Here is a 72,089-nt window from a genome sequence, read left to right as displayed (position 1 = left end):
TCACAGTTCACCAAGCCTCACGAGTTATCGTTAAATTTGGAAATTCCACCTTGTTAAACTCATGCCCGAGTCATTTATGACATAGAACAGAGAATGGTGCAGCACTAGAAGAGACCATTCGGCCCACAATGTCAGTGCCGAACATGATGGCAAGTTAACTTAATCTCCTCTGCCTGCACGTGATCCATATCCCTCCATATCCGTGCCGACCTAAAAACCTCTTAAATTGCATGATCATATCTGCTTGCACCGCCACTGCTGAGAGCATGTTCCATACACCCAACACTCTGTGTGTAAAAACATTGTCCTGCACATCTCCTTTAAAGTCTACTCCTCTTAGCTTAAAGTTATGCCTTTTAGTATTTGACATTTCCACTCTGGGGAACATTTATATGTTTGTCACATATATGTTGGCTGGTCTGGGCAAATTGGGCTGAAGGGCCTGTTTCCATACTGTATCACTCTATGACTCTATGACTCTATGTGCGTTCCTTGTAGTCCTTGAGCATCTAAACATTGCTTTGAACATCATTTTATTTCCCAACTCTTAGTGACAGGAAAACTGCAATTTTAGATAGGACATAAATATCTTTAGAGAAATATTTCAGAATTAATTTGATTGTTCTTGGTTTAGTAATAAAATGTATGGAAAGCTAAAATATCATGAACTGAAATGGTTGATATTTTCAAGCTAAATGTTCAAAGATCTAAAGTATATTTGCAGAAAGTGGAAAATGTTGGTCTCTTCAACAACAATGATTGAGGTACTTCTCCAGTCCATTTGTAAAAGAGCCTTCAATTTGTTTACATTATACGCTTATATTTTATATCATAGTTTTAAATATTTTATTTGTCCGCAATAATGATGCTGCATTCAAGTAGATAGGCTTAGTTCATCTATCTATATATTACTAAAACTCTCATCTTGTTTGTTTGTATGCGTGCGTGTGAGATTCCAAAACTCTGCCAAAACAGTACACGATAGCGCTACAATTGTTTGGACACCTTACTCACCATTGTCCTGGGCAGGGGCGGAAATCCCGGAGGGGCCAGGGGTTACACGTCCCCCCCCCCCCCCCCCCCGTTTTGAGAGGTGGGGGATGATCCCCCCCATTATTTGCAATCCGGATTTTAAAACCCGGTGAATCTCCGCTTTCCGTGGGACAGTGGGCGTGGGGCTGCTGATCGAGGGCGCCGATTGGACGAGAGAGATGTTGGTCAGCAGGCAATGGGAGCGGGACATGATGATTCAGCGTGATCATTGGAGGAGGGAGGTGTCAGTCAGAGACGGAAGTAGGGTGGTGGGACTGAGGATAGTGCGCGGGGGTGGCCAGAGACGTCGGGAGTCAGATGGGCCCACAGCCAGCGCGGAGAAGCAGCGCTAAATCTAGCTCAGCTATGCCTGTCCCGCCAGGTTAACCTACAGCCCTGCTTGGACATACAGGAAATATGGCCCAGGTTTACAGCCAGCGTGGAGAAGCAGCGCTTGCTACAAGACTCCAGGCCGGTGTCCTGTTAGTCCAGGCAGGGCTGTAAGTTAACCCGGCGAGACAGGCAGAGTTGAGCTGCATTTAGCGCTGGATTGAGCTGTAATTACCGTTCACAAGGCTCACAGAAGCCTCCGAAGCGTCGCGGGGGGGATAGAGGGAGAAAAGGGGGTTAGGGAGGGGAAAGGGTTTATGGAGGGAGGGACGGAGTGACTGAAGGTAGGGGAAAGAAGAGGGAGGGAGAGGTGAGGGGGGGAGTGGGGAAGGGGAGGAGGAGAGGGGAAAGGTGAAGAGAAGGGGAGTGAGTGCTGATGATGAGGGGGAATGGAGGAGGATAGGGGTAGGAAGGGGGCTGGTGAGGTAATTGAGATGGGGAGGGAGAAGAGAGAGGAGCTCAGCCCCCTGCGTGCTCAGCCCCCTGCTTCACTAACTCTATACTCTGTGTTGCCAGACATAGTGCAAACTCCATCATTAAGTTCGCCGACATCACCACCGTTGTTAGACGAATTACAGATGGTGATGAGTCAGAGTATAGAAGTGAGATCGACCGATTGACTAAATGGTGCCAGCACGACAACCTGGCTCTCAATATCAGTAAAGCCAAGGAATTGATTGTGGACTTTGGAAGAGGAAGGATGAAGAACCACAATCCTGTTTACATGGTGATGATGGTGGAGAGAGTCAAAAAGTTCAAATTCCTGGGCGTGCATATTTCCGAAGATCTTTCCTGGACCCAGTACACAGATAGAAACATAGAAACATAGAAATTAGGTGCAGGAGTAGGCCATTCGGCCCTTCGAGCCTGCACCGCCATTCAATATGATCATGGCTGATCATCCAACTCAGTATCCCGTACCTGCCTTCTCTCCATACCCTCTGATCCCCTTAGCCACAAGGGCCACATCTAACTCCCTCTTAAATATAGCCAATGAACTGGCCTCGACTACCCTCTGTGGCAGGGAGTTCCAGAGATTCACCACTCTCTGTGTGAAAAAAGTTCTTCTCATCTCGGTTTTAAAGGATTTCCCCCTTATCCTTAAGCTGTGACCCCTTGTCCTGGACTTCCCCAACATCGGGAGCAATCTTCCTGCATCTAGCCTGTCCAACCCCTTAAGAATTTTGTAAGTTTCTATAAGATCCCCTCTCAATCTCCTAAATTCTAGAGAGTATAAACCAAGTCTATCCAGTCTTTCTTCATAAGACAGTCCTGACATCCCAGGAATCAGTCTGGTGAACCTTCTCTGCACTCCCTCTATGGCAATAATGTCCTTCCTCAGATTTGGAGACCAAAACTGTACGCAATACTCCAGGTGTGGTCTCACCAAGACCCTGTACAACTGCAGTAGAACCTCCCTGCTCCTATACTCAAATCCTTTTGCTATGAAAGCTAACATACCATTCGCTTTCTTCACTGCCTGCTGCACTTTGATGCAATTATTAATAAAGCATATCAGCGCCTCTACTTCTTGAGAAGATTAAGGAGATTCGGTATGTCAAAGAAGATTCTCTTGAACTTCTACAGGTGTACAGTAGAGAGCATATTGACTGATTGCATCATGGCCTGGTTCGGCAACTTGAACATCCAGGAGCGGAAAAAAGTTGTGAACACTGCCCAGTCCATCACCGTCTTTGACCTCCGCACCATCGTAGGGATTTATCGGAGTCGCTGCCCAATAAGGCAGACAGCATCATCAGAGACCCACACCATTTCATCCCTGTCATCGGGAAGAAGGTACAGGAGCTTGTAAACTGTAACGTCCAGGTTCAGGAACAACTTCTTCCTCACAGCCATCAGGTTATTAAACACTACAACCTCAAATAAGCTCTGAACTACAATAGACTATTATTAATATAATTATTAATATGCTGCTGCACCCGCTGAGTTTCTCCAGCTTTGTTGTGTACCATTAATATTATTAATATTGCACTACTAGTGTTTGATTGTTTTTTGAGTATGTGTGTATGTGTATATATATATATCTATATCTATCTATCTATTAATATATAAAACTCTCGCCCCAGATTCCGAAACGGAACTCCGTCCGGCTGCCACATTTCTTCCATTGATTCCCTGCAACTCCGAAACTGGACGCAGAATCGCCGACATCTTTTCCATTTCGGTAGAGATTTCACTTTTCTTTCTAAGTATCCGCTCCTCATTACATTCCGTCGTGTTTAAGTACACGTTTTTAATCAAATCCTTCCCCCCCCCCCCCCAATATTTCAAAACTAAACTGGCTTCACACCCACAGAACCTTCACCAGCCCCAGCCCCTGCTGAACGTTCCATCGTGTGATGTCACAATGCCCAATCTTCACATATGTCCAATCGGAATGGATCCATTTACATATGCCTATGCAGGAGCCCAAGCCAATGGTGAAGGTTCCATCGTGTGATGTCACAATGCCCAATGCTCAAAGACATCGTTGCCATAGAGAGGGAGTACAGAGAAGGTTCACCAGGCTGATTCCTGTTATGTCAGAACTTTCACCACTTAAAAGTGTAATGCCCCAACGCAAAAGTGTAATGCCTCCTCCCCCCCCCCCCCCCCCCCCACAGTTTTTCAAATAAAAACTGGCTTCTCACCCATACAAGCAGCCATTTCGGTAGACATTTCACTTTCCCTTCCAGCTGTCCACTCCTCATTACATTTCGTTATGTTTATGTCCATTTTTTTCATTAAATCCTTCTCCTCCACCCCCCCCCCCCCCCTCACTCATTTAAAAACGGCCTTTCGGGAACGGCTCTACTTCGAGGACCACGTCTCCCGTGGGGGCTGCGGGTAGGCAACGGCTGCATTGGGGCATTACACTTTTAAGGCTCTGTGTGTGATACCGCCCCGCCACCCCCCCCCCCCCGCGTTGCCGAGACGGACCCGACTTCGACGACTTCAAGATACGCTATTTTAAGACGGCCGGAACCCGACTTCGACGACCACGTCTCCCCTGGGGGCTACAGGTAGGGAACGGTCTTTATACACTTTTCCAACTCTGTGTGTGGGGGTGGTTAGTGTGTGTGATGCCGCCCCCCCCCCCCCCCAGTGGGGGCTACGGGTAGGGTACGGCTGCGTTGGGGGATCAGACCCAACGGGTTTGCCATTGGTCGTCGTGTTTAAGTACACATTTTTAATCAAATCCTTCAACCCCCCCCCCCCAATATTTCAAAAATAAACTGACTTCTCACCCATAGAAGCATCACCAGCCCCAGCCCCTGGTGAACGTTCCATCGTGTGATGTCACAATGCCCGATGCTCACAGATGTCCAATCGGAATGGATCCATTTACATATGCCTTTGCAGGAGCACAAGCACTTGGTGAACGTTCCATTGTGTGATGTCACAATGCCCAATGTTCAAATACATTGTTGCCATAGAGGGAGTACAGAGAAGGTTCACCAGACTGATTCCAGGGATGTCAGGACTTTCATATGACGAAAGACTGGATAGACTCGGCTTGTACATGCTAGAATTTAGAAGATTGAGGGGGTATCTTATAGAAACTTACAAAATTCTTAAGGGGTTGGACAGGCTAGATGCAGGAAGATTGTTCCAGATGTTGGGGAAGTCCACAACAAGGGGTCACAGTTTAAGGATAAGAGGTAAATCTTTTAGGTCCGAGATGAGAAAAACATTTTTCACACAGAGAGTGGCGAATCTCTGGAATTCACTGGCACAGAAGGTAGTTGAGGCCTGTTCATTGGCTGTATTTAAGAGGGAGTTAGATGTGGTCCTTGTGGCTAAAGGGATCAGGGGGTATGGAGAGAAGGCAGGTACAGGATACTGAGTTGGATGATCAGCCACGATCATATTGAATGGTGGTGCAGGCTCGAAGGGCCGAATGGCCTACTCCTGCACTTAATTTCAATGGTTCTATGTTTCCCTCTACGCACCCCTCTCCCACCCATCCCTCTCTCCCCCACCCCCCTTCCCTCTCTACGCCACCCCCTTCCTCCTACCCCTCTGTCCCTCTTCCATCACTCCCCCTACCCCTCTCCACCTCCCTCCCCACTCTTCCACCTCTCCCCCTTCCCCCTCCACTCTCCCTCCCCACTCTTTCCCCTCTCTCCCCCACCCCTCTCCCCCTCCCTCCCTCCTCCCCTACCTCCCCATCCTCCCCCTCCCCCACATATCTCTTCCCATCCCCCTCTCTCACCCCCTACCCCGCTCTCCTTTCCCTCCCAAATCTGTCCCATTTCCTCCACCTCCTCTCCCCTCCCTCCCCTCTTCACATCCCCCCCCCCTCCCCCCACCTGTGTGTTTGGGGGTTGGTTAATATGAGTTTGATGCCGCAGCCCCCCCTCCCCCCCCCTGCAAAACGCCGTTGGGGAAACAGACCCAACGGGTCTGCACTTGGTCTAGTTAATATATAAAACTCTCGCCCCAGATTCCGAAACGGAACTCCGTCCGGCTGCCACATTTCTTCCATTGATTCCCTGCAACTCCGAAACTGGACGCAGAATCGCCGACATCTTTTCCATTTCGGTAGAGATTTCACTTTTCTTTCTAAGTATCCGCTCCTCATTACATTCCGTCGTGTTTAAGTACACGTTTTTAATCAAATCCTTCCCCCCCCCCCCCCAATATTTCAAAACTAAACTGGCTTCACACCCACAGAACCTTCACCAGCCCCAGCCCCTGCTGAACGTTCCATCGTGTGATGTCACAATGCCCAATCTTCACATATGTCCAATCGGAATGGATCCATTTACATATGCCTATGCAGGAGCCCAAGCCAATGGTGAAGGTTCCATCGTGTGATGTCGCAATGCCCAATGCTCAAAGACATCGTTGCCATAGAGAGGGAGTACAGAGAAGGTTCACCAGGCTGATTCCTGTTATGTCAGAACTTTCACCACTTAAAAGTGTAATGCCCCAACGCAAAAGTGTAATGCCCCCCCCCCCCCCCCCCCCCCCCACAGTTTTTCAAATAAAAACTGGCTTCTCACCCATACAAGCAGCCATTTCGGTAGACATTTCACTTTCCCTTCCAGCTGTCCACTCCTCATTACATTTCGTTATGTTTATGTCCATTTTTTTCATTAAATCCTTCTCCTCCACCCCCCCCCCCCCCCCCTCACTCATTTAAAAACGGCCTTTCGGGAACGGCTCTACTTCAAGGACCACGTCTCCCGTGGGGGCTGCGGGTAGGCAACGGCTGCATTGGGGCATTACACTTTTAAGGCTCTGTGTGTGATACCGCCCCGCCACCCCCCCCCCCCCCGCGTTGCCGAGACGGACCCGACTTCGACGACTTCAAGATACGCTATTTTAAGACGGCCGGAACCCGACTTCGACGACCACGTCTCCCCTGGGGGCTACAGGTAGGGAACGGTCTTTATACACTTTTCCAACTCTGTGTGTGGGGGTGGTTAGTGTGTGTGATGCCGCCCCCCCCCCCCCCCAGTGGGGGCTACGGGTAGGGTACGGCTGCGTTGGGGGATCAGACCCAACGGGTTTGCCATTGGTCGTCGTGTTTAAGTACACATTTTTAATCAAATCCTTCAACCCCCCCCCCCCCCAATATTTCAAAAATAAACTGACTTCTCACCCATAGAAGCATCACCAGCCCCAGCCCCTGGTGAACGTTCCATCGTGTGATGTCACAATGCCCGATGCTCACAGATGTCCAATCGGAATGGATCCATTTACATATGCCTTTGCAGGAGCACAAGCACTTGGTGAACGTTCCATTGTGTGATGTCACAATGCCCAATGTTCAAATACATTGTTGCCATAGAGGGAGTACAGAGAAGGTTCACCAGACTGATTCCAGGGATGTCAGGACTTTCATATGACGAAAGACTGGATAGACTCGGCTTGTACATGCTAGAATTTAGAAGATTGAGGGGGTATCTTATAGAAACTTACAAAATTCTTAAGGGGTTGGACAGGCTAGATGCAGGAAGATTGTTCCAGATGTTGGGGAAGTCCACAACAAGGGGTCACAGTTTAAGGATAAGAGGTAAATCTTTTAGGTCCGAGATGAGAAAAACATTTTTCACACAGAGAGTGGCGAATCTCTGGAATTCACTGGCACAGAAGGTAGTTGAGGCCTGTTCATTGGCTGTATTTAAGAGGGAGTTAGATGTGGTCCTTGTGGCTAAAGGGATCAGGGGGTATGGAGAGAAGGCAGGTACAGGATACTGAGTTGGATGATCAGCCACGATCATATTGAATGGTGGTGCAGGCTCGAAGGGCCGAATGGCCTACTCCTGCACTTAATTTCAATGGTTCTATGTTTCCCTCTACGCACCCCTCTCCCACCCATCCCTCTCTCCCCCACCCCCCTTCCCTCTCTACGCCACCCCCTTCCTCCTACCCCTCTGTCCCTCTTCCATCACTCCCCCTACCCCTCTCCACCTCCCTCCCCACTCTTCCACCTCTCCCCCTTCCCCCTCCACTCTCCCTCCCCACTCTTTCCCCTCTCTCCCCCACCCCTCTCCCCCTCCCTCCCTCCTCCCCTACCTCCCCATCCTCCCCCTCCCCCACATATCTCTTCCCATCCCCCTCTCTCACCCCCTACCCCGCTCTCCTTTCCCTCCCAAATCTGTCCCATTTCCTCCACCTCCTCTCCCCTCCCTCCCCTCTTCACATCCCCCCCCCCTCCCCCCACCTGTGTGTTTGGGGGTTGGTTAATATGAGTTTGATGCCGCAGCCCCCCCTCCCCCCCCCTGCAAAACGCCGTTGGGGAAACAGACCCAACGGGTCTGCACTTGGTCTAGTTAATATATAAAACTCTCGCCCCAGATTCCGAAACGGAACTCCGTCCGGCTGCCACATTTCTTCCATTGATTCCCTGCAACTCCGAAACTGGACGCAGAATCGCCGACATCTTTTCCATTTCGGTAGAGATTTCACTTTTCTTTCTAAGTATCCGCTCCTCATTACATTCCGTCGTGTTTAAGTACACGTTTTTAATCAAATCCTTCCCCCCCCCCCCCCAATATTTCAAAACTAAACTGGCTTCACACCCACAGAACCTTCACCAGCCCCAGCCCCTGCTGAACGTTCCATCGTGTGATGTCACAATGCCCAATCTTCACATATGTCCAATCGGAATGGATCCATTTACATATGCCTATGCAGGAGCCCAAGCCAATGGTGAAGGTTCCATCGTGTGATGTCACAATGCCCAATGCTCAAAGACATCGTTGCCATAGAGAGGGAGTACAGAGAAGGTTCACCAGGCTGATTCCTGTTATGTCAGAACTTTCACCACTTAAAAGTGTAATGCCCCAACGCAAAAGTGTAATGCCTCCTCCCCCCCCCCCCCCCCCCCCACAGTTTTTCAAATAAAAACTGGCTTCTCACCCATACAAGCAGCCATTTCGGTAGACATTTCACTTTCCCTTCCAGCTGTCCACTCCTCATTACATTTCGTTATGTTTATGTCCATTTTTTTCATTAAATCCTTCTCCTCCACCCCCCCCCCCCCCCCCTCACTCATTTAAAAACGGCCTTTCGGGAACGGCTCTACTTCGAGGACCACGTCTCCCGTGGGGGCTGCGGGTAGGCAACGGCTGCATTGGGGCATTACACTTTTAAGGCTCTGTGTGTGATACCGCCCCGCCACCCCACCCCCCCCCCGTTGCCGAGACGGACCCGACTTCGACGACTTCAAGATACGCTATTTTAAGACGGCCGGAACCCGACTTCGACGACCACGTCTCCCCTGGGGGCTACAGGTAGGGAACGGTCTTTATACACTTTTCCAACTCTGTGTGTGGGGGTGGTTAGTGTGTGTGTTGCCGCCCCCCCCCCCCCCAGTGGGGGCTACGGGTAGGGTACGGCTGCGTTGGGGGATCAGACCCAACGGGTTTGCCATTGGTCGTCGTGTTTAAGTACACATTTTTAATCAAATCCTTCAACCCCCCCCCCCCCAATATTTCAAAAATAAACTGACTTCTCACCCATAGAAGCATCACCAGCCCCAGCCCCTGGTGAACGTTCCATCGTGTGATGTCACAATGCCCGATGCTCACAGATGTCCAATCGGAATGGATCCATTTACATATGCCTTTGCAGGAGCACAAGCACTTGGTGAACGTTCCATTGTGTGATGTCACAATGCCCAATGTTCAAATACATTGTTGCCATAGAGGGAGTACAGAGAAGGTTCACCAGACTGATTCCAGGGATGTCAGGACTTTCATATGACGAAAGACTGGATAGACTCGGCTTGTACATGCTAGAATTTAGAAGATTGAGGGGGTATCTTATAGAAACTTACAAAATTCTTAAGGGGTTGGACAGGCTAGATGCAGGAAGATTGTTCCAGATGTTGGGGAAGTCCACAACAAGGGGTCACAGTTTAAGGATAAGAGGTAAATCTTTTAGGTCCGAGATGAGAAAAACATTTTTCACACAGAGAGTGGCGAATCTCTGGAATTCACTGGCACAGAAGGTAGTTGAGGCCTGTTCATTGGCTGTATTTAAGAGGGAGTTAGATGTGGTCCTTGTGGCTAAAGGGATCAGGGGGTATGGAGAGAAGGCAGGTACAGGATACTGAGTTGGATGATCAGCCACGATCATATTGAATGGTGGTGCAGGCTCGAAGGGCCGAATGGCCTACTCCTGCACTTAATTTCAATGGTTCTATGTTTCCCTCTACGCACCCCTCTCCCACCCATCCCTCTCTCCCCCACCCCCCTTCCCTCTCTACGCCACCCCCTTCCTCCTACCCCTCTGTCCCTCTTCCATCACTCCCCCTACCCCTCTCCACCTCCCTCCCCACTCTTCCACCTCTCCCCCTTCCCCCTCCACTCTCCCTCCCCACTCTTTCCCCTCTCTCCCCACCCCTCTCCCCCTCCCTCCCTCCTCCCCTACCTCCCCATCCTCCCCCTCCCCCACATATCTCTTCCCATCCCCCTCTCTCACCCCCTACCCCGCTCTCCTTTCCCTCCCAAATCTGTCCCATTTCCTCCACCTCCTCTCCCCTCCCTCCCCTCTTCACATCCCCCCCCCCTCCCCCCACCTGTGTGTTTGGGGGTTGGTTAATATGAGTTTGATGCCGCAGCCCCCCCTCCCCCCCCCCTGCAAAACGCCGTTGGGGAAACAGACCCAACGGGTCTGCACTTGGTCTAGTTAATATATAAAACTCTCGCCCCAGATTCCGAAACGGAACTCCGTCCGGCTGCCACATTTCTTCCATTGATTCCCTGCAACTCCGAAACTGGACGCAGAATCGCCGACATCTTTTCCATTTCGGTAGAGATTTCACTTTTCTTTCTAAGTATCCGCTCCTCATTACATTCCGTCGTGTTTAAGTACACGTTTTTAATCAAATCCTTCCCCCCCCCCCCCAATATTTCAAAACTAAACTGGCTTCACACCCACAGAACCTTCACCAGCCCCAGCCCCTGCTGAACGTTCCATCGTGTGATGTCACAATGCCCAATCTTCACATATGTCCAATCGGAATGGATCCATTTACATATGCCTATGCAGGAGCCCAAGCCAATGGTGAAGGTTCCATCGTGTGATGTCACAATGCCCAATGCTCAAAGACATCGTTGCCATAGAGAGGGAGTACAGAGAAGGTTCACCAGGCTGATTCCTGTTATGTCAGAACTTTCACCACTTAAAAGTGTAATGCCCCAACGCAAAAGTGTAATGCCTCCTCCCCCCCCCCCCCCCCCCCCACAGTTTTTCAAATAAAAACTGGCTTCTCACCCATACAAGCAGCCATTTCGGTAGACATTTCACTTTCCCTTCCAGCTGTCCACTCCTCATTACATTTCGTTATGTTTATGTCCATTTTTTTCATTAAATCCTTCTCCTCCACCCCCCCCCCCCCCTCACTCATTTAAAAACGGCCTTTCGGGAACGGCTCTACTTCGAGGACCACGTCTCCCGTGGGGGCTGCGGGTAGGCAACGGCTGCATTGGGGCATTACACTTTTAAGGCTCTGTGTGTGATACCGCCCCGCCACCCCCCCCCCCCCCGCGTTGCCGAGACGGACCCGACTTCGACGACTTCAAGATACGCTATTTTAAGACGGCCGGAACCCGACTTCGACGACCACGTCTCCCCTGGGGGCTACAGGTAGGGAACGGTCTTTATACACTTTTCCAACTCTGTGTGTGGGGGTGGTTAGTGTGTGTGATGCCGCCCCCCCCCCCCCCCAGTGGGGGCTACGGGTAGGGTACGGCTGCGTTGGGGGATCAGACCCAACGGGTTTGCCATTGGTCGTCGTGTTTAAGTACACATTTTTAATCAAATCCTTCACCCCCCCCCCCCCAATATTTCAAAAATAAACTGACTTCTCACCCATAGAAGCATCACCAGCCCCAGCCCCTGGTGAACGTTCCATCGTGTGATGTCACAATGCCCGATGCTCACAGATGTCCAATCGGAATGGATCCATTTACATATGCCTTTGCAGGAGCACAAGCACTTGGTGAACGTTCCATTGTGTGATGTCACAATGCCCAATGTTCAAATACATTGTTGCCATAGAGGGAGTACAGAGAAGGTTCACCAGACTGATTCCAGGGATGTCAGGACTTTCATATGACGAAAGACTGGATAGACTCGGCTTGTACATGCTAGAATTTAGAAGATTGAGGGGGTATCTTATAGAAACTTACAAAATTCTTAAGGGGTTGGACAGGCTAGATGCAGGAAGATTGTTCCAGATGTTGGGGAAGTCCACAACAAGGGGTCACAGTTTAAGGATAAGAGGTAAATCTTTTAGGTCCGAGATGAGAAAAACATTTTTCACACAGAGAGTGGCGAATCTCTGGAATTCACTGGCACAGAAGGTAGTTGAGGCCTGTTCATTGGCTGTATTTAAGAGGGAGTTAGATGTGGTCCTTGTGGCTAAAGGGATCAGGGGGTATGGAGAGAAGGCAGGTACAGGATACTGAGTTGGATGATCAGCCACGATCATATTGAATGGTGGTGCAGGCTCGAAGGGCCGAATGGCCTACTCCTGCACTTAATTTCAATGGTTCTATGTTTCCCTCTACGCACCCCTCTCCCACCCCTCCCTCTCTCCCCCACCCCCCTTCCCTCTCTACGCCACCCCCTTCCTCCTACCCCTCTGTCCCTCTTCCATCACTCCCCCTACCCCTCTCCACCTCCCTCCCCACTCTTCCACCTCTCCCCCTTCCCCCTCCACTCTCCCTCCCCACTCTTTCCCCTCTCTCCCCCACCCCTCTCCCCCTCCCTCCCTCCTCCCCTACCTCCCCATCCTCCCCCTCCCCCACATATCTCTTCCCATCCCCCTCTCTCACCCCCTACCCCGCTCTCCTTTCCCTCCCAAATCTGTCCCATTTCCTCCACCTCCTCTCCCCCCCCTCCCCTCTTCACATCCCCCCCCCCCCCCCCCACCTGTGTGTTTGGGGGTTGGTTAATATGAGTTTGATGCCGCAGCCCCCCCTCCCCCCCCCTGCAAAACGCCGTTGGGGAAACAGACCCAACGGGTCTGCACTTGGTCTAGTATACCTATAAAAGTCTCATCCTGTATATATGTATACGTGCGTGGTGTGTGTGTGTGTGTGTGTGTGTGTGTGTGTGTGTGTGTGTGTGTGTGTGTTTCCATTTGTGTTTTTCTACCTTCGTCAAAACGTTACACACAAGAGTTGACATTTTTACAGATTATTACTCATATTAACCCTGTCGATGCTATAAACACGTTCCCTTCACATTTCATGCTATATTTCAAAAGTCATTGACGATTCAAGTTTTTTTAAAAGTTTAAAAAAAAACAGTTCTCACACACAGTCTTTTTCCAGGACTTTCCACTGATGATGTCACAACGCCACTCACAGTGCACCAATCACAATGGGTTCTCAAGTCGCCAAGTGCCACCCCCCCGCCCTCGGGTTATTCACACACCCCACCCCTCCACCTCCCCTTGGGTTCTTCACACACCCCCTCCCCCCGCTGCCTCAAAAATGCAGCCAACACCCCCCCCCCCCCCCCCCCGCCGGGTTATTCACGCCCCCTGCCCCCTCCCCCCTCCCGGGTTATTCACACCCCCTGCCCCTACCCCCGGCTTATTCACACCCCCCACCCCCTCATGTTGGCTGCCTCAAAAAGGCAGCCAACATCATTAAAGACCCACACCATCCCAGCCACACACTCATTCCACCATTGCCATCGGGAAGTTGGTACAGGAGCCTGTAAACTGTAACATCCAGGTTCAGGAACAGCTTCTTCACTACAGCCAAGCAAGCAAGAATTTAATTGTCCTATCTGGGACATATGACAATAAAACACTCTTGACTCTTGACACTTGACTCACGAATAAAAATCTCTGTAGGATTTTACAACTGGTTTTCACTGATGCTGGTGGAAACTTTGGTTACTAATAAAGGGCCAAACATTAAAGGCATAAAGACAAGGTTTGGCAAGCAGAGCGGTTTGTGCACGGCAGTCTTGTTGCATCTTGCATCCGTGTAGATTCAATTATTATATCCTTACCCTAGTTAAATATTTATTTGCAAAGTTTCACAGTGAATGGGATTTGTTTGTACTTTCATCAGTGAGAAGTGCCTGGTACAAAGTCTTTCAAAGGCAGTACACACCTTACCAGCTTTGAACTTTGCCCACCATTAAGTCATTGAACAGTGTAATTATGTACATCTTTACACGAAATATAGGTTGTTATGAAAGGCGCCCGAAGAACACCCTACAAAATGTCCTTATTGTCTGAGTAGTCCAATGCCAAAGTAGAAAATCGTAAGGTTTGAAAACATAATTGAAAAATTGTAACTTTTTTTCCACCGTGGCTGCATTAAGCAATAAAGTTGACTGATGAAACTGCATGGATAGGTACATGCATCCACAAGTTACACAAAACAAGTATGTATTTGCTGGAGTTTATTTGCTCAGTACAGTGCACTAACAGGCAAAACACACCTCAAATCATTGCATTCATTTTGCAACATAATAATTAGTGACTTCTTTGAAGGTATTGATTCCAATTTCATCTCTAGGTAGCTGTGGGATGTGTGGGACTAAGGTGGACAACAAACCATTTTGACTTTCTGAGGTTCAGCCTTAGATTTCCCAGCATGTTGGTGGCACAGTGGCACAGCTGGTAGAGCTATTACTTCACAGTGTCAGAGACCAGATTTGATCCGGATTTTGGGTGCTATCGGTGTGAAATTTGCACATTGCACATTTTCCCTGTGACCATATCCAGGTGCACCGATTTCCTCCCACGTCCCAAAGATGTGCAGGTTAGGAGGTTGGTTGGCTCTTTAAATTACCTCTTATGTGTATTTCTTTCATTTTAGTTGCAGAGATACAGCGAGGCATCGGCCCTTCAGCCGACTGAGTCCGCGCTGACCAGCGAACCCCATACACCAGTTCTATCCTTCAGAGACAATTTATAGAAGCTAATTAACCGACAAACCTGTATGTCTTGGGAGTGTGGGATACCACCGGCGCACCCAGAGAAAACCCACACAAAATTCACGGGGTGAACGTAGGAACTCCATACAGACAGCACCTGTAGTCAGGAATGAATCTGGGTCCCTGGCGCTGTCCCATTCCAAGTGCTCCCCCGAGTTTGCCCTGATTCGAACTCGGGGATTTACGGTAATGGCCGCTCGTCAGTACTCGGGGCTCTCATGGACATTTTACAACATGTTGAAAGATCTTCACAAGTCCTCCCGAGCTTACCTGCCGTTAGCGAGTCTTCCCGAGTACAGCGTTACAAGCCGCTAAGAGACGTCCCCGAGCTCCGACGTACCCGCTATGTTCATTCTCCGTGCTTACCATGAGTTTGATTTTTTTTTAAACTCGGGAGAGCTCTTGGAATGAACTTGTATCGTGGGACAGGGCTTTAAGGCAGCAACTCTACCGCTGTGCCACCGTGCCGTCCTTATTTAATGGGAATACTTTATCTACCCCTAAAGGAAATATCTTCACATTATATTAGGAGTAGGTAACACCCCTAAAGATATATATCTGAGATATAGAATTTTAAGCCTCATCTATATAGGCAGTCAGATTTCCAGCTCTCTAATAGATGGAAGTGTTGCTTACGGCAGTGGAAAGTTAGGCAGGAAGCAATTTTTCCTGGGCAGAAAATGCAAAACCTTGGCATGCAAGAATTTGTAGGGATGGTTTCTGCTGCCTGCACTAGGAAAGTCAAATAAAGTTCAAGCAAGCCAAAACTCTGTGTGCCTCCCTCTGCTCCCGTTTCTTCTTCCTACTGTGTTGCACTGGTGGAAGGGCCACAACACCTACTCTCTCAGGTTCCTCAAATGACAGCACCAATGTTCAATCTGCATGACAGAGGTGTCAGGGGTTATGGGGAGGAGGCAGGAGAATGGAGAGGGAGAGTTAGATGAGCCTTAATTGAATGGCAGAGTAGACTTGATGGCCAAATGGCCCAATTCTGCTCCTAGAACTTATGCTCAGAGAAAGACTCCAATGGGTAGAGGACTGCACTAGCTTGCTAAGAAGCAAGTATCAAAATCAGAATCTGAGGGGAGAATGCACAACCCTGGTGGGTGAATCCATCTCTAAAGTTAAGTGGCTGTCTGATTGCTTTGCAGCAAGAGAGCAGAGTTAATATTCTAGTTTAGTTTCATTTATTATTGTCACATGTACTGAGGTACAGTGAAAAGCTTTTGATTCTGTGCTATCCAGTCAAAGAAAATAATACAATGATTACAAGCAAGCCGTCCACAATGTACAGATAAGGGATGAAGAGTACAACATTTAGTGGAAGATAAACTCCGATAAACTTACTTACTTACCATCACCCGGCAGGGTCACAACATCGGAAGCGTGGATCGCCTCAACGCAGAGGGAGAACAAGGAGGGAAGAGACAAGGACTTTAAGACTTTTGCCTTCCATCACTGTGAGGAGGTGCCTGGTGGACTCACAGTGGTGGATGTTAAATCTGTGTTTATTGTGTGTTTTGTTATTTTATTCTATGTTATGACTGCAAGGCATGACATTTCGTTCAGACTGTAAAGTCTGAATGACAATAAGGGATACTTTACTATGATTAAAGATAGTCTCTGATTAAAGATAGTTCAAAAGGTCTCCAATGAGGGAGACAGGAGGTCAGGACCACACACTCGCTGATGAGAGGACCATTGTGACCTGTGACCATAGAAAAAACTTCCACGCCGAAATACTAGCTGGGAAGAAACTGTTCCTTAAATCTAGTGGTATGAGTTTTCAAATTTCTGTACCAGATGGGAGAGGGGAGAAGAGGGAGTGACCGGGGTGTGACCGGTCCTTGATTAACCTGTCAACCTTGCCGAGGCAGCATGAAGTGTAGATGGAGTCAATGGAAGGGTGGTTGGTTTGTGTGATGATCTGGGATGGGTCCACAACTCTCTGCAATTTATTGCAGTCTTGGATGGAGCAGACACCAAATCAGGCTGTTTAGAAGTTATTTAAGAATAAATCATGTTGCTGTGGATCTGGATTTAGAAGACTGAGTAAAGATAGCAGATTTCACCTCCTGCACCACACTGCATGAATCAGAACTGACGTTATAATCACTTTACATTTTAGGTTAGTTAATTAATTAACAGAATTTGCATTCCACACCTGCAATGGTGAAATCTGAACATAAGGTTCTGTCTTGTTGGGTTAATTCTCTGCTACATTAATCTATGTCACCATACTTGATGAGAAATTTATGAAAGACAACAAATGAAATAAGCAAAAATATTTTGGATCTTAATCCTTCACTGCGTAAAAACTAAAGTGTTTCTGATGGAATGGTCATGGAATTTTTTTTGCATGTTCACAGGTCTGAAATCCAAAATAATTTCTCTCCCTCTCAACCCCATTTAGAAAATGTATTGCAAATTATTTCCTCATATCCAGAAATTCGTGAAATGTCTTAAAAGTCTAATTGGTTTATTTAAAATGTTCTATTCGTCTTGGGAATTTGGAGTACAACTTGTGTAACAAGTAAATTCATTCATTCTTAGCAAATAATTAGACTGAATCTGGCACATTACCTCTCATTGTTTGTTTTATGTCAGAGGTAGTAGAAAGGTATTGCTCAGAAATTGAGTCACAGTAGGAGCAAATCTCACCATCCTGAATTCTCTCCCACCTCTACTTCAGCACGTATGGAAAAGGTTGCAGTCCCTCATACCTTCTGTTCACACCCTTCAGAAAGTGTCAGATAATGTTGGAATTTGTAATTAATAATATGCCAGGCAGCACAATGATGCAGTGGGTAGAGCAGCTGCTTCTCAGCACCAGAGAACCAGGTTCGATCCTGACCGTGGGTTCCATCTGTGTGGACTTAGCATGTTCTTCCCTGTGACCACATGAGTTTCCTTCAGGTGGTCCAGCTTCCACCCATACCCCAAAGACATGTTGGTTTGTAGATTAATCAACCTCTGCAGAATGCCCTTGTGTGTAGGCAGTGGATGCGAAAATGGGATAGCATAGAACTAGTGAGCATGGACTGTGTGGGCCGAAGGGCCTGTTTCCACGTTGTACCTTTCAATCATTCAATAGCAATGAGGCAGATTGGAGTTTAAAATAAAATGTTATGAAAAACTATTATGGTAACAGTTAAAGTTACTGATACGGCCTCAAAGATCCACTGCTCTGTGACATTTCCAGTCAAAACTCTAGTTTTAGAATCCTCTGCCCTGGGGACAAGCCTGCATTTGTTTGTTTGTTTGTTTGTTCGTTCCGGTTAAGGTGCTGTGCACACGGCAGCCAGCCAACAGGCGCTTGTCTTTTTCTCTTTGTTTTCACCACTAATATCAAGTTTCCATGTACCTTGTTGTGTGTTGTGACTGTTGGCAGACCAATTTCCCTTGGGGGTGAAAAAAGTTTTATCGTATCGTAGGATTGCCTGTTGCTTATTAAAGACTCAATTTCATCATCCCAGCAACTGGGGGGCAGGCTCCACAGCATGCAACATAATGTAGACACTACATAGATCAGATAAGATTCACTGGAACCCGTTATGCTTTTCAGGAGGTTTAAAAAAAAAAAAAGTAATTGGAGTTCAAATATTATCAATTTGAAATTTGAAATTTCCACAGTTATTTCCTTCTGCAAATGCTTCACATAACCCAGGCAATTCCACAACAATTGCCAGGAGTCAATAGGTGGTAGACTCAAATCACTAGCATTACTGCTGCTGCAAACGTTGCCTACTTCTTTCGCTCCATAGATGCTGCTGCACCCGCTGAGTTTCTCCAGCATTTTTGTGTACCTTCGATTTTCCAGCATCTGCAGTTCCTTCTTAAACACTTTGTCTACTCCACTGCGAAATCTCCTCAAGGTATGCCTACTTTGAAGAAGTTCTCCTCCTCCCTCCGGAGACAGTTTCACAACCTCCTCTCTAACTGTTCCTCCTCCTTTTTCCTTTCCTCCCACCCCCCCCCCCCCCCCCCCACCCACCATCAGTCTGAAAAAGGGTTTCGGCCCGAAACGTTGCCTACTTCCTTTGCTCCATAGATTTCTCCAGCATTTTTGTGTACCTTCACTAGCACTAATACCACATTTAAGGAGATGGACAAGATGCACATCTTTTCAGAGCTTCCAAATCATTTAATTTCAGAGTTTCCATCAAATGGGTCCTATCACATTCACAGATCACAGTAATTAGTGTGCCAGAGTGCCTTTATTGCTTGATACAATTAGAAGTAGCACAGATAATAAATAGAAAACATTAAGACATACAGTATTTCAACACTTGTGGAAGAACTCACTAATTCATAAACCCTGTGTTCAACCAAATCTTTTGATAATTGACGTTTTCGGTAGTTACAAATGGTTCAATTCAAAAATTTGGCCACTATTTCTGTTGTACAAAAATAATTATATCTTTTAAACGTTGTTACCTTAGAAATGTTCCCAATGTTGGGCGAGTCCAGGACCAGGGGAAACAGTCTTAGAATAAAGGGGAAGTCATTTAAGACTGAGGTGAGAAAAAACATTTTCACCCAGAGAGTTGTGAATTTATGGAATTCCCTGCCACAGAGGGCAGTGGAGGCCAAGTCACTGGATGGATTTAAGAGAGAGTTAGATAGAGCTCTAGGGGCTAGTGGAGTCAAGGGATATGGGGAGAAGGCAGGCACGGGTTATTGATAAGGGACGATCAGCCATGATCACAATGAATGGCGGTGCTGGCTCGAAGGGCTGAATGGCCTCCTCCTGCACCTATTTTCTATGCTTCTAAATGTTGTGCAGATTTCATACTGCAGAGGAGCCAGGTTAGGACCACAGCTAACTTTCACAGACTAATTTAAATTAAATGGCATTAATTGGAAGATACCAAAAGGCACATATCCCTGGTTATAAATCATTTGTTCAAAATTTCACTACAGTTTTAAATTACAAGATGTTAAAAAGAACAAATTGGGAATGCAGAATTCTCATCAAACTTGGTAGGAATAGAGGAGCAGCTGAAAAAAGAAAAATCTCCTGCAAAGGCAAGATTATGCCAAGGTTCAGCTCATATGTATTGATCTATGCAGAAAGGTGCATGACTATTTTTTTATGCTTTGTCACATTCAGTAAATTATTCTAATTGAGGAGCTTTCAAAGTCTCAGCATAAACTGGCTACACTGCAGGACTGCTTACTACAAGCATGCCGACATTTATCAGACAAAAGAAATATCTGGAAAAAAAAGTGAAACGTTTTATTTAGAGTTGCAGGGACTGCAAATGCTGGTTTACAAAAACAAAAGGCACATGCTGGGGTAACTCAGCGGGTCAGGCAGCATTCCTGGAGAAGATGGATAGGTGACGTTGGGTCGGGACCCTTTTTCAGACTGGCTGGAGGGGAGGTAGAAAGCTAGTGGAGGAGTGGGCTGAATAAAGCATAACAAGCGATGGGTGGATACAGGTATGGGGTGTTTGATAATGCGATGGTTAGACACGAATCCACCTATCATTTGCCAGGCTTTTTCCTGCCCCTATATCTTTTCCAGCTGCCCCTCCCCCCCCCCCCCCCCCCCCCCCACACACACAATCAGTCTGTAGAAGATGTCCTGGCCTGAAAGGTCACCTATCCATGTTCTTCAGAAAGGCTGCCCAACCTGCTGAATTACTCCAGCACTTTGTGTAAGTTTTATTTAGTTGAGTTAGATCACCAAGAAAAGTGAAGATCAGGAAAAAAACAAACACCTATCTATGTAAAATGGTGGCAGACCTGGGAGGGTATTGCCCATAATTAATCTTTTACAAACTCAGAGGTCCAGCTCTCTAAAATAGGTCAGGTGCTTCAGTGGCTGATTATATTATGAAAACATATTATTGACAGAAATAAGGCAAAAAAGCATCGGGATCAAAAATATATGTAACTCTAGAAACATTCATCTATTCTTGCCATCCGTCATTGATTAATTACCTTTTCAGGACATAATTTTTCAATTAATCCTTCTGTTGTCTTAAAACTGGAGCAATTGTTAAAATTAGTGTCAGTTCGTTAAAATGGTTATGTATTTTCTCAATTAGCTACATAGTACAACACAAAATATAAACAAATGTGTAGCCAAAGGTGTCTATTGTCTATATCTATATTATTAGATACACACCTTAAGCTTTCATACAATTTGAAATCATATCAATACAAGTATCTCTTTGTCATCTATCTCCCACCCATTTAGTAAATATTTTTACATTATAAAAATTTACATGTGTAGTCATATTGCAGCTTTACAATGTAACTTTGCAGATTCCCAACTGATTTATTTAGGTTCAAAATAAAAGCCTAACTTTGCTTACCCTAATGTTTCACAAGGCAGCTATCCATGAGAATATAAAAATTAAAATGAAAGTTGTCACCAATGAAGCCAAATTGCAATGCTTCCTGTTAAACAAATGCATTATCTCTGCCTGTCTGAGAACTGTCAGAAAGTACAATTGTCATGGCGATAGAAATTAGACTGGCAATTTTCTGATTCAATTTCTAATGCAGGCAAGAAGTAGGAAAAAAATAAAACTTGTTCTTTTGGCATAAAGGTATAATGCAAAACTTTAAAAACATATTTAGGCGTAGAACTCCTCCTGTTTTATTGGCTTTTGGTAGCCTCCATTTGGCTGCTTTGCTTCATCCAAAGTATAGCTTCCCTCATCCTTTTTCTTCATCCGATATACCAACAATACTACCAGCAGGACAGCGATCATGAGTCCCACAAGTCCTCCAACCACAGCAGCTTAAAAGGAACAACAAAAATAGTTATTAATCACCTCAGTGGATTTTGTAATAATAAGTTATGTTCCAAATTATAATAGCCACAGAAAATGTCACAATTATTGAACACTGCCCTAGCAAAAGTAATACAGCGAGTTGTTTCAACCACAATATATGTAATTCAGTACACACATATTATTCATCAGGTCTATCACCACGTAATCATTGTCATCGATATTTCCTGTTCTACTGGTCCTTTGAATCTAATAGCAGAAAATAAGTGCCGCACAACATAAATTAGCTTTAGAAATTGAAATACAAATGCTTGGAAGGGTTTGCAGTCAGAATTAACAGGAGTTTAAAGATAGTGCATTTGGAATGATGAATAAAAGTGTTAAAGGATATCACACATGGGAGGGGGGGGGGGGTGGGGGGAGACAGGGACAGGGACATATATATAGTGGAGTAACTCAATGGCAACATCTCTGGAAGACATGGATAGGTCATGTTTCAGGTTGAACCTTCTTCAGATTCCATCAGTTTTCAAAAATAATTTAAAAGATTTTTTTAAAGGGAGAGCATTATAATGTTGCCAAAGTGAATACTAAACTAAATGAATTGTGTTATTTTTTGAAAAAGTTGATCAAGAAGATTAGCCAAAGTAAATGTAGGCCAGCATGAATTTCTTGAGGAAATATCATGTTAAACCTTTTTGATAAAGTTAGGACCGATTTAATAAAGTTTTTTAATACAACAGACAGAGCTCATGAAGATGATTTATTATTAATGCGTGCAACGACTTCCAAAGTTTTGATAAGGTGACTTAAAAAAGGGCTATCAGCAAAGTTTAAGTATATAACATAAAAGGAACATAGATTGCATGGAAATGAAGTTGCCAAAGTGACAGATTGCAGAGGGTTGTGATGAACGGTTGATTTTTTGGAATGGAGATAAATATATAATCATATTGGTTCATTATTGCCATGTGTAGCAGGATACAGTGAAAAGGTTTGTTTGCATGCTATCCACTCAAATTATACTATACATGTGCAATCAAGCCATACACAAGTACAACAGGTAACACAAAGAGAAAAATACCAAGATGCAGTTTATAGTGTTACAGTTACAGGGAAAATGCAAGGTCTACAATGAGGTTGGTTGGAAGCTCGTGTCTACACCGTAACTTTTCAGAGCTAATGAGATAACATCAGGAAAGAAGTGGTTCCTGAATCTGGTAGTACATGTTTTATTATTTTAATTTTTTTTATCTTCTGCACATTAGGAGAGGGGAGAAAATGAAATGATATGGGCAAAAATAATTCTTGATTATGTTGGCTGGTTTCCGAGGTAGCGTGAAGTATGGATGAAGTTGACTAGATGGGAGGCTGCTTTGTGTAATGGCCTGGGCTACATCCACAACTCTCTGCAAATGGCAGTGTTTCCCAGAGATTTAGCATTGGGCCATTACTTGTTTTCTCTATATTCGTGGCCAAGGCTCCAGGGTGCAAGTGGTAATTACTAATTCTGTAGATGACACATAAACTTGGCACTATTATGAACAACAAACAGGAAGTGAAAGATTGCACCAGGCCATAAATATACTGATGAAATGAGCAGATTAACTTTAATGTGGAGAAATAAGAAGTCATGCATTTTGGTAGGAAGAACAAGTAGAGGCAAGATAGAATAAAATGTACTATTCCAAAAGGGATGTAAAAAAAGAAACCCAAGGTATTTATGCACAAATAATTAAAAGAGGTTTTAATTATTAATTAAGGTTGAGAAAATGTTTGTTAAGCCATGCACAATTATGGCTTCATCAACGGGAATGAAATGTATAAAAGCAGGAAAGTTATGTCTAACTTTTATAAAAGGTTGATGTGGTAATTAAAAATTTCTTTTTTTTTAAAATTATGCGAGATTTGGTACTGTTGAGGTATGAATATCCTCGCACTCAAACCGCAAAAAGTTAACATGCAGTTACAGAATTTACTACAATTTCATTGGGAAGACTGCAACTCGAATGCTGTGAACTATTTTAGTCTCCATACCAAAGGAAGGATATAACTAACTTTGGAGTTACAAATGTGGGCGGCACAGTGGCACAGCAGTCAAACTGCTGCCTCACAGTGACAGTGACCCAGATTCAATCCTGGCTATGGGTGCTGTCTGTGCAGAGTTTGTGTGTTCTCCCTGTGACTGGAAAGGGTATCCTTTGGATCCTCTGGTTTCCCCTACATTCCAAAGACATGCAGGTTTATAGGCCAATTGGCTTCTGTAAATTGCCCTTACTGTGTAAAATGCAAAAGTGGGTGATCGATGGTCAGTGTGGGATCAGTGGGCCAAAGGCCTGTTTACATGCTGTCTATCTAAAATAAACTAATAGGTTTGTAGTTAAATTGGCTTGGTAAATATAAAAAGTGTGTGTAGGATAGTGTTAATGTGCGGGGATCACTGGTCGACGTGGATCCAATGGGCCGAATGGCCTGTTTCCGCACTTTATCTTTAAACTAAAAAACGAAAACTAAACTAAATATGCAAAAATTCCTCCCAAATCATGAATAGTTAGGTAGAAATTAAATGATAAAACTTTGAACTAAATCAGCTGGCACATCTCACTAATTCACTCACATTGGAGTGCATTGGCAAGTCAGATGGACAATGTGGTTAGGAAGGCCCGCTTTGGTACGCTTGCCTTCATTGGGAGGGGTATTGTGTACAAACGTTGAGACATCATGATACAGCTGTGCAAGTCATTGTTAAGACCATGCTTGGAGTGCTATGTGCAGTTCTGGTCACCTAGCAAAAGGAAGAGTGTCATGAAGTTGGAAAGGGTACTGAAGATATGCACCAGGATGTTATGTGGACAACGGGCTATAGTGAGAAGCTGGATAGGCTCAGACCTTTTTCTCTGGAGCACAGGAGGACCTTTTAGATGTGTACAAGATCATGAAGAGCATAGATAAGGTGAATGCTCACTATCGTTTGGATTATAGATATGTATTTGACAATAAAGAAAAACACAAAGTCAAGAAAGAAACGGTGGAAAGAAACGGTGGTACTTCAACAATGATAGGAAGAAATTGTTAACATTTGAAATGTCGTGTCTTCAGAAGAAAATCTCAATATATTTTTTTTGCAGGCGCTGATGAATCATGGGCAGTTTTGCACGTTTTGCAATTTATCTGCATATAGAAACATGGAAAATAGGTGCAGGAGGAGGCCATTAGGCCCTTCGAGCCAACACCGCCATTCAATATGATCATGGCTGATCATCCAAAATCAGTACCCCGTTCCTGCTTTCTCCCCAAATAGCTTGATTTCCAGAGCTGATTTCAATTAGTTGCTGTAGAAAATGAAAAATACATACCTGCCAATAATTCACGTCTTTCGAGAAAACTGCCCGATTTACTGAAGTCTTGCATGTAGCTTTCGTTTGGTGGCTTCACCGAACCTTGGTGATCTTGAATGGGATTTTGGTTCCGACCATTTGGCCTCGCTGTTTCATCATTGATGAAAATGTCATCCTCTTCAAATAGACTGTTTACCGGTTCCACAGTCTTCATCACCACAACCTAATTAAATCAGTTAAGATTGCTTAAGAATTTAACAACAATCATTGTTTTGCTGATATTTTTTTACATGACTTTAAGAATACTTTGACAAAATATATTTTAGCATTTGAAATAAATATTCACATTTAGACAAAATGTTCAACTTGCTAAGAGTGGCTTTCTCACCAGAGTTGTTGTTTGAAACAAGACAGAAGTAGTTTTCAGTAAGTGAACTCTCTACTCAGTGAACAGAAACAATCATGTGACTGCTGTTTTAAGAAATAATGGGGAATAATTCCCAGGGCTAAATCAGCATCATAAACTATTTGTTTGCGAAACTCACCTCTTCAATTAGAGCAACTTTTGTGTTTACCGTTGTAGCTTTTTCATTTTCATGTTCTGCAACCACATGTGACACAGTGAAGGATTCATCCTTGATAATAGCATTTGTATGATCGGGTAACATGCTTGGAACTTTAGGACCAGCACTACTCATATGAGGAGCAGCAACAGTTGTGTCGTGCTTGATGTCAACAATACGTGGCATGAAATGATTAGCTCTGGTTCCTTTTGAAATGGTGGTGGAAGGCATACGGCTGGTCATTATGGCATCAGTAGTGGTGTCAACAGCTCGCAAATCAGGAAGCACTGGTATTGTGCTCAAATCTTTCACGACACCTTGGCGTGGGTTGTCAGTCACAGTTACTTGGCTTGAAGAAAGCGGACTGCTTGAAGATGTTGAAGGAGCAGTCGGGAAATCTGTTGTCAACTTTGCAATGAAAGAGCCTTGTTTCAGCATAAAGCCACCTGCAAACAAAACCAGAACAAGGGCCAGTTAGACTAATATCCACTTCAGGTGCAAAATTCTCAAATTGATTGATACATGCTGATTCCTGTCTCCATCCTTATCTGAAGGAGCTGCTTGCTCTGCAGGTAGTGGAAGGGTAGGGCTTCCCTATCACCTGGTGGTGGTAGAGTTTGTCATTACCCTGTAGTCCAAACACTATCACGACACTGGATTCTCTCCATTAAAATAAAACTCCACTATAATCAAAACTTTGGGGCAGACAAATCTGTCAGGATCTGGATTCATAAAGAAAATTAGTCCATCCTTCCAGATGCTTAGCCTTATTACTGCAAAGAGTGCTCTTAGAGTGCAGAGAAGATTTATGAGGATGTTGCCAGGATTTGAGATACTGAGCTATAGGGAGAAATTGGGCATGCTAGACTTTATTCCTTGGAGCGCTGGAGAATAAGGAATGATTTTTTTTAGTTTAGTTTAGAGATACAGCGCGGAAACAGGCCCGTCGGTCCACCCAGTCCGCACCGACCAGCAATCACCACACATTAACATGATCCTACACCCACTAGGGCCAATTTTTTTTTACATTTACCAAGCCAATTAACCTACAAACCTCTACGTCTTTGGCATGTGGGAGGAAACCGAAGATCTCGGTGAAAACCGACGCAGGTCACGGGAAGATCGTACAAACTCCATACAGACAGCACCCGTAGTTGGGATCGAACCTGGGTCTCCAGCGCTGCAGTCGCTCTCAGGCAGCAACTCTACCGCTGCGCCACCGTGACTGCCCAATATTATGGAGGTGTATAAAAATCTTGAGGGGAATTGACATGGTGTCATGGACTAATTTTCTTTATGAATCCAGATCCTGACAGATTTGTCTGCCCCAGAGTAGAGCAATCAAAATCCAGAGGACATAGGATTATGGTGAGGGGCGAAAGATTTAATAGAAACCAGAGGGGCAACATTTTCACAGCGGATGGTGGGTGTATTGTATGAGCTGCCAGAGGACGTATTTGAGGCATTTAAAAGACACGGGCAGGTACATTGATAGGGATAGAGGGATATGGATTAAATGCAGGCAATTGGGACCAGTTCTAGTTAAGGCATCTTGATCGGTATGGATGAGTTGGGCCAGAGCTGTGGGACTCTATGTATAATTAACTAAACATCGAGCAGGAAATTATTAAATGACTAAAGTACTAATAAGCATCTCGTTAGCATTATTGCAGCTGTGCAATTTATTATTGGCGCTTAATCTTGTTTATCCTCCACAGATGGTCGAAAGGAAACATAATACCCAGTTTTTCAATGCACCAGATGTGGAATCCTTGTCCCCAGATACTGCATCAAGGTGAAAAGAAAACCAAACCTTAAGGCCATATAAAAGAAAAGGAACCCACTGACTCCCATGGCTATCTGGACTACACTTCTTCCCACCCTGCTTCCTGTAAGGACTCCATCCCCTACTACCAATTCCTCCATCTCTGCCGCATCTGCTCCCAGGATGAGGTGTTCCACGCCAGGGCAACGCAGATGTCCTCATTCTTCAGGGAACGGGGGTTACCCTCTTTTCCAATAGATGAGGCTCTCACCAGGGTCTCTTCTATACCCTGTGACTCTGCTCTCACTCCCCATCCCCCCCCCACTCATTACAAGGGCAGAGTCCCCCTTGTCCTCACCTTCCACCCCACCAGCGTCACATGCAACAAATAATCCTCCAACATTATCGCCACCTCCAACGGGATCCCACCACTGGCCACATCGTCCCATCTCCTCCCCTGTCTGCTTTCCGCAGAGACCGCTCCCTCCATAACTCCCTGGTCAATTTGTCCCTGCCCACCCGAACCACCCCCTCTCCGGGCACTTTCCCTTGCAACCGCAAGAAATGCTACACTTGTCGCTTTACCTCCCCCCTTGACTCCATTCAAGGACCCAAGCAGTCTTTCCAGGTGTGGCAGAGGTTCACCTGCACCTCCTCCAACCTCATCTATTGCATCGGCTGTTCTAGATGTCAGCTGCTCTACATCGGTGAGGCCAAGCGTAGGCTTGGCGATTGCTTCACCGAACACCTCCGCTTGGTTCGCAATAACCAACGTGATCTCCCGGTGGCTCAGCACTTCAACTCGCCCTCCCATTCCGAATCCGACTTTTCTGTCCTGGGCCTCCTCCATGGCCAGAGTGAGGACCACCGTAAATTTGAGGAGCATCACCTCATATTTCGTTTAGGTAGTTTGCACCCCAGCGGTATGAACATTGACTTCTCTAATTTCAGGTAGTCCTTACTTTCTCCACCCCTTCTCAGCTCTCCCTCAGCCCACTGGCTCCACCTCTTCCTTTCTTCTTCCCGCCCCCCCCCCCCCCCCCCCACACATCAGTCTGAAGAAGGGTCTCGACCTGAAATGTTGCCCATTTCCTTCGCTCCATAGATGCTGCCTCACCCGTTGAGTTTCTCCAGCATTTTTGTCTACCTAGGAATTCCAATTTATTTATTTTTAACCTTTTGTCGACCCTGCTCCACACAGAGAATCACAGTACATTCTTCTGCACTTACACAATGTTGGTGGTTTACACACAGTTTGAAACTAGTGGTGCAATATACTGAGTCGGAGAGCCAAACAGTGTGGAAACAGGCCAACCTGCCCACACCAGCCAACATGTCCCATCTACACTAGTCCCACCTGCCTGCGTTTAACCCATATCCCTGTAAACCTGTCCTATCCATATGCCTCCCTAAATGTTTCTTAAATGTTGCGATAATACCTGCCTCAACTACCTTCTCTGGCAGCTCGTTCCATACTCCCACCACACTTTGTGTGAAAAATTTACCCCTCATGTTTCTATTAAATAATTTTCCCCTCACTTTAAACCTACATCCTCTGGTTCTCGATTCCCCAACTCTGGGCAAGAGACTGTGTGCCTCCCCGATCTATATCTTTCATGATTTTGTACACCGCTATAAGATCACCCCTCATCCTCTTGCGCTACAAGGAATAGAGTCCTAGCCTGCTCAACCTCACCCTATAGCTCAGGCCCTCGAGTTTTGGCAACATCCTCGTAAATCCTCTCTGCACTTTTTCCAACTTGATCCTTGTCCAAAGCCAGTCAGCTGTTGGGGGGGGGAAAAAGGTGCCTTCTCTGTGCTGGAGGAAATGGTGAAGTGGGGAAGAGAGGGTGGCTGTCACAAAGTGATTTCCTACCTGCCATGGCATAGCCCATCATGTCAGCTCTTATCCCACATTTTGACTTGGTGGGAATGTTAAGAAGAGTTGGCTCTGGCTAAATATTATTTGTATTCAAATTCCAAAACAAAAAAAAAAACAACAAAAAATAGAAAAATGTCGAGGAAAAATATGATAAACACTCACCACCAGATCCAGATCCAGATCCAGACCCAGAGCCAGAGTAGAAATCATCATCATCACCTTCTTCAGAATAGATGTCAGACTCTTCCACGTCAATGGAAAATAAGGATCGGTGCAGCTTTTGTGGTCTGTTGGCCTAAAACAGACAAGACAAAATGTACAATGATGGTTGCATGGAGGAAAATAAATATTTGATTTATACATTTGTATTTTCACTATCTTGTATTCGTTCTGGCCTTGCTTTTGCTTTTTTATTTCACACATCCAAAGCATTGTAAAAGAATGGAAAGCCATAATGTTTTTTTAAACTGCAGACATTGGTCTGCTATAGAATACACAATGATCTTTACTGCTCTAGTAAAAATACTTTAAATGGTTAAGCATCCTTTGAGGCTGCATAAATGAATGAAGCACAATAGCCTGATTTCCTTCACAGTTGAGCTGCAGACATTAAATAAACCATTTCAAACCAAGGAGTACAGTATATGTGGTTTCACTTCAAAACTAGTATCTTCCTGTTGACTGAATTATTTCCCCTTCTGCCTCCAAAGCATATCGGAAGTAATGTTACTCGATTTCCTTTTGAAGGAATGGTCTGATATTGATTAGCCCTTAGTTTGATGTACGATTCTTCAGAGCAAAATTCATAACAGCTTTGAAGAGGACAATGGATAACTATTTGAAGCTGGGTACTAGGAAAGGGAAGATAATTGATTAAGCAACTACTTCTTTTGACCAGTATGTCTTTACTATTCACTTAGAGTTCCAGCTCAGTAATGCATTGTATATCCTTATACCTGCCCCTTCCATCACCATAGTATTTAGTTACCATACTTGGGAAATCTTGCAAAAATATCAAGATGGTTTGAAATATTTAAACGTACATGCTCATGAGACATGTGCTCCAGGTACAGAACAATAACATTCTTACTTGCTGCAGCTTTACATGAACATTATTGTACGTTTATTGTGTGTAATTGCATTAATCAATCGTATAATAACTTAATACTCAGTAATACTTGATAACCAGACATGGCACAAAATCAAAGGACAGATTTTTTGAGATTTCCACACCCAGGATATAATTATATCCATGATTCAGTTTCATGGGAACCCACATTTAGGGATTGCACATGGATTCAGATCATTCGCATGTGCTCCAATAGAAGGCACAAAGACTATTATCCCCTTGTCCAACATTTTGCCAAACTCCTCACCTCTCCCTCCAACTACAATCAGTACCTGTGTTCTCCACAGATCCTGCCTGACCTGCTGAGTTAATCCAGCACTTTGGTGTCTTTTTTTTGTAAACCATCAACTGCATTTCTTTGTGTCTACATTTTACAGCTGTTATCCAGTTTATTTTTTTTAAATCTATCAATCACATTTTGCCAAAAAAGACACAAAATTATTGGATTTCTGGGCCTTTTTCAATAATAGCCATTGGACAAATCTTATTTATTGTACCCCGAGTACAGAAAGCATCTCAGAAGTTGTTGTGAATTAAGCGTTGAAACTGAAAACAACATATTACAGATTAATGTCACAAAAAAGTTAGGCTGCTCGATTTTTAAGCAGCAAAGTTGAGCTGGGATTGCCTGACTGCTTTGATGTGTTGAGTAGGAGTTAAAAGCACCTTTTACAGTGGGAAATAAGGCATGTATGTATTCAGTTTATTATTAAATGTATTCAGCATATCAAAACAAGATTCATAAAGTTCTTATTGCAGATTACGTGAAAACAAACCTGCATCTATGAAGAGCTTATCATGATCAAGCTTGAAATCAAGCACCACCTGGTTCAAGAACAGCTTCTTCTTCACTGTTCGCAGACTCTTGATCGGACCTTTCATTAGCTGGGGATGAATGACCTGAACTTCAAATCTACCTAATTATGGCATTTGTACTTTTGTAAATCTGCATTTTCTCTCTGGCTGGAACACTAGCGTCATACAGCACAGAAACAGGCCCTTTGGCCCAACTTACCCATTCTGATCAAGATGCCCCATCTATGCTAGTCCCACGCCCACATTTGCCCCATAACCCTTTATACATTTCTTGATCCATGTACCTGTCCATATGTCTTTTAAATGTACCTGCCTCAACTACCTTCTCTGGCACCTCATTCCATTTACCCACCATCCTCCGTGTGAAAAAGTTACACCTCATGTTCCTATTAAATCTTTTCTCTCTCACCTATATTCTGCACTCTGTATAATTTATCTTTTGCACCAATTAGTATAATCATGCCTGGTACGATTTGCCTAGATAGCATTCAAAGCAAAGTTTTTATTGTACCTTGGTACACATAATAATCATAATAAACCATTTTCATTCTCAGGAAGACTAGTAGTAAAGCAAAGGGAAAGTAAAGAGTTGAGAATGGATAAAAACAGTTCACAATGGCATCGTTTTGTCAACTGAGGAAAATAGACAAAGTTCAAGACTGCAACCCAGCTCAGTAGCAGTGACTGCAGCCATCTTGTATGCCACTGAGACTTGGGCTACCAACAGAGGCACCAGGAAGCACTGGAGATCTATCACCATCTCCGCCTCCATAAAATCTTCCAAATTCAACAGCATAATTCATGAACGCAACTGATATCAATGTCCTCTCCCAGACTAACTTCAGCATTGTGAGGCCCTAATTCCATCCTATCAGTTTTGATATTCAGATGACATTGCTACATGCCCAATATTGGATTCATGAACTAGACACTGTACTCTAGGCTGCGTCATGGCCAGGGATTACCAGGAAGACAGAGGGAAAAGGATTGAAAGAAGGACGTTCTCAAAGCCACCTTGAAAATGTGTAACAACCCCACTGATTTTGTGGGAAACTCTGGATCATAGCCGATTAAAATGGAGGAGCGTTTGGGATGGCAACGGGAACCATAAGTCCATCTGTCTGAAGCACAGAGGGCCCAGCATAAATAGTGTGATGGGACCAACTCCAAGTCTACCCAACCTCTGCCACTTCCTGACCTACTCCCAGTTGTGGGCAAGTCACTGGATCCACATTATCCTCATCAACAAACCTCAGTACAAATGGGCAGCATTGCAATGTTGCCTCACAGTGCCAGGGACCCGAGCTCAATCCTGACCTCGAGTGCACGTTCTCCCTGTGACCATGTGGGTTTCCTCCGGGTGCTCCAGTTTCCTCCCACATCCTAAAGACTGGTCGGTTTGTAAATTAATTGGCCTCAATAAATTTTCCTCAGTGTGTAGGGAAAGGACGTGACAGTGGGATGACATAGAACTAGAATGAACGCGTGATCTATGGTCGGAGTGGACTCGTAGGCTGAAGACCCTGTTCTCTAAAACTAATCACTAAAAACTAAAAGGACAAGCAATCAAGAGATGTGTGTCAGGCAGAACATGAATCACCACCAAATCAGCCAAACAATTTTTGAAGGGAATACATGGATAATGTCAGAGGCTTACAGCTTCTCTCTCAGGTTCTAATGTAGTTGCCATTTTAGCAAATACTGCAATGCCTGTTTCATGAAACAGCTAACTAATGACCAGCTTGTGCATGTTTTTGTATGAACACATGCAAAACCTTTTTCAGACGGTCTATGCAGAAGCTCAGATTTCGAAATAGTGACACTAAAAAAATAAATCGATCTGTGGCATCCTATCCAAAGAACACAAATTGTGACTATCATGAAATAGAAATGCACCTGTATTTTAAGAGAGATAGCAATAAAATATTTCCCTCTATATCTTCTAAAACCTATCGATATACATTCATATACGTTGTAGTAAATAATTTTTTCCAGCAAGGAGTGTCAATGAACTTTATACTTTGAATGTGCTTTGATAAAATGGAGTTGGTTTTGGGTTTGGAAAATGTGCAATCAAATAAGACTGTACTTTGAACTGCAAACAAGGCTAGTGGTCAAACCATTTTCTATTCAGATGTACCTTTTTAACTCTTCCCTTTGTGCAGAAAATTGTATCACTGCAATAAAAATACAGTTCCTTCATTTAGAAAGCTCACTTCAGAGGTCATGATTAGTCGTAAAGTAATTTCCCAAAACCAATGAAATCTTTACAGGTACCAGAATCACACCTTTAATTTGCAGAATAGATTCCACTAAGGAATAAATGTAGCCTCAAGGGTGAGCTGACATGCAAAATCTGGCATTTCGGAAAATATTAAAACTATACATTTAATTAAAGTTCAAAGTATTGATACTGAAATAATTCTAAATTATTATTTTCAATATTGTAAGGCAAGCCATAATTTTCTTTAAAATAATTCTTCACACAATTTGCACTAAAACTATCCAAGTCTCCTTTGAGACACAAGGAACAGCAGATGCTGGTTTACAAAAAAAGCCACAAAGATCTGGAGTAACTCAATAGGTCAGGCAGGATCTCTGAAATCCATCTGACTTTTTGGATTGTGACCCTTCCTGAGACTGAAGTCCCCTTTGATGTGATATATATCCATAGATCAACATCTCAGAGGAATCGGTTCAGGTTTCTGTTTAAACACGCCATCTTGTTCTCACTATTCCTTCCTCCATTTCACTAAATCCACACTTGTCCCAAATCAGTTCTGTGTACTTTAAGATCACTGACCTTTAATTTCATCTTTGATTCTACCTCCATAGATACTGCCTGAATTGGTGACTATTTCCAGCATTGTCTGCTTTTGGTACAGATTGCCAGCACATGTATTTTCTTGCAAGTTAGCAAAGAAGTAACATATTGTACTTCTGGAAAAAATATTATACCTATTAATTCCGAAAATGCAAATCTTTGCCAACATTGGCAGTTGGCAACATTGATGTTTGCCAACATGGAAGAGAATGACTTCCATGACATCAAGAAGTTTAAGATCATCTACGAGCATCAAGATAATTGGAATTCTATCAATAAGAATCAAAGATAAATCAAAAGAAATTGATCATTTCAGGTAGGATAATGCAGGTTAAAATAGTATCTTGTATGCCAAGCTGAAAAGCATTCAGCAGAAAATCTTGTAAAACACTACAAAATGCATTTTAGTGATATCACACCAAAGAATTCCTTTAACATATTTAAAATAAATATTAGTATGCCATAAAATTATATGCAATAAAATTAGTAATTTGTTGCATGCATAAAACACTAAATTAAATTTAATAGGTGAACATTTGACTGGAAATACAGTATGGAGGTAAATAACTTATTCAGCACGGGTTCGATACTTCATATCTGTACACCGACAATAAAAAACATCTATCCAATCTATGCTCGCCTCCGATGTATCTCATGCCTCCATGCATTCACATAAAATCCTGAGTTCACCTTTAAAACCTTCATATTCTCACTCTCTCTCCCCTTGTTATCTCTTCTAATTCTGCACCTTTGGCAAGTATATAATGGAAAGCAATCAAAACAGTTAGTTTCCTTTAAAGTTATTTTTTTAAAACTCATGTTCCATGTATTCAACAGATGTCGATTGCTAACAAACTCCACAGGACAGCACTGCTTGCTTTTGATATCTTATGCAGTGGCTGGGATGTATTATGAGCAATATACTGAAATCTGCTTGAAGCATTTTTGGGGGAATATGTAATTCACTCACAGGATGTCGATATCATAGTCAATGCCATTGTTTACCACAACTGACTTTAAGGAGTTGACTCTCTTGACTTGCGGTAATTGTGGTCTTCAAGTTATTCTTCAGTGCTGTTGGCCAAATGAATTCCAGTACAAGGGCTCCCCATGACTTACAGAAATGTGTTTTTATGCAAGTTATCCCATAAATTAATGTTTTAAATGTTCAAGATAAATAAATTAGTTACAGAAATCCAAACATCCTCATGAGGTATGGAATATGAGAAGTAGCTAATTGTGTAGTTAATTCAAAAGACATCTAATCTTAAAAACTCTTTAACCTCCCTAGAGTAATCAAATAAACAACATCTGTCAAGAAGGATTGGCTGCTGGTTTACAGTGAGAGATCATTAAGAGATTTCATTTGGAAACTGACAAGGCAATCTCTTCATTGATATTTGCAAAATACTTCATCAAATAATGTAACATCCATTGATACCTTAAGGCTATTAAAACTGAGCCTATTGGATGCGGGAGAGATAGCCGAATGGATAGAAAATCAAAGATCAAAAAGATCAAAGTATTAAAGTAGCCTTTATTGTCATTCAGACCTTGCAGTCTGAACGAAATTTCGTTGCCTTGCAGTCCTACATATTGTAAAAATGACAAAAACACACAATAAACACAAATTAACATCCACCACAGTGAGTTCACCAGGCACCTCCTCACTGTGATGGAAGGCAAAAGTCTTAAGTCTTTGTCTCTTCCCTTCTTATTCTCCCTCTGCGCCGAAGCGATCCCGGCTTCTGATGTTGTGACCCCGCCGGGTGATGGTAAGTAATGTCAGTAATTGGCATCAAGGAAGGAAGCAGAGGGTGATGGTGGAAGTGTGTTTCTCGGACTGGAGGCCTGTGACTAATGGTGTGCCTTAGTTCGGTGCTGGGCCCATTACTGTTTGTCATCTACATCAATGATTTGGATGAGATACATGACGATTAGCAAATTTGCAGATTTTGCAAAATTGGGTGGTTTTGCAGATAGTGAAGATGGTTGTGAAAAATTGCAGCAGAATCCTGATCGATTGGCCAGGTGGGCTGAGGGATCTTTGATGAAATTTAATACAGAGAAATGTGAGGTGTTGCATTTTGGGAAGTCTAACATGGGCATAACCTACACAGTGAATGGTAGGGCTCTGGGGGGTGTTGTAGAGCAGAGGGATCTAGGAGTGCAGGTGCATGGTTCCTTGAAGGTGGAGTCACCTGTAGATAGGGTGGTCAAAAAGGCTTTTGGCACATTGGCCTTTGTCAGTCAAAGTATTGTATAGAGTTTGGGAGGTCATATTGCAGTTGTATAAGTTTTGAAGTGAGGCTGCATTTAGAGTGTTGTGTTCAGTTATGGGCACCATGTTAGAGGACAGATGTTGTCAAACTGGAAATGGTGCAGAGAAGATTTATGAGGATGTTGCCAGGACTAGAGGGTCTGAGCTATAGGGAGAGGTTGAGTAGGCTGGGACTCTATTCCTTGGAGCACAGAAGGTTGAGGGGTGATTTGTAGAGGAGTATATAATCATGAGAGGAATAGATCGTGTAGATGCACAGAGTCTCTTGCCCAGAGTAGGTGAATCGAGGACCAGAGGACATAGGTTTAAGGTGAATGGGAAAATATTTAATAGGAATCCGAGGAGTACTTTTTCACACAAAGCGTGGTGGGTGTATGGAATGAGCTGCCAAAGGAGATAGTTGTGTCAAGGACTATCCCAACGTTTAAGCAACAGTTGAACAGGTACATTGATAGGACAGGTTTAGAGGGATATGGGCCAAACACAGGCATGTGGGACTAATGTAGCTGGGACATGTTGGCCAATGTGGGCAAGTTGGGCTGAAGGGCCTGTTTCCATGCTGTATCACTATGACTATCTGGTTGGCCCACTTACAATTTCAGATCAATACTCATCTCAAAGATGTTGATAGTGGTGGCCTTGTCAATGGCAGTATTTCAGTAGGTCTCTAAACAAAATAGGTGAGTGGAATTTGAACAGTGGTTTTGGAAATGAAATTTACAGTACTGGAATACAAAATCAGGGCTACAAAAAAAAAAGAACAAATCAAGATACCTTTGTGCTTATGAGTGCTGATTGCACACAAATCGGCTACCTGCTTTCCTCAGATGCAACATTCCTGCTTCATCTTTCCTCAGATGAAGCAGGAATGGTAATATGTACAGGAACGTACTGAGTGCGAAAGAACTGAGCATCTATTGCCTTTGTCATCAAAGGTTGGGAGAGGTTGTTGTAAGGAGCTCTAATGAATTAAATATAGGACTAATAGGTATGAGCCCATGAGTAAACCATATGGGTTTTAAAATAACAATAATGTCCATAGTCACCTTTACAAATACTAACTCTCTGTTATAGATTGATTTAGTTGTACAAATATAATTTCATCAAGTAATATTTTGATTTAAACTCATGTCTCTGGATCTAGGGTCTAGGGCTGTGGATGCTTTTCCAGTGTCAACTGTGCTGCTACCAGAACCTCATCTATGTTAGCTGTAAAGTACTTTGGAACATCTGAAGTCATGACATCAATGAATATTGCAAGAAGGTGAAGTAAAGTTGGATTGTTCCCTTATTTTAACTGCAGTATGCATAATTTACCCACATATTTTTTTTAGTTTTGACCATGTGGTTGCCAAATTCATGCATTAAATGAATGTTAAGACTTTAGCAAGATCTGCAGAGACACTTCATCTTGAATCAAAGTTATGGTGAAGGTTACTACACCTAGATCATTCTATAATTCACTGGGCAATCCAGGAAGCACAGAGCTCAGAGTAAAAAAAGAAGCAAGGCACAATATAAAAGAAAAATGGCAAGTGCTTCAAATATAAATTCTGACTTTAAAGTAGAAGATGTCTAAGAGGTTATCAATGTCTGAGAGATAGTTTTCAGAAGATAACTCAGTTGAAAATGTGTATCCAAAGCATTCATATATTTCTTTTAAGTATTTAGATTTAATTTGATGGGTGAAGAAACTATTGCTTATAGAATTCTTGGACATAGTCAAACATTTCTAAATCTCCTGTAGTTGTAGTTGGCAAAAAACCTACTTTACCCAATCTAAACCAACCATAAATCTAGGTTCCAAATTTTATCACCAATTAGTCGATTCAGGGTTCAGATTCAAGAGACAATTGAACTGATCGTATGATAAATGTAAGTTTTGTTAAGAAACATAGAGTGGAAAACTGTGACCTTGTAAAGGTAAAAATGTTTATGTTTTGCAATATGCTTGGTTGCCCTGATGTTTTCAGATGCAACATCACCATTCACAAAATCAGTCCATGATGAATTGCTTTATGCCCAATTACAGAGACAGAAAGAATTAGTGCACAATAATAATACTGGTGCATGAATGAATGGCCCTAAAACTGATAACTCCCAAGGACTTGATGACCTGCATACCAGTGCTTTGAAAGATATGCTATACATGGATTCTCCAGTTATTATTTTCCAAAACACTGAAGCTTGTGGACTAATTTCTGCTGATCGAATGGTAGTAGATTTGCTCATTTATTTAACAAAGGCAGGAATGGGAAAACAGGAAACCACTGTCTGACAATAACAGTTGAGAGTTTACAATCTTTGGTATTTTCTACCCCAGAGTGGTGCTCATTAGTTTTGTTGGTGTGCACACTATCAAATCCTTTATTCGCTGGAATGAAACATTTAAGATGCTACTACACCAAGCAGGTAATCAAAAGTCCATCTGGAACCAGTGTAAAAATGACAAAAGAGTGCTGTGGGATTAAAGGAAAGCACTATGGAAAACACCAACACTACCAGCTTTAAATGTAACTCATTAGTATTTACAATATGTTTACTCGAACTCTGCCAGAGATTAGGCTCCAGATAGAAGAAAATGAAATTAGATAAACTAGACAGTCATAACCTTTTATGTCAAAAACTAGAGGGCATTGCTTAAGGGGGGGGGGGGGCAAGTTCTGCACTTTTCTATGTTCTATGTTCTTACTTCTTTGATAACATTCGTGAGAACTTAAAATCCGGTTACTCAGATTCTGGCCAATTAAAAATAGTCCTGTTTCAACAAGAGTAAAAGGGAGGTTATTAGAACATTGATACTTTGCAGTCTGGCCAATATCACTTGAAGGAGAGACAACACCGAAACAAAATATCTCTTTTCACAACACTTGTAGCCAAAATCAAATGTCATAAGCCTGATGTTTATGGTGTCAACTAATGTACCATTTATATTTATACATATGAAAACACATTCAGGACCAAACAGGATAGCGAAGGTTTTGAGCAACTTGATAGTGGTTCAGTAGAGGGCTGGAGTTAGTTAGGACCAAAAACTAGCTACTTATCCTTCGTGGACTGATACATTCAATCACAATAGTTCTGTTCTTTTCTTCAGCACTATGTCATTGAAAATTGATTTTTCCCATAATATAAATATAATAACGACTAATTGTTGGCTGAATTCATAGTACTCTGGAAGTTCAGCCCATTTCCTTTTTCTGGAGAAATTCATCTTCACACAAATGACACAATTTATGCATCAGTCACGCATGCTATCACATCATTTCTACTGCAAAGTTCCTTTAGAGCACTGTGAGGATATTGTACCTAGTTGTCGACCAGCATTGGCTACTGCTGTGGAACTAAATTCTAACAAAGTAGTGCTAGACACTGGATGGTAGGTCCAAAACGTACCTTTAATCTTTCAAGACTACAGCAACATGATCTTGCTTCCAACAACCCCACTGACAGAGGTGCCAAACTCATTGAAACGAGTCACTCAACACAAACTGACCATCTAGAAATTGTCCCAATATTGTAAAGTCACATGTTGCAAATCACAATTCCCATCCACCACCCTCATCCCCTCTGCCTCTAGTTACTTTATCCGATCCTCTTCTTTCTTTAAAAACTACCTTCTGGACCCAATTCTTCCATCTTACAGACAGCTCACCTCGTACAGATTACCTTGTTTGCTGCCTGACCCCAGACCCTGATTATTATCCATTGTCTACCTGCCTCTTCTCCCTACTGCGGTCAGGCACAACATTGAGCTTAAAGTGGGACGGGTGCAGGTTGCCCAATGGTCTTCAGCACCCCCTAAGCATAGACATCTGGCATTTGTATGGACTGGAATTTCTAGACCATAATGTTCAACTGGAAGCCCATTTCTTAAAATTTCGAACATGACAATCAGCTTGCTGGTTACAGTACAGTTGGGACTGATTCCCTTTCTAGCTAATCCTATGCCCAGTAGTTGGCACTCTAATGCACTGAGGTGAAGGACCATCAGGTCCATGCCGGGTTGCTGGACAACCCATTCACTCAGTTACTTCCCTGTAACCTATCCTATCTCACATACCCATGCACCCTCCTGATTATGTTGCTATCCACCTACACTGAGGGCAATTTAATAGTCAAGAGTGTTTAATTGTCATAGGTGCTGAAAAAAGAATGACAAAATCCTTAGGAAGTCTGAAGAAGCGTTATGACCCGAAACGTCACCTGCTCATGTTCTCCAGAGATGTTGCCTGACCCCCTGAGTAATTGCAACACTTTGTAACCTTTAATGAAATGTTTACTTGTTGCAGATTTACAGCCCTTTAACGCAATGACACAGAGGTAAATACATAATAATCAATAATAATGTTAATCAGTAGTACTAGGTAAAGAGACAATGATAGTGCAACAAAACCAAAGTCCATAGTAGGTCATAGTTGCTGAGATAGGGTTGTGGTTAATGTTGTGCAGAGTGCACGAGCCCAATGATTTCTGGGAAGAAGCTGTTGTTGAACCAGTTTTCAGACTCCTGTACCCTCTTTTGATGGTATGGTATGGTAATATTCCACAGAAGGCAGTGGAGGCCAATTCACTGGATGTTTTCAAGAGAGAGTTGGATATAGATCTTAGGGCTAAAGGAATCAAGGGATATGGGGAGAAAGCAGGAACGGGGTATTGATTTAGGATGATCAGCCATGATCATATTGAATGGTGGTGCTGGCTCAAAGGGCCAAATGACCTACTCCTGCACCAATTTTCTATGTTTCTGTGTAATAGAAAGATGAGACCGTGGCCAGGGATCTTTGATGTAATTGCTGCCTTCTTAAGGCAGCTCCTCCTGTATATCCCTTCGACAGTGGGGAGGTCTGCTCCCAAGATGGACCGGGCAGTGTCTACCATTTCAGCATCCTCCTTCGATCTTGGGCATTCGATTTACCAATGCAATCAGCTAGTATGTTCTCTTCTGTACATCTGTAGAGGTTTGATGGAGTATTTGGCGACATGCCAAATCTCCTCAATCTTCTCAGGAAGTATAGGCATTTTTTGTGATTACATCAGTGTGCTGGACCAAGGATAGATCTTCCCTGGCTTTCCCCTCCTGATGTCAACAAGTAGCTTGTTGGTATTGGTGACATTGTCCTTGCAACATTCTCACTCCTGTACTCTGAATCATCCTTACTCGTTACTCATCCTATAACAGTGGCATTGTCTAACAATTGAAAGGTTACGTTGAAGTTGTGTCTGGCTGCAGAGTCATGGGTATTGAACAAGTAAAGCAGAGAGCAGGGTAATGAACACACAACCTTGAAGTGCTCCTGCGTTGATGGCTATCGAGGAGGAAGTGTTGTTACAGTAGCCAATTTCCCTACCAGCATATTTTTGGGATGCAAGAAGAAATCAAAGCACCTGTAAGAAACCAGCTCACAGGGAGAATATATAAGCTCTGTCAGCTACACTGCAGATCAGGATCGAACCAGAGTGGTTGGTGACAATGCAGACCTACACCACTATGCCATCCATTTCTTTATCTAACTCTGAATTTGCCCAAAAAGAAAAACATCCTTTTGACTTGTTAAGACCCCTGGAATCCTATGTGTCATTAAGATCTCAGCTCTTAATCTTCTAGACTTCAATGAGTATAAAGCCAATCTTTCCTCGTTTAATAATCCCTACATTTAAGCAATCAACCTGCCGAACCTTCTCTGAACTACTTCCAATATCAGTATAATCCTCTTTATAAAAAGTCTTCAAATCTGTACTTGAAAATCTGGGTGTGGTCTCACCTATTTTCTGTAAAATTGTAACAAGACTTCCTTATTTTACACTTCATCTCATTTGGGGGGAAAAATAAGCTAGCATTCCATTTGTCTTTGTTAATTATTTGCTGTACCTGCACAGTGTTTGTGTTTCAGGTACAAAGACACCCTGATCCCCCTGCACAGTAGCTTTCTGCAGTCGTGTAAAATTGTTTCATTTACAACACAAAACCCTGAATATTTATTAATATAACTAAAGTTGGAGCCTACTTAAAGCACTTACTTAAAGCATTTCCAAAAAATGTCAAAGCTTGCAGTATTGGCTCTCTCCCAAAAACTAGATTCCCAAATTTTACTTGAAAGAAGCTTTTCTTATGTATTTGATAATAACTCTTAAACAAAGTTCAACTGTGGAAAACTTAAAACAATTCTACTGTGGGAACTGCACTGGTCCCATATCCACATGGAATTCTTCACATTATGTTGGGCGGAAAAAAAATCAAATGTCCTTGAATAAAACTAATTATGTTTAGTTCCTGCAGGTTCTCTGATACAAATAGATTCTAAAATATTCATTTACATAGCTTATTCTGGAATTTAGATTTAGTCAAGATGCCTTGAGAATTCTAGTCAGGAATCATGATGATCCTGACCTTGGATTCTCCCTATGTCCATGTGGATTTCCTCCAGGTGCTTTGGTTTCCACCCACATCCCAAAGACGTTCATATTGTAGGTTAATTGGCTGCTGTAAATTGCCCCTATTGTGTAGGGGATGGATGAGAAAGTGGGATCACATAAAACCCATGTGAATGGGTGATCGATCGTCGGTGTGGATTCGATGAGACAAAGGCTCTGTTTCCATGCTGCATGTCTAAACCAAACTAAACCAGCATGGGGTAGTGTGCGACATGCATTTGTGTACAATCACCATTAATCCAATCCTACCCACCTAATGCTCAGGGTTTTTTCTTGGGAGCATTGGGTGTGGAAAATGATAAATTTGGTGAAATTCTGTTGCATGGGAGTGGTTGTCCTAACATCCTAGTATCTCACCTTTCTCTTTGAAATCTGTGGAAAGTTATTGGAAGAATCAAAACAAAGAATCAGCTCTTTCTGGCGAAAATTAAAACCTATCCTTGGTAGCTGTAATCACCAATGATAATTCACTAGACTGTGTTTAAGGAAAAACAGGCTTGATTTTCCTCTTGCTCATTATCGGTGTTAAGACCATAACAAAATTAACTCTCTTTCCATGATTTGTTTGTCTTGTGTTATCCACAACTCCGCAGCAATTTATTTGAGTCCATCCACCAATTTAGGCAGGACCTTAATACTACTTTAACAATTGCACTTATTTCGATTCTATTTTATGCAATAGAAAAGGCACAATGGAAAATATTGGAATATATTTACTAGGACTGTTTCATTTCTATCCAGTTCAATACTTCCACCTCCTTGCTCATTTGTATTCCTAAGCTTGAACCTTCTGTGTACATCCATTTTGCCCCTCCATTGACTGCTGATGTTTTTAAGCACAATGTTCCAAGTTCTGAAATTCCTTCCTAAAAAGCCTCTCAGTTTCCTCAATATAAAACCAGGTTTGTTTTTATCTCTCACCTTCTCCAATTCAACTTCCTTTCACACACATAGGCTCCCAACTCGCTGGGATATGTCCAATTTTTCAGTATCATACAATTAGAGACATTGAATATTACAACCCAATTAAAACATTAGTCTAACCATTTTAATTACAAATCCCACCTTAAATTTGATTTAATTTACAGCTCAGGCACAGACCATTTGACCCCGCAGGCTTGTCCCAGTTTTATAGTTCTTGCAGCCTAGGGGAAAGAAGCTTTGAATATGATGGAAGAGGGACAATGCTGAAAAAGCCCTGGCACAAAAGACACTGTCAGGTCTTGTACAGGTTCTAGAATGACTTACAACATTAACAATCCTGCAACATTACTCTTTGCATTGCAGAAATCTGAATGACTTCCTATAAACAGACTATCACATTTTACCACAGAATTTCAGGACATGCCTTTGCAAGTAAATCAGATCCTACTAATGGTATATTAAGTGGCGCATCCAGCAGCCTTGCCTGTACCCTGAATGTACCTGCCCCTAGAACAAATATGCAGCTCCATTCACAAGTCAGAGCCTGCTGTAATAGCCACTGTTACTTAGGTTGCTTGGCAACATTAGGGTAATGCCAAATCATGGAACAAACTAAAAATTCTGATACTCAAATCATTTGCTCGAGCGGATTGCTGTTAGTGCACTTTCTAGCCCACAATGTTTCATTTCTGTTTCGCAATCATAATTTCTCAGCCACCACCCAGTTGTTAGGTAACTCATGTTCTGGCTTGCAAAAACTTAAATACTCAGATCACTTTTTCCCGCTTATTCCTCAGTTAGGGAGCAGGCCAACTGTATAAAGGAAGAGCATCTTTAAAACCACAGACCCTCCCTACTTTCTTACACACACCCTCAATGAGATTACTAAAAATGAGTAGTGGGACATTACATAGAAGGTGTGTGGATAGTTTACAGCAGATAACTGCATATTGTGGAACCAGAGACCATACATTACCTTAACTAGACAGCAGTTATCTTGTTACAATTTAAAAAAAGCACGACTCATGTGGAAGAAACCTATAGCATAGAACTAATGGTAACATAACCCATTTTTGTACAGTGATAGATCATGATTCTTTTAACAGCAACTTTCCCATTATAAAATTGCATAAACATTTCCAGTTTGTGTGTAATTTTAAATATTAATATCCTTGGATTAAATCAAAATTCATTTTGTTGCACTGCATTCTAATATCAAAATGCTAAATGTAAAATCTATGCAGTGATGATAAACAGTCTTTGTTCTTCACACTGGAGGCAAAAATGAACCAAAATAGTGTCCAAATTATCATTTCTAGAAGATCAAAAATGAAAAAGGATGTGCAACAACACAAAACAATTTGTATCTCCTTTAGTACAGCCCTAGCTGCTTACAGCCAATGCAGCACCTTCGAGGTAGGGTAACTTTTGTAAGTAGGAATGATGGCAACCAAATTGAACACAGAAAGCTCCCATGAAAATTAAAGCAAAGTGTTAATGACCAGAGTGCTTGAGAAACATTGACTGAGGGGGCAGAGAGAACTGCACCATTCCTCTTCAAAATATTACCATGCCATCTTTTCTACCTATCCAAGATTTGAGATGGGGTCGTTTTGACTGCTCAGCTATTGTACTTTGGGCTGAATGTCCACACTTTGTGCAATCCATCGGGGAGCATGATATTAATATGTCCCATTCTCTAAAATTCACTTCAGCAACCGCCAGGACAAATTGGTCTAAAGTACGTCACAGAACTTGTAAATAATGAATTCTCAACATCACTGTTTCATTGTAGGCAGCTTGAAGGTCAGCCAAGTAGCATTTGTGAAACCATGTTCAAAGGGTCTACAATACAAACTGATGAGGAAATTCCAAATTTCCCAATACAATATTGCAAAACCAATGAGGTGGGCAAAAGTTCCATTCTGGGAGATTGCCAGATCTTTGAATTTAAGTTAATGAATGTTGTAATTTTAAAGTAAATGGTGATGTGCAGAATGAACAGAGTTTAAGCGTTGAATTCATTCAACATTCCTTCTCAAGTTCCTTTATACTAAATATTGAACTCTGAAGCCACTGTTAATGAACATTAAGGAGAATCATTCTGATCCTATAAACAGATCGGTTCACTCACACTGTTTAAAAGAAAAACTTCTGAATTATGACTTCAAATCGACTAGAAAAAAAAAAAAAAAATCAGGAAATCTATGTGAGCTGCACTTTTGAATCTAACGTCAGTGCTGATGAAGCTCTGTTAACGGACTTGTGGAAGGTTATGGGTAAGATATTCAGTACTAATATTGAAGTTCAATTCAATGTGGCTATTGCATTGTAACACGCGAGTCACAGCAAATTTCCCAATCTTTCGCAATGATAATTGATGTCCTACCATTTTAGCACAACACTATGGGAAATCGAAGTTCTCACCACCTGAAGGATTCTTTTGGGCCAATATCACTCACTAATTCATTCTTCAAAACTCGGTTTCACCATGTCCAGACAGCTTACGCACCGATTCACAGAGTTGTCTTCTATATATGCCCATGAGGACCAAAGGTTCCGACGGATAACAGCTGTTCAAAACAGAAGATCTTGCACGAGTCAGAGCAGATCGTTGTGAGGCTTTCTACAGAAACACTTCATCTATTTAAGCAAGGGGGAAGATTTCATAGGAACCTGAGGGGTAACTTTTTCCACACGAAGAGTGGTGGGTGTATGGAACGAGCTTCCAGGGGAGGTAGTTGAGGCAGTACTATCACAACATGTAAGAAACATTTAGACAGGTACATGGATAGGACAGGTTTAGAGGGATATGGGCCAAAAGCAGGCAGATGGGACTAGTGTGGATGGCACATATTGGCTGGTGTGGGTAACTTGTGCAGAAGGGCCTGTTTCCACTGTAACACCCTCTATGAATCTATTTACGCCTAGCAAGAAGAAACACCATCATCACATTGATAGCCCCAACTCTCGTGGTTCCACTTGGCTGAAAGATCAAAGTTTAACAAAGTAAACCTACATTTTGGGCCCAAACTTCCATCATACCGGTCATTTTGGAGCCTCCTCAACCCAGAGAGATTCCAGGTGAGCAGCTGGAAGAGAAATCAATTATGTTTCCCTGCACAAAATGTGAACCACAACACAGAAATCAGAGCTCATGATCAGCACAACTTGCTGTAAAGCGGAAGTGTGCTGATATTGCCCAATTTCCAAGTGTTTTAAAGCTTTAAAAAACCTGCCAAGAAGAAATTCAAGAATCAGTTGCCTAAGTCTCCTAGATTAAATCTGATGCATTCTGTCAAGCCCTGACATAGAATCCATTGACAGATCCGGTGCAGAATGAGGTCATTCTACTGATCATGTCAGGACTGGCAGAAGCAGACCCACCCAACCCAGAAACCCACATTTCAGCTCCCAATCTACCTCTACGCACTGTTAGCCCAAACCTACCGATTTTTTTAACACTTTAAGGATGTTTTTGCTGTTTTTAAAGCCTTTTTAGGAAATGCATTTTTGACCCCCCCCCCCAGAACACTCTAACCCATGTTTTCCACTTAGATCCATGCACCACTGGTATTGATCTTTATGCCGAGGGAAATAAGTCATTCTTATCCACTCTTTTTAAACTCTTCACTATTACATTCCACAACTAAACCTGTCTTCAGCTTTCACCTTTCCATGTTGTAACCCAAGCTAAGGCCCCTGTATTTCTACATACAGTAGGCACCTCAAGACACTGGGAAGACACCATTAATGTTGTCAATGGACCTCCTAATTCCATGTAGGCTAAATAATCCAACATTGTTGTCCTCTTGTAGACCAACACCCCCAGCACTGAGACTTCAGTTGTACTCAGTGCTCAGCCTGATGGGCAAGCAACAGATGGTGACACAAAACCCTGAGGCCTACCCCACCTCAGTCAGGGTAAGAGATTGCTAGTCAGACAGAAGAATAGATTCAAGGATGTGCTCAGAGCCAAGTTGAAAAATATCCACCTTTATTGACTCCTTGAAATCGCTGGGCCATGACTACTGGCGGTGGGGAAGGAACATTTGGAAAGGTATTGTAAATATCATGGAAGTTCATGGATCAGGGCCACATAGAAACTCTTTGTAAATATTGACAGAGCACAGCAGTTCACAAATTGTTTACCTGCCCAACAGATCAGATACCTACAACCCCAAAGCCCGTAGTGTCCATTTTGAACACATCAGTCACCTCAGAACCCATTAAAACTTGAGTGGAAGCAAGTCATCCTCTCATGATACTGCCCAAGAAGACTGTAGTGCAATCACATCATTCTGAAATGATAGGGAAAACTAAATGTATTCCACCGGTGGGCTAACTTGTGCTTCATTTTGTGTCAACCTAAGCTTCCTGTTCGTATCTTCTGTACGTTTGGAAATTTGGAATCTCGCAATAACACCTTATCTGTCTTTCCTTTATTCATCGTAAATCAGTAGATATATATACACATCGAGAAATTATTATCTCATTACTTCCTATCTGCAGATCATCCCATGCTCAGTCAGCCATGTATTAATGGGCATGTGGGCCAGGTGTGGCCGTAACTGATGCTAGAGTCAGATAAAAAGTGTGAGATTTCTAAACATACAAGGGAAATAATAACGGCATTGTGAAGTCTGACAATATTTCTATTCAATCTTCAGAAATGTTTGGGGATTTGATTTCCAAATGATATCAGATTTAGCTATTAGTAAAACAACAGCTATGAAAATAACAAGCATTAAGAAAATAACAAGCAATAATCAGCTTCGGAAGTGGCGGCGCTGCCTTAGCAGCTACGGCTCGCCTGCAGTCCGTCTGTTTTTTCTTTTTTTGTTGTTTTCTTGTCCTGTTTTAGTTTGTTAATTTTAGTTATTAGGTTGTGCAAGTTAAACATTTTGCTGTGAAGGTATGATTCAAATGTGGATCGATAAATATATATTTGAGATAAATAGAAACAGTACACATCATTAAAAAACTTCAATTTAAGCTCCAATAAGCTCCAATCAGAATTAGTAAGTGCATAATTATGGAGAAAATGTTAAGCAAGATTTTCACGTTTATGCTTTGCAGTATCTTGATACTGATCTTGCCATGCAGCAAGTGAAACTTTATTTCAGGCTTCCTGTGGTGACAATGCATCTGCTCCACCAATCTGTGGTCCAAATCATTACTCAACAGCACACAACATGTACACAAATCAAACTTACTACAATCAAGATGTGTTCTTCCAATGACTTGTACAAGTGTTATTAAACTAACTGACAGAAGAAGAGTCAGGAAGTCTGCAAGCGTCAGAAAGAGCATAATAGGCCTTTCTCACGGGGCGACTTGACGCAAGATGTAACCAGAGTGAAGTGGTCGTGGTCTAGCACGATATCACACGATATAACGGGGGGTAGATAAAGAGTTCCCACGGGTACTCGGCATTTCTGTTATTTGTGCGAGTGACTTGTCCGTCTCCCGAGCTTTCCCGTTAAATCTTGAATGAACATTGTGAACTGTGAAGTGTTGTTAAATCATCACGTGGCACAAATGATGTCACTTTTTTTTAGACAAGCATTACAAGTGCTTTGACACATTGACACATGTTCCATTAGCGATATTGAGACCACCTTTTTAAGAATGGATGTTTTACAGAGAGGTGTAAACATACTAGAAGCGATCGTTCCCTTCACATACAGAGAAAGTTATATGGCATCGCTAAAATCAATATGCATTCCGAGTATTAAATATAATCGTTTATACTCAATGTTAAACGATTACAGATCATAGAAATGTAGTGAGTCCAACGCGATTGTAAACGGCTTATACGGTCCAAATGGGAAAAGCCGGTTTGTGCCAAGTGTATCTGAGTGAGCCGCATACAGAAAACCACTGAAATCTCGAATTCACGAGTTCAGAATTTATAAACAAAGTACTTAGAGAATCATAGGAACAGAAAATAGATCACATAATTTGTATAATAAGTAACCACCATTCCAAAATCAAATAGTATCGAATCAAATGAGTTCAAAAGAGATGGACAAAGCTTGAAAATAATCAGAGGAAATTCCCTGAAACACTCAAATACATCAGTACCGGCAGTTGGTTCCCTAACTGTAGATCTATGCGTTGACAGAGGAAAGTTCTACAAAAGAAAACGAGCTACTTTCTGGGGAATTCCTCCGTCTTGGAAGGGCTTTGAAGAGTTTTTCCCACAATTTAACCAGCTTGTGCCAAATTACATTGGTATAACTCGTCAGACGCATTGTGGCAGCTGCGAACCCTCACAGTTTACATAAAGATAATAACATCGATATTCGCCATGGCAGCAACATTGTTTATCTAAATGCCACTTTTAGTCTCCCATTGATTTAATGAGTATTAGAAAAAAATAGGACAAAATCACAGGTACATATTCTCTAAACGCTGGTGGCAATTCTACCGAAACTTACCAGACGTTGGAAATAAACACTTCATTTAAAAAGACCTCTTGAAGGCTGCAGATTGCTGGTGAGACACTTTTGGAATGCTCTTTTATATATAAACAGCCTGGAAGCTCCGTAGAGATCGTGTGGGCAGAGAACGACCAGCATGTTCATTCCAGATTACTCACCTTCTGTCCCCTCTGTCCAGCTTCCGGGTTCACCGTTTGCAGGAGTTCCCACGGTACACGCAAGAGTTAATACGGATATCGCACTGGCCACTACGTCCATATAATGTTTCAATGGTCAACCACAAGTGTACAAGTCACTCTTGGAGAAATTCAAGCTTGCTTGAATTTTCTCCCGAGTCAACAAGTTACACGAGTACCTGCCGTTAGCACCACAGTGGTCCACGGTGGTCCACGAATGCCGTACGGTTATCGTACGAGGTTCCCACGATGTTCAACTCTGGTTACCTCTTGCGTCAAGTCGCCCCGTGAGAAAGGCCTATAAGAGTCAGGAAGTCATGATGCAGCCCCAGAGGACTTTGGTTAGGCAGCATTTAGAGTATTGTGTGCAGTTCTGGTCGTCCCATTAACCGGGAAGATGTGGAGGCTTTGGAGAGGGTGCAGAGGAGTTGTACCAGAATGCAGCCTTGATTAGAGGGTTTCTGCTACAATGGGAGGCTAGGTAAACTTGGATTGTTTTCCCTGGAAAATCAAAGGTTGAGTGGAGACTAGATAGAAGTATGTAAAATTATGAGAGGCATAGAAAAGATAGACAGTCAGAACCATTTTCCCCAGGGTGGAAATGTCCAACACTGGACAGCATACCACATAGAAACATAGAAAATAGGTGCAGGAGTAGGCCATTCGGCCCTTCGAGCCTGCACCGCCATTCAATATGATCATGGCTGATCATCCAACTCAGTATCCTGTACCCATCTTCTCTCCATACCCCCTGATCCCTTTAGCCACAAGGGCCACATCTAACTCATTCTTAAATATAGCCAATGAACTGGCCTCAACTACCTTCTGCGGCAGAGAAATCCAGAGATTCACCACTCTCTGTGTGAAAAATGTTTTCCTCATCTCGGTCCTAAAAGATTTGCCCCTTATCCTTAAACTGTGACCACTTGTTCTGGACTTCCCCAACATCGGGAACAATCTTCCTGCATCTAGCCTGTCCAACTCCTTAAGAATTTTGTAAGTTTCTATAAGATCCCCCCTCAATCTTCTAAATTCTAGCGAGTACAAACCGAGTCGATCCAGTCTTTCTTCATATGAAAGTCCTGACATTCCAGGAATCAGTCTGGTGGACCTTCTCTGTACTCCCTCTATGGCAAGAATGTCTTTCCTCAGATTAGGAGACCAAAACTGTACGCAATACTCCAGGTGTGGTCTCACCAAGACCCTGTGCAACTGCAGTAGAACCTCCCTGCTCCTATACTCAAATCCTTTTGCTATGAATGCTAACATACCATTCGCCTTCTTCACTGCCTGCTGCACCTGCATGCCTACTTTTAATGACTGGTGTACCATGACACCCAGGCCTCGTTGCATCTCCCCCTTTCCTAATCGGCCACCATTCAGATATTAGTCTACTTTCCTGTTTTTGCCACCAAAGTGGATAACCTCACATTTATCCACATTATACTGCATCTGCCATGCATTTGCCCACTCACCCAGCCTATCTAAGGTAAGGGGGGGGGGGGGGGGGGGGGGGGCAGGGGGGGGGGGGGGGGGGGTTAACTTGGCATCATTCTGCATGATGTAATGAACAGATTTGCTAGATTTTTTAAGATTAAGCAAATTACTTAGATTTCAAATGACTCGTAATTGAATATTGTTTTAACGACCAGTTCTATAGTGTTTTATTTTTCCATATATTTTGCAAAAAAATGAATGCAATATTTCATGAATTGCCAGAATTTTTTTTATCAGTAACTATAAAATGGCAGACTGAAAATATGCATTTTTCCCTCCAGAGCAACTATACAGGCAAACAAACCATCAGAATTCATTCTCTTTAAGAGCCAATATATTCTCCAAACAACTGTTGCCATTGGAGTTATTATGTAAATATTTGGCAGTTACGGGAAGCACTTTGAACTACAGTCATCCAAGATCATATACACTAGGTCCATTGAACTCTTACTTTTAAAGATTATAAAACCAGCTTTAGGCAGAAATATGTATGTGACAAATTAAATATACATTCTGTATAAAATCATGAGAGGAATAGATCGGGGAGTTGCACAGAGTCTCTTGCCCAGAGTAGGTGGATCAAGGACCAGAGGACATAGGTTTAAGATGAAGGGGAAAAGATTTAATTGAAATCTGAGGGGCAACTTTTTCACACAAAGGGCAGTGGGTGTATGGAACAAGCTGCTGGAGGAGGTAGTCGAGGCTGGGATAATCCCAACATTTAAGAAACAGTTAGACAGGTACATGGATAGGACAGGTTTGGAGTGATATGGACCAACTGCAGGCAGGTGAGACTAGTGTAGCTGGGACATGTTGGCCAGTGTGGGCAAGTTGGGCCAATTGTCTTGTTTCCACGCTGTATCACTCTATGACTAGCTATGTGGACCAATAATTTAGAAACGTTGTGAGGGATAAGATGATTAAACCACCATCATTGCGATTTTGTCGCAATGACAACGTCATCTCCTATCCATGTAACACATGTACCATGTAACACAGATACTGGGCTATAGACAGGTACCTGCATGCTCAAACACACCAGCCTTTAAGGGAAGAGAAGTTGTCCAATAATCTTTTTTTGTTGTTGAGTCGGGGAAAGAAAAAGCAAATTAATATTTTTTCATGAGTACATTCAGACTTTAGGAATATATTTAGCTTCAATGTGGTGTTATATTTGTGTACACAATAAATTCCTTGCATGTGTTCCTATGTAATGTCTATTTTAATGACTAGATATTATACCTATTTGTAACAAAGAATTAGGAAGTTAAATTTCTCTTCTGTAAAAGGACACAAAGTACTGGAGTAACTCAGCAGGTCAGGCAGCATCTCTGGAGAACATGGATAGGTGATGTTTCAGATTGCGACTTCTATGAAACTTTGTTTTATGTGGAATAGGATGGTGTTTAAAATTAGAAACATCATTGAGTATTCATATTGCTGGTCAATAATCCTTGTTACATTTGATAGAAATCCATGGATTAAATACATTGCTCGATTACATAAAATATACAATGCTGAATTTCAAATGGAGATCAATTCCTTTAGAAGTGAAACAATGTGGACGGAAGTAATATAATGACAAACTGTTAAATTAATTCTGAAACTAGGTTCTTGCCCCTGCATAGAAATGGAGAAGTTAGGGTAGGGTGACGCGGAATAACAGGATCGATGCAATCAAATCAGATCAAAAGATCACACTAACTTCAGATGTTGTTACCTAAAACAAGTCTTATTCTCTTTATGCATTCAGCAGTCATCACATCAGTTCTAGAGACGTGTCTAGTCATTTACTTTGAGACGTAGCCATGGTGTGACCAAATAGCAATGTTCCATTCAATAAATGATACAATAATCTTATTATATGGGGCCAATAGCACTCTAATTTCAGAAATAATTTGCTCCACATGGAAATATCTACCACCAATATCTCAACTACTTTCCTTTAAAAAACAAATCAAAACATTATATTCTCCAAATCATGGTTTGAGGCAGATAAGCAACTGGTTGGCATAAATAAAATGGGCTGAAGGTCTGCTTCCATGCATGTAACTATCTTTATAACTCAAACAGCCACTACCACAGCATATGGCAAAATTGTTGAAAAGAATCCCAATCATGTTGCAAGACCAAGGGGAAAAGAGAAAACAAGGAGGGAAAGAAGGTGTTTACTCAACATACATTTGCACATAGGTAGACAGAAATGCTGGAGAAACTCCGCGGGTGAGGCAGCATCATGGAGTGAAGGAAATAGGCAACGTTTCGTGTCGAAACCCTTCTTCAGACATTTGCACATAGTGTCTAATTAAATTTGACAGCCCTTCAGAATAATACATAAAAATGAATAACTTACTAATAATTGAGTAATAATGAAGAGTATTGCTATGGGACTACGCATGCCTTTTACAGCTTTTCCAGGGCAAATGTCAAGAGTTCTTCTGAGAACTGCCAATATTTTCCCGTACAAATACAAGGAAGTTTAGAAATCCCCCAGATATGTGTCTGATTAAGAAAGCCCAGTGTTCTTGCAACTGATCACCAAGATCTTGCTAACTGTGTTCCATTGGTGAACTCCACATGGGAGAGCAACTTCACCGCTTTGATTGGGAAGAGAAGTGTATTGAAAAATTTCGAGTTGACCATGCAATCTGTTCTGCATGGTAAAGAATGCCTTAATGCAAAGCTCGTTGATTACGTGCCAGGACAACACTTTGGAACACAACCGACCTTGAGAGAGAATGAGAAAAATGTGCTAGTACTCTGAACCATGACCACAGTGGAGAAATCTTCAACTGAACAGTTCAAGTGCATACATTCATATTGAGCCGCTTCATAAAGTTACAATGCCTCCATTAACTTCTGAATAGCTTGCAACACTCAACAGGAGCCCACATGTTAAATAACAGCAAGGAGCATGAAAACAAAACCAAATAATAATCTTGAATAAATGTGGCATTGCATACGAGGATATGGACCTTTATAACACTGCTTTTCCAACTGCTGCAAATGTGGATTGGTTTTGTTAGTTCCACAAAATTACTGTAAAAAAAACTTCAGGAAATCATTGATGACGGCATGGAATATACATCTGCAGATGTAACATTTATCTTTTAACTTGAATGCAATTGACGATTCAGAACTAATCTAAAGTATAAGAACATTACAAAGAAGCAAGTCCTTGCGCCTGTGGTGTTGATTTTTAACCAGTGCGAGTACCAACTTCCTGATATCCCCCGACTCAACTCCCTAAAAATTTGTGCACAGTAATTAATAGTGAGCAAAGCCATCTTTTGATCTAGTGAAAATCTACTGGGAAAATAAAGCATTATATTCTCTAGTGCAGTGGTTCTCAAATGGGGGTACGCGTACCCCTGGGGGTACGTGAAGGCACTCCAGGGGGTACGTGAGATTTTAAAATATAGGCCTACATATATGTAGGCCTATATTTTTGCGCTGGTTAGGGGGTACTTGGCTGAAAAAATATTTCACAGGGGGTACATCACTGAAAAAAGGTTGAGAACCACTGCTCTAGTGAAATCAGTTTCCTTTTAGATGTTCATTTTCTTGCTTCCCCTCTATTGCATTATAAGATACCCTTTTTCCCCCCAATTGATAGCCAATTCTGATTGCAATGCCTTGCTGGGCTCATCCTGTAATTAATATTGTATAACTGAAAACTGACAGATTATGTTTAGATTAGAAAATGACCAATATTCCACATAAAGCTATATTTGTCCATTCACAATGAATTTCATACTGCTCTAATAGCTAAAGCTCTCCATTTAAAAAAAAACGTATGGGAGCAATCAACTTGAAAAATTGCTCCCAATTGCTCTGTGGTTTAATTATAATACTCTATTTTAACTCCATCTTAATACTAATTAAGAAATCATAGAGACAAAGATTCTACATTGCATTTATCTGGCAACTTTCACCACCGAGGTATTTTACAGCCAATAAGGGTTTTTTTTTTTAATTTAAAACATTCTAACAGTAACCACACTTATTTTTCTTTTAAATCTTGAGATCTAAACCATTTTAATAAAAGATACAGAAAGGAAAGGATTTGAGAATTAAATCTTAGAGTGGGCGCGATTACGAATTCTTGACCCTATGGGTGGCAGAAGCAGAATTCATGCCATTAAATTGGTATTGGATCAGGACACAAGGAAGAATAATTTCCAAGCCAATGGGGAAATCTCGAGGTAATGGGATTGGTAAAACATGGAGTTAGGATGAACTAAAATGAATTGAACTGCTTCATAGATTCATACAGCAAGGAAACAGGCCCTTTGGCATAATTCACCCTTGCTGACCAAGATGCTCTAGATAAGATAGTCCCATTTGTCCATGTTTGGCCCAGATCCCTCCACACCTTTCTCCATCCATGTATCTGTCCAACTGTCCTTTAAAAGCTATTATAGTATTTGTCTCAACCACCTCTTCTGAGAGCTCATTCCATGTATTCATCATCCTCTGAGTGAAAAGGTTGTCCCTCAGGTTCGTATTAAATCTTGCCGCCCTCACTTTAAACATACATCTTCTTGTTGGTGATTTCCCCTACTCTGGATAAAAGACTGTGCAGTCACCGTTTCTATTCCCCGCATGATTTTATACAACTCTATATGATGACTTCTCATTCTCCTACACTCCTGGTAATAAAGTCCTCGTCTGCCCAACATCTACCTATAGCTCAGCCCTCCAACTCTAGCAACTTTCCATTAAATCTTCTCTGCACTCTTTCCAGTTTAGCAACATCCTTCCAATAGCAGGGTGATCAAAACTGAACCAAGTGTGGCCTCACGATCGTCTTGTACAACAGTAACATAACATCCCAAATTCTATACCCACTACCCTGACCGATGAAGGCCAATGTACCAAAAGCATTCAGACCACCCTATGATGCCAATTTCAGGGATCTATATACCTGTCTCTCTGCTCTACAACACTCTCCAGGCCACTACCATTCACTGGGCAGGTCCTGTCTGATACTATCAAAGTCGGCTGTACTCCATTTCAGAACTTTAACTTGGGGACCACCCTGTCCTTTTCCATAACTACTTTAAAACTTCCTTCTGAGCTGCAAAAAAATGGACATAATTTTATACATGTAGGAAGTGTGGCATGAACTTTCAAAGAGGTGGTTTGCCACAAAATACAAAATAATAATGTCCAGATCATTTTATTTTAAAATTGATGTTCATTGAGGAGTAAATATTGGGGAGGACAATAAAGTTAATCCCATCCTTCTCATTATCACAGGATCAACATCTGATGCAAAAGGTGACACCTAGAATAGTGCAATATATTCATTTAAGAACCATCTAGACATGAACTTGATTACCAATCTTGCTGGGCTGGAGTCAGCAGTCTCAATCAGAAGAGCTGGGTTTCAGCCATGGAAACTTCAGCAAGTCTTGCGCTTTTAAGTACATGGTACCAGACATGGAATTCCAAGATTACTGAGTGTCGCACCAGTCAGCACACCGCAAGCCTGGACTCTCTATCGAGTCCAGCTGTGCAGGCATTTTTAAGAATTGCATGGGTTAAAATGCAAACTCTAGCCAAGCTGATAAAAGCACAAGGGAAAGTAAGATTGCTGGTGAGATATATGATGTTTTAATGACGTATTTAAGAATTAATTTGACTTTAGACTTTAGAGATAGTGTGGAAACATATCCTTCGGCCCATCGAGTCCACGCTAGGGACGATTTCCAATTTACAGAAGCCAATTAACCTACAAACCCACACATCTTTAGAGCGTGGGAGGGAACTGGACACCCAGAGAAAACCCACATGATCACAGGGAGAACGTGTAAACTCCGCACAGACAGCACCCGTAGTCAGGATCGAACCCGGGTCTCTGGTGCTGTACAGCAGCAGCTGTGCAACCGTGCCACCCTGGAATTTTTTAAAAAAAATTTCAATGTTATTTTCTTAATTCTGAAAGTTAGTTGCATTAAAAGAACTTAAAATCCTTGCAGCGTTTCCTGGAGGCAAAACTCTGCCTCCAGCTGTGCGTTCTGTCAAAACCTGTCAGAGACATTAGGTTAGCGCCTCAGCACTTTGCCCTCTGAAGCCCCATTGGACGGCCAAACTCTGGAGGACTTTGCGTTTGGCCATCCATATCTATACCAGGTTAATGAGCATGGGCAGGAGTCATGATTGGACTATCCGGGAGATGGGCCCGGTCAAGTCCAATGCCAGCGGCAGTCAGGAATGGTGCCAGACACAAAACCGCCCTGCTTTAATTTCACACTTGCGTGATTTGGAAGCCTTCGGGCAAAGCTAGTTAGAATCAATGATAGGGCTCAAAAAAATATTTTTTGGAAATGTAACAAAACTGTTGAAAACACCCAACTTTTGATTCAAGTACGAGAAAATGGGGAAGTCTCGAGAATTTAAGACACTAGTTCATATGTCGCATTTTCAGAGTAGTCTTCCCTTCAACTCAGGCTCTGCACCAGAGTGTAGCTTGCAAAAGCTGTCCCAGAGTGTCCTTTCATAATTTAATGCATAGTAATTTAACTAATAATCACAGTAAATTATGATTAAAAACATCCATGGAGCACGTCTGGAAGCAAGGTGGGAAAACAGAAGGATTCAGTTTTGCCTGGTGAACTATGGTAAATACCTCCTCTAGTACACTGTTATTATATCTCAATTCCAACACATGCATTAAAACATAATTGTATACAAGTAAATAACACATTCAAATGGAGCATACTGGTGAGCCCTGGCGTTTCTTGGACAAACATAGATTTGATTCATTTTGGTTTCTCTTTGATGTTATTCTTTTTTCAGTCAACTGATCAGGACTTGTATGTTGCTCATAGCAATGAAATAAATACTCATTTGTTTGGAAAAGTCTTAATGCTACATTAGTCACCACACCCTTACAGAAGATTTGAAACGGCAGAATTTGCCTCCAGCAATCAACAAGAAACAGTAAAACATAAGCAGATATCAATATCCTTAAGTTACCTTAAGCCATTTATGAATAAGATTTCATCTGCATCTCTTCCACTGAAAGTCTGTGCAGAAAAACTCTTAAAGTTTGAGAGTGCGATTAAATGCAGTACCTTACTCTAATCATTAATCCTCCACAAATGAACAAATCCAATACTAGTTGGGAAAGCAATCCACAAGAAGGATGCAATAAAACAATGTTTTTGAGTGGGCAAAAAAATGAGGCTAGAGGAATATATTGTAGTGAATTGTGAGATTAGTCACCTTGCTCAGTATAGAATGGTGAAAGACCAGTAAATGTCAATGTGCAAAAAAAATGTTTATGTACAAAATAGAGGAAAAAACAATGAAAGTAATCTGTTGGCATCATGAGTGGGCAGAGGAACATAAAGCTTCCAGATTTTGGTGAAGTTATATATATTTATCCTCGAGCATCATAAGGCAAATATGTGCAAGCACGTCTACATATATTTATATTGTGGGTCTGAAGATGCACTGTGACCTGCGTGATCCACTTTATGCTGCCTCATTGGATATCATTGCAAGGGGTGGCCACAGTACAAAAGGAGGGATGGTTTGCTGCAACTGGCAAGTCCACACTGTTAGAACGATGTTGCTTTGTTCTGCATAACCAAGGATGGATACACTTCCTTTCAATGCAGTGAACATTCATTTCACTGCTTCGCAGGAGGGACCATGTATTCACTATAATTTAGAGGAATGAAAGATTATCTCAGGATCTAGAAAGAATTGACTGAATGACGACTTCTGTTTTCTTTTTCTGCAGAACTAGGTGCAGTACATCTGGGTAAGAGGGTGACATTTTATGGCTGAGAGAAGAAAAAAAATCTTTACCCTGAGAATTCTTAATCTTTGGAACTCTTTATCCAGAAAACAGTGGATTCTTAGTCAATGAGCATATTTTCAGCTGTGATAGATTTCTGGATTCTTTGAGGATATGGCAATTGGGTGGGGTTATCATATATTGGAGATGATCTGTCAAGATCTCACTGAATCAAAAATCAGGTGAGATGGCCTCTATGGTCCACTCCCATTTCTTTTTTGGATTTTATTTACAAAATCACCAAGACATGAACAAATAAAGAAATTAAAATAATTTTTCATTAAATGATTATTTAAACAATCTTTGACAAAAGTCACATTTTATGCAAGGTAAGCAATAATTATAATTACTGGGCTCAAAGTTAATGAAACAAAACATGTCTACACCTGGTATGAAGGTATAGACACAGAGCCACCTTCAAAAATATTGCAAGTCCCATTAAGAGCCAACAATTATTGGTCATTTATAAATGAATTTGTCTTTTTCTTCACAGGTACTTAAATGACACAACCATAAAAGAAGATCATTGTTTTCCTTCCGTGAATTTTGTAGAAAATATCAAACCAATTCAAAGGTTTTTACACCAGTCAATTGGTTTGCCATGCCAATGAAACAGAGTTTTGCAGAAATGGTTTTAATTACATGGTTGGCAGATAATTGGGTAATAACAATTAGCTAATTAAAACCAACTGAAGATAAAGCTGCACCGCAACAGCAAAATACTACAAGGGTGAAAATGGCATTCAATAATCAAAACCGGAAGCAAATAGCAAATAGAATATTAACTGCATGTTATGTATAGCATGGAACCAGGCTCTTCAGTCCAACTTGGCAACGGCAACCAAGATGCCGCATCTACTGTACATTAGTCCCACCTGCCTGCATTTGGCACGTATCCCCCTTAATCTCTCCTATTCATGTGCTTGTACAAATGTAATTTAAATGTTGTTATAGTACCTGCCTCAACTACCTCCTCTGACAGCTTGTTCTGTACACCCACTCTGGGTAAAATACTCTGTACACCTACCCTATATATCCCCCTCATGATCTTACACACTTACAAGATCACTCTTCGTCTTCCTGTGCTCCAAGGAATAAAGTCCTAGCCTGCCAAACCTCTCCCCATAGCTCAGGCCCCCAAGTCCTGGCAACATCCTCGTAAATCTCCTTTGCACTCTTTTCAGCTTAACTTTAAGGGCCTGAACAGGGACTTGATCCTGGATCCTCAGTTTAAAAGTCTGATGCTCAATAGACTAAGCTACTTGGGCACTCCTCCCTGACATGCAATAAATCATAAATGTAGTACCAATCCATCATAAGATTAAAATTAGTAAGATTTTCATTAGATCAAATGCAGTAAATCTGTAATTATTACACTTAAATCATATCCAGCAAATAACAGTTTGAAAGGCCAAAGCACCTTTTATAAAGTGGCTTATATATCTGGCAGGTCATCAAGACTCAGTGTTCTGCAGACTGTCAGGAATAAACTTTTAGATATTTTTGAAGGGTTAGTACATGTCTCATTTGAATGACATATTTTCACAACACAATCAATTTGGATTCTTCCAGTACTTGCAGTGCTGTGTATGTGCAGGCAGGAATGGGCAATGAATGGGTCTCGTACACAGGTGTACATTGTGGCAGATCCAGTCAGGCCAATAACATCCCTAAGCATGTTGAGACCAATGTGGCTCTGGGGGGGGGGGGGGGGGGGGGGGGGGGGGGGGGATGATGTATATTATGCCCAAAGCAACCTTTCCGTGTTCCACCCACTGCCCATCTTCAGATCATGTCAGTATTTCTTAGTTCTTAGTCATGCCCATCATTTGACATATGATCTATCTAAAGTTGCCAGGCTCAGCTCTGTGACTTCCCATATATGTACTGCAATACAGACATCCTTGCACACATTTCACACCTAAGGCCAACAGAGCAATGGACCAACCTGGCTAGACTTATGTAAGTAAATAGTTAGTTAGTTGTAATGATAAGTCTGGTTTTCTTGACTGCTGTCCAATCTTAACCATTACATTGGATTTAGCATCACATCCTGATAAAGCCACTAAAAGGAATGGATCATTGGGAGGATCGTGAACTAAGAGTTGACCTTTATGAAATATTAACAATATAATTCAAAAGCAGATTTTAACCACCTCAAAACAAGTGAGTGTGGAGAAACAACACACGCACAAAATAAGCATCAAGTAGACCAAATCCTTAATAGGACGCCCTTTCTCTCCTCCCCCCGCCTCACCCCAACCATCCTTCATTACTCTCCTTGAAATAACTCTTAGAGGAACACGAATATCCTGGTTGCTCTTTTAGTTAGATTAAGAAGTAAATATCTAAAGTATTCAAAACATTGAAAAGTATTCAAAACAGTGAGTATAGATTATATTTAAAAGTTTTAATTATAATAGTCTTGTTGATGTTTATTAAAGGTCATTAAAACACGTGGGATAGAGGCTGAGAGAAGTACGCACATACATCACATATATCTTTTAAATATTTATTTCAAAAATCTTGCTGGTGGGGGGTCATCAAAGAAGATCGTCTCGGAGTTCAAAAATGTTAACAGAATAAAAATATTCGGATTTCTCCTATGTTAGATTTCCTTTAGGAATGCATTTCACGCTGTATCACATTCAGAATAGGATCTGGCTCACAATTATGCCTTCAGGTAATTGTATCGCACGCAGATTGCATTCATCGGTGTGTCATTCATGTTGCCCACTACGATGTGCAACAGTTTAGTGTACACGGCAATGGTTAATCAAAGAATCACAGTTACTTGCTTCTTCTTCAGCTAAACACAGAACGAAAGGGGCAAGAAAGTTACAATAAATCAATGTAACTCCAGTTTAGATGGGGTTCGGTACTTTGTGTGTGCGTGTCTATGGAAAGGGGAGTGTGAAGTGTGCTCTCTAGACATGTATTGCATTAGTTCAAAATAAAAAGCCAGACCGATCCAGGAGCCCTTTCTAAGGCACAATCGAACCCAACGTTAAATCCGATCATATTCTTTCCGGTCCCCTTGCAAGGTAATTGTGTTCTCATGTTTCCAGACGATATTTTAAAGGAACAATTAAACACAATGTTCTCTATTTAGGCACATTCTCGGGGCGTTGTAACTCACGTGGGGAGATTCATACCTCGTCAAACTATAACCACGTTCGAATAAAGACCATACGATCACTTCAACAAACCACAAACACTTACCAACAGGACGGCGGGGTAGACCATGGCCAGAAGAAAGGCGAGGCTGAAATTTGGCATCTTCATTGTTAATTTGAAATGAAATATCCGACAACGAAATCCCCTTTTGTCAATGTATGGAGCTGCCTTTACTGAGTTAATATCTGGCAGCTCCAAACTAATATAGTCTCCAGTTCCTGGCGTCACTGCTGTACTCTCAACCACCCGCCCACTCCATGCACTTGGAGATAAAAACCTGCCTGCGGCAAATCTGCTCAGCTGCCTTAGTCACCTGCGGAAAACCTGCTCATTCGTTTTATTTGCGATAATTACCGATCTGTAGTTGAAACAAAAATTAAAGATACAAACTACCAAATCGTGTGGCTTGCTGCATACGAACATTTTATTTTAAAGTTTCCAGTTTTTGGACTAGTTTTATTTCATTGCTGGGGCTCTTTTTTTAAAAAAAAGAAAGAGAACCTGGTCACATTTAAGTAAATAAAGTATAATGTATTCACTTTACTCCTACAATGGCGCGACAGAAATATGTGGTGCAACAATATAATTTTCTCCAATTGGAAAAACTGAAAACGCTGGAAATAGTTATTGCGTGAGGCAGCATCCAGCTTTATCCCAAGCCAGGTTCAGTTGGTGCGATAAACCTGTTGCGAAATGGAAGTGAACGTGATGGCAACATCATCTTGCATCCACACTGTTGCTCTGGATTGATGAAGGACATCACTATGTTGTCCTGTTGCATTGCTCATACAACAGAACTGATTGATAGGTTGAAAGATACACCATGGAAACAGGCCCTTTGGTCCACATGGCCACTCTGACCACACATCTCCAGTTCACACTAGTCCTATATTATCCCACTTTCCCATCCAGTCCCTACACATGAGGGATAATTTGCAGTGGGCCATGACCCTACAAACCCGCATGTTGTTGGGGTGTGGGAGGATACCGGAGTACCTGCAGGAAACCCACGTGGACACAGGAAGAACATGCAAACTACACACAGGCAGCACCGGAAGTCAGGATCAAACCTGGATCTCTGCCGCTGTTAGCCCACCAGCTGCCCCATAAAAAAACACAAGGACAGTAATAGCTGGTAAATGCACAATAATGTGAATGGAGAGCAATTAGGTACATTAGGTGAAGATAGCACCAACACAGGCACAATGGGACAAATGGGATTGCACTGTACAAAGTGATTTGCTACAAAATTGGTCACATAGGTAGAACATGAAAGATAGTGTTTCAACTATTCCATTTGGAAGAGGAAGAAGTTCAAATCTTTCTCTGTGTTATTTTCATATTGTTTTTCAAATGGTGTTATGAACAAGAGAGAAATTTACTTTGAACTTTTATTTCCAATTAGGAGTACAAACATTAAGGATGAAACAAACGTAACAGACGAAGGGTCTCGACCCGAAACGTCACCCATTCCTTTTCACTAGAGATGCTGCCTGTCCCACTGAGTAACTCCAGCTTTGTGGGTCTATCTTCCACATTACCAAATCTTTGGTGGGGTTGGATGGGGTGTGGATATCGGAAGTTACAGGAGTCATGCTTGCTCATAGTTCAGTGACTTGTGGAGGCCTGTGGATGAATCATTCTATACATGCTTGCTTCGGATGCATCCTCACCACCTCCAGCCTAATGACTTTTCCCCAGAAAGGAAATGCTGTGAGAAAGATTGGCGGTTTCATCCTCCGAGTCTGTAGTGTAAACCACGAATGAAACAGTAAACATGTGAATGTGAGAGTAAAGCCACAGAACTACAAAGTCAGGATTTTGGGTTTTGCAACAAGGATGGGAACTTTACAGAGGAATTGAGAAAAACTATCTGTGCCTGAAAGTAAAGTGAGGTGAAACTAAAAGTAATAGACATTTTGCAAAACTTGTGATCAGTTGCGGTCAGTTTCTCTTTTCGTCATTTGATTTTTTTAAACTAACTTCTCAAAAATACTCAAACAGCAAATGTGGAGAAGTCCCAATGCTAACACATCAGATCAAATAGCTTTTGTTAGATCTGTGGAAAGCCTGAAGATAATTACTGTGTAAAAGGAGAGGGGTGAAAGGAACAAAAAGGAATATCTGAGACACAGTGAAGTCCAAGAGAAGGTGGGTGCACATGACGGTGCTGGCTGAAAGAGGGTAGCAGGGATTGATTCTTCTATGTCTGGGGATGGTGTAAATATATGACAAATGAGGCCTGAAGTGGTGGTGGGGAGGAGGAATTACTGACTGCTTGAAATGCAACATAGCATTCTGGAGTGACTGATTATCTGAAATTATTGAATTCATTGTTGAATCTCATAGGCTTTAATGTACCAAGTTGGAAAATGAAGCACTGCTCCTTGAATGATTGATGAGTGTCCTTGGAACAGTGTAGATGACCAAAGATCTTGTTGTTGTGGAGAATGTACCAAAGTGTTAAGCAACGGAATCTCACTGCAGACCAGAACCATATAATCAGTTCCATCATCCCACCATGTCTAGGTTGCCCATCAGCCCCAAGCTGATTAATCCCACATTGGCACTCGTTCCACGGCTTTTTATGCTTAGGCGTCACAAGTGGACATCCAAATAAGTAAATGGCAATGTGTTCCAGAGTCTAAACACACTCTGGATAAGAATAAGGAGTAAGCCTTTTAGAACGGAGACGAGGAAACACTTTTTCTCACGGAGAGTGGTGAGTCTGTGGAATTCTCTGCCTCAGAGGGTGGTGGAGGCAGGTTCTCTGGAAGCTTTCAAGAGAGAGCTAGATAGGACTTAAAAATAGCAGTCAGGCGATATGGGGAGAAGGCAGGAACGGGGTACTGATTGGGGATGATCAGCCATGATCACATTGAATGGCGGTGCTGGCTCAAAGGGCCAAATGGCCTACTCCTGCACCTATTGTCTATTGGATGAAAAATAAAATCTTGCTCATATTCCCTCGAACCTTACTACCCCTTACATTAAACCTATAATTTCAAGTTTTATAACCTCTGCCATGAAGATGTATTTTCCTTATCTACCATATATATCTCTGGTCATCATTTTGTATACCACAAGCAATGCCCCTCAGCCATCTCTGCTACAAGTAAAACAAACCCAACCTATCCAGTCTCTCCTCATAAATGAAATGCTCTATCTCAGGCAAGATCCTGGTGAATTTCCTCCGCAGCCTTTCTAGTGCAATCAACCACATTTTCCCCCATGGTGTGGTGACCAGAACTGCTCACAATAGTCTAGGTGCGGCCTAATCAATGCTTGTAAAAGTTTACCATATTCTCCCTACTTATATATACTACTAGACTAAGTGGGAGGGGTGTGTGTGTGGGGAGGTGTGGGTGGGGCGGTGTGTGTGGGGGTGATGTGGGGAGGGGAGGGGTGTGCGGGCGGAGGGGTTGTGGGGGGGAGGGGTGTGTGAGCAGGGGGTGGGCTGTGTGGAGGGAGGGTTGTGTGGGGGCAGAGGGGTTGTGGGGGCACGGGGGGGGGGGTGTGGGAAGGGGGTGTGTATGGGGGGCGGTGTGGGAGGGTGGTATGTGGGAGGGAGATGTGGGAGGGGGTTGTGGGGGGGTGGGTTGTAGAAGCAGGAGGAGTGAGAGGGGGGGGTGTGGGCATCGGAGTGTGTGTGGAGGGGGGCTGGGTGTGTTATGTGTGGGCGTGGGGGTGTGTGGGCAGGGGGGCTTATGGGGGGGAGGGGTGTGTGGGCGGGTGTGGAGTGAGCTCAGAGAAAAGACGGGAGAAGAGCCATGGGGAGGGGGGGGGGGGGGTCAGCGAGCAGGACCAGAGGGGTAGTGGCTGGAATTGGCGGTGCGATGGGGACTCACAGCAGGCGCTGGTCGTTCTCCTCCGCCGGGATCAGAGTCTCCGCTTTCCATTTGGCGACAACTCCGACTCCGGGCTGGGCTGGGCTGGGTCTCCCATGCTGGGCTGGGCTGGGTCGGGTCTTTGACGCTGGGCTGCTGCTTGGGGCTGGGCCGCTACTGCTTGGGGCTGGGCCACTGCTGCTTGGGGCTGGGCTGCTGCTGGCTGGGCTGCAGCTGGGGCAGGGCTGCTTGGGGCAGGGCTGCTTGGGGCTAGGCTGGGCTGCTTCGGGTCCCTCCGAAAGTCTGGTTGGAAACCTCCACCGGCTTTCCTCAGCCCCCGTAAAGAAGCGATGGCGCAGGAAGGGGCGGACCATCCCGGGGAGTGACAGGGGAAGAGACTAATCCACGCGGTGCTGACTGGCAGAAGAGATTGATCTGCGCATGCGCGGTTTTTAAGATTTTTAAACCTCGCTAACTTTTACGACAATCAACCGATCGGAACTAAACTTGGTGGACTCTTAGTATAGGAGAATGGTGAGTGAACTGGCAAAAAACGTGGCGCTATCGCAAACCGTTTTTGCGAAAATAGAAGGACCACCAAACCGGAAGATAACAAGATCGGAGTTTTAGTTATGTATAGATATTCCAGCAAAAGAAGGGAAGTAGCCATGCACCTTCTTCCAGACTTTCATGGATCTATGAACAAGCACACCAAGGTCTTTCCATTGGATATACAAGAGACTGCAGATTCTTGAGCAATCTGAAGAAGGATCCCAACCTTTTGTCTTACTTCCCTCCATAGTTGTTGCCTGGCTGCCATGATCTTCCAGCAGCTTGCTTTTTGCTCAAGGTCGTCCTGTTCCAAGGTCCTACAATTTATGTATATGTTTGAGCCTTATTGGTCCTGCCAAAATACATCTCCTTGCACTTTAACTGGATTAAATGCCATCTGCCATGGCTCTGCCCAACTTACTAACTGATCAATATCATGTAATATCATGTATCATGTAACCCTTTACATTATCAATAACTTCACCGATGTCCAAATCATCGGCAAACTTATGAAATGTCACAAACTGTTAATGAATGTAACAAAAAGTAAGGGTCCTAGCACTGATCCCAGTGGTAGGCCTCTGCTCATAGGCTTCCAAACAGGAAAACACCCCTCTACCACCACCCTCTGTGTATTACAATGACGCCAATGTTGGTTCCATTTTGCCACGTTTCCCTGGTTCCCATGGGCTCGAACCTTTTGGATGACTCGCATGTGGAAACATATCAAAAACTTGAAGATAAGGTCAAGGACAATACTATCCTTGATGTGGGTGGGCGGAATGAGGGTGGGAACAGAAGTGTTGAAAATGGAATAGACACAAAGAACGTGGTGAAGGAAAAAGGAAGAGCATATCAGGAAAAACAGATGTGGAAGGTGCTGTCATCCGAACTGATACGGCAGACTCCGAGAAACAAGGGAAATGGAATGGAGTACTCAAAGGAAGCAATAGTTAGTAAATATACCAAAGGAAATGTGTGGGAATTTTACAATCACCAACTGGCAATATAATCAGAAGGGGTTGATGTACACGTGGAAGAGAATAACATGCAGGAGGACAGGGAAACATGAAGAGAGGAAATGGATTTGATGGGATTGCTCTGTTGGGGGATAGCATGGACAAGGTAGGGCAATAGGCCTCCTTCTGTAACCTAAATGAATCAACGTGTAGCAATGGGAACCTCAATGCTTGTTACTTTGTGGGATATGCGGAATCATTCGTGTTTCAGTTTTAGCCTGATACATGACATTTTAGTGAGGGTCAAGGAGTTCTCAAATATTTTTAAGCCTTTTAAGGTTTAAAAAAAAATTAGCCTCAGAGAGAAAAAAATATCCCCACAAGATCACAGATTTTTAAAAGCATTATTGAAACCATAAAACAGCACATTCATTTAATGGGAATCATAAAGTATCACATGTTGGATAGGATCAGTGATTCTTATCCAATTGAAAAAAGTTCATCTAAAGTTAGATGTGTGAGAATTATTCCCATTTCCATGATAATCCCTGGAGAAGGTATTATCTTGAGAAATAAATACAAGAAATCCAACCCCTGAATCCTTTGCCCCTGAAAACTGCTTTTTCCCTTACCTCTCGAAGGTTCTTGAGCATTTTCTAGCTTACAAATTCATGCTTAACTTTCCTATAAATCTGGATCTCTGAAATCAGATTTTTGTCCCTGTCACAGTGCAGGGTCTGAGCAGAGTCACAAATGGCATCTTGAATGTTTGTCATCTTGTTGTACCTCTAATTATCCAGTCATAGCGTGAGAGCTACAACAATTACTTCTTTGCCCATCCCTGCCCCAGTACTTCTGGAGTCCATTTTTCTCTTGACTCCTTTTTATTTTAATCTTTTAATCTACATGCTTTCTCTCAGCATCAACTTCATTCTCCAACCTCATTTGAGACCCTTGGACTATCTTTGATCGGACGGTACTGGACTTTATCTTGCGCTAAACGTTATTCCCTTTATCATGTATTAGTACACAGTGAATGGGTCGATTGTAATCATGTATTGTCTTTCCGCTGACTGGTTAGCACTCAACAAAAGCTTTTCGTTGTACCTTGATACACATGACAATAAACTAAACTCGTATAAACCTGGGAAATAGGTGCAGGAGTCGGCCATTCGGCCCTTCGAGTCAGCACCGCCATTCAATATGATCATGGCTGATCATCCAAAATCAGTACCCCATTCCTGCTTTCTCCCCAGATCCCTTGACCCGGTTAGCCCCAAGAGCTGTATCTAACTCTCTCTTGAATACATCAGTCTCAAACATCCAATGTCACACATGCTCGAACACCTGGCTTCACCTCATCATCTGTGAACTATTTATCTGACATCCAGTAATGGTTGAGCAGAAGTTGCTTCAAATGAGATGTGGGGGAAGATATAAACCATCCTGCCATATCTAGTTTTTTTTGCCACAAACTCCATTCCTCTCCCTGGAAGCTGTCTGAAATTTGACCAGACTGAATGAAATCTTAATGTCATTTGGTCAGTCTGGAGAAACGTCCTGACCCAAAATATTACCTGTCCATTTCTCTCCACAGATGCTAGGTATGTTACAATACTTACCTTCAGCGGCGCTGCAATTCTGCCACTGGCCGTGTGCGCGATTTTGGCGCCTTTGAGGAGGGGGGGGGGGGGGGGGGGGTAGGGTTAAAACGCGTTTTTTTCCTAGGTTTGGAGTGCAAGCTTTTGCTGAAGAATCGTTCCGAAGGGCGTTCTGTGTATTTATTTTTTTTAATCGCCCGACTAGTTCAGCGCTGGAGTAATTTTAAAACCAGCTTCTAAAGCCGTCAACGCCGACAATGGGGACGGATTTCAGGTACGGGACAGGTAAATGAAAGCCGTTTATTTTATGTATTTAAGATGCCTTTAATTCACATTTTAAGTTGCGAAATGGTGATTTAGTCCCCATGCGAACCGGCAGTATTTTTCCTGCCGATATGGGGACTAAATCACCGCAAAACCGCAACGTTCCAAATGATCGCGTTCCAGAAAAACCCACTTGCAAGATGATTTAAATGGCCATTAATTTACAGGTATTAAACATTAAATTCCTTCCATTTGGCCTATAAATCCATGACAATGAGATTTTAAAATTATGTTATATTGTGAATTCTTGTGTGAATGTTATTTGGACACTTAGGCTATTTAAAAATGTTAATCTATTCTTAAGAAATTGATAGATGTTTAGATCTAGTAATTGAATTTTGTAATTAGCTACAATTAGGTAACTAACTAATTATATGCTTTAATTTCAAGTCTTCTAAGTAAGATTGTTTCATATTTGTTTCAGAATGCTTCAATCTATAATAACTGAACATTTATTTCATTTCTCTTAATTTTTAAGAAAGTTATGGGCTTTTGACTGTACTCGATCACAGCTTTTGTGTTAAGTCAATGGAAAAGCAATAGGGAACAGGATGTTAATTTCCGAGTATGAAAATGGGCATAAATGTTTTAATAATGAAGATATGAATATAAATTACAGACTAGATTTTTTAAATCTCAAAATGTTGCAACATTGCTACAGATGCTGCCTGACCTGTTGTGTTTCTCCAGCACTATGTTTTCAGCTCAAGATTCCAGCGTGTGGAGATTTTTGTGACTACTACTTGAACTTGAGTTTTGAACAATCACCACAAAGACTAGTTATTTCCATTGTATGTAACATTGCCCAACTTTACCTCAACACAGCTGCCACCAAAACATTCAGGCATGACTTGGTAAACTCTAAACTTTTTTTTTTCCAAAGCACACTTTGCTTTGTAAACATGGTCATCCAAAAGGTTGTTGTCTATTCTGCAGCGTATGGCAAGTCCATCACCCCTGTTGCTTATTAACCTGATTATCAAATGTGACGAAAGGCTTGATTTTTAAATTCAAGCCTTTCTTGATGATATTGCCATTATTTTTATGTAATCTCTTCCAAAACCTTTACACTCTAATTCTGGTCACTTCATCACTTGCTGTGCAGTTAAAACTACAAATAATGATATCCTGTCCTTGTTATAATACCTTTTGATTTAGATTATAAATAGTACATGCATTTAAAGATATCGTCTCCACCTTGTCAGTACACATTAAGTAAAAACACATGGTCATCCTTTTCATGTCCTTTGCTTTTGTTCTATCTGTTACTCACAACCATCATTCTGCCCATGCTTATGATTATGCAAAGATTTGAATTGGCATTTAGACTTTAATCTTTTGTGAACCATTTTCTTATTCAGTGATGGTAATGTAGCAATAAAAAATAGGATTCAGAACCCAGCTGCTCTGTTGGCCAGCCATTTTACTACCTTAAAGGAACTACAGAATTGGAAGCAATTATTACTGAGGTGAAGCTTCCAGGAGGAGTAGATTCTTGTTACTTATGCTTGACAACATGTGAAGTGCAGTTCTATATGACATACTGAGTCGGTAGTTCTGTGAAATCTAGATAATGTCCCCCAAAAAAATGTATTTCTAGGAAAGCATTATAAATTATGCTAGAGAACAGGGACAATTCAACATTATTCAAGGGAGTGTTTTTCTTCCTTATCTGTGAAGCGAATATGTGAATCTAGAAGCTTGGTGCAGTGAATTTCTATGCAGTTACACCACTTCTCTCAGTTAACATTGATAAACAAGTTTCAGAAATTGCAGAATACAGTTTACCTCATTATTCTGGGGCTTCAGTTGATCTTCCACTAATGTTACATCAAGTGAAAGAGTGTAAGAGCATAAGAAATGGAAGCAGAAGTATGACATTCAATACCATCACTGATAATCTTTTATTTTCACACCACTTTCCTGCACTACCCCCCATATCTCTTGATTCCCATATCTTAATAAATCTAAGTCTGAATTGAATATGCCAGTGATCGACCTCCACGGTCCTCTTGGATATAGAATTCCAAAATTTAGTACCTTCTGGGTAAAATCATCCTTCCAAACTCATGAGTTTTGGCCCACTCTGCTTAATCCCTCTTCATATCGCAAACCTACTAGTGCAGGAATCAATCTGGTGAATCTTTACTGCATTGCCTCT

General features: G+C 42.4%; 1 protein-coding gene across 1 annotated transcript; it reads right to left on the bottom strand.

Annotated features, from left to right (window-relative positions):
- Positions 1 to 18,973: 18,973 nt before the first annotated feature.
- sdc1 (syndecan 1) lies at positions 18,974 to 62,913 on the bottom strand. Its single transcript, XM_033021511.1, has 5 exons — positions 62,711 to 62,913; positions 29,310 to 29,442; positions 25,483 to 25,946; positions 24,956 to 25,160; positions 18,974 to 21,607 (listed from the first exon to the last, which is right to left on the bottom strand). The coding sequence occupies exons 1-5, from the start codon at positions 62,771 to 62,773 to the stop codon at positions 21,441 to 21,443; spliced, it is 1,032 nt and encodes a 343-aa protein (XP_032877402.1). The 5' UTR covers positions 62,774 to 62,913; the 3' UTR covers positions 18,974 to 21,440.
- Positions 62,914 to 72,089: the final 9,176 nt, after the last annotated feature.

The sequence above is a fragment of the Amblyraja radiata genome, chromosome 5 (genome assembly GCF_010909765.2).
Source record: "Amblyraja radiata isolate CabotCenter1 chromosome 5, sAmbRad1.1.pri, whole genome shotgun sequence".
Taxonomy (NCBI): domain Eukaryota; kingdom Metazoa; phylum Chordata; class Chondrichthyes; order Rajiformes; family Rajidae; genus Amblyraja; species Amblyraja radiata.
The sequence above is the reverse complement of the archived record's forward strand: the minus strand, read 5'-3'. Positions and strand labels throughout refer to the sequence as shown.

What these genes read in the sequence shown, in the direction of transcription:
- sdc1 (XM_033021511.1), bottom strand. Translation starts at nt 62,773, where the DNA reads ATGAAGATGCCAAATTTCAGCCTCGCCTTTCTTCTGGCCATGGTCTAC. An exon ending in ATCTGGATCTGGATCTGGTG is followed by an intron (nt 25,947 to 29,309) that starts GTGAGTGTTTAT and finishes TTTTGTTTGCAG; the next exon opens with GTGGCTTTATGCTGAAACAA. An exon ending in AAGTTGCTCTAATTGAAGAG is followed by an intron (nt 25,161 to 25,482) that starts GTGAGTTTCGCA and finishes TGATTTAATTAG; the next exon opens with GTTGTGGTGATGAAGACTGT.